Source organism: Manis javanica, chromosome 7 (assembly GCF_040802235.1).
Source record: "Manis javanica isolate MJ-LG chromosome 7, MJ_LKY, whole genome shotgun sequence".
Lineage (NCBI taxonomy): Eukaryota > Metazoa > Chordata > Mammalia > Pholidota > Manidae > Manis > Manis javanica.
Genome location: NC_133162.1, coordinates 20,074,423 through 20,146,511, shown reverse-complemented (window position 1 = coordinate 20,146,511; position 72,089 = coordinate 20,074,423). Strand labels below are relative to the sequence as shown.

Below are 72,089 nucleotides of genomic sequence, written 5' to 3'. Positions count from 1 at the left end.
GAATAAATGAAATATTAGAAAACAAAACTCATTGGCTAGATTGGAAAATAGAAGACAGGATTAGCAAACTTCAAGTTACATCAACATAAAATTTCCAAATTGAAACACAGAAAGAAAAAAGAAAAATAATGAAATATGTAAAAACATGTAAGACACATACAGAACAAATAAAAGGTCTCTATCAGTACAGATCCTGCTGACATTATAAAGATACTCAAAGGATATTATGACCAACTTTGTGCCAATAAAGTTGACACTCTATAGACAATGGTCAAATTTCTTAAGGAACACAATATATGAAGATTGACAAATGAGAAATCTTTAAAAATAGAGTAGCTCTATGTTAAATTAAATTTATAACTAAAATACTTAAAAACATAACAATAAAAACTGCAACATAACTAAAACTCCTAGCCAAAGTAGATTCACAGGACAATTTTTATCAATATTTAAAGAAGAAAAATACTAATTTTACACTTACTCTTTCTAGAAAAGAGTAATTCTCAAGTGGTTCTATGAGATCAAAATACTATTGATTTGATTTAAAAATCAAGTAGTGTTTTGAAAATGGAGTCTTAAATCCAATATTTCTCACAAATACACAGGCAAAAATGCTAAATTAAATAATAGTTAAGTCAGTCAATATTAGTAGTAACCTACACTAAGTCATACAGCATTACGATCAAGTAGTTTTTATTCCAAGTATTTAAGATTGTTTTGTTTTCCCATTTGAAAAATCAGTTTAATTAACTATATTAACAAAATAAAGGAGGAAATATATAATCACAACAAATAAAAATAATTACTTGGTGAAATTCAAAACTCCTTCATAGGAAAATGCTTGATATACTAAGAATAGAGGAAACTTCATATGATAAAGGGAATCTACAAAGGATCTATAACAATAATGTTATATAATTATAAATGATGGTACATTTTTTAATATGGAAATAAAAGGTATAGAGATTTTAAAAGTTGTCAGTTTTATCCACCACTGTCTGCCTAGAACATAGCACCATATCCAGCATATAGATTTTCAATATTTAATGAATGAATTAATGGTCATTCTTCTCCTGTCTTGACCTGGAGATGACTTGTAAGAAAATAAAGCAAAGACTTCTTTCTCCATCAAAACACCAAATGAAATCTTAGAAGCTATTTAAGAGGCTTCAGAGTTTATCTCACATATAAAATGAAACCTAAAGGATTACAATGAAGAATGATGAAGAAATCCTACATAATAATGGCTATTAAATTATTCCAGCAAAATATTATTAACAAAAGACATGCATCAGTCAGGAAAGACAGCCTCTCCTAAAATTTATTTCACTGAGACATTGACCTAACAATTCTCATGCATAATACAGGAAAGACTAGCAGTGATGGTTGCCTAGAGCCTGAGAGAGAAAATGACTTTCTGTGACTGGTAATTACTCCAGCCTTTCTTAGGAAAGATCCCAAGCTTCATTTCATTTTTTAATATGATATTACCCAAAACATATTTATAAGAGCCAGCTGGCATTTTCATGGCTTTGATTTGGGGGGGATTATTTTTACTCTAAAAATTTTACTGTCTTTCATAATAATTTTGGCCATTAAACAGAAGACATTTTAATTTTCAGTTCCCTGTCAGTATTAAAGCAGGAAACTGAGAGACCTCTCTGCTTATGTTTCTCTTCTCAAGGGAAGTAATGCCACAAAGGAAATTATGAAAAGGAGTGATTAATAACTATAGGCTATGGAGAAACTAAACATCTCACATAGCCTGGCTGGTCACCTGTGTCCACCAGATTCAGACTAAAGAATCTTCCTGCCACGGTGGCCGGAAGTTGTCCTGAAGTTAACGGCCATCTCCTTCCTCCTGGTCTCTCTGCTTCCGCTATTGCTTAGTGTAACCTATTTTCCACTCAACAGCCAGAGTGAGTTTTTAAAACAAATCCATTTTATTTGTATCAGTCCAAAACTGGAAAAAGCTCAGTGGGTAAATGGTTAAACAAATGTGGGTAATTAGGTAAATGGTTAAACAAATGTGGTACATCTATACCATGCATTATTACTTGGCAAAAAAATAAGGAACTATTGATAGATGTAAATGTAATGACCTGGATGAATTCTCTCCAGAGAATTATGCTGAATGTAAAATTCCAATGTAACCAAAATGTTATATACTGTATGATTCCTTTTAGATAACATTCTTGAAATAAAAAAATTACAGAAGTAGAAAACAATTAGTGGTTGCCAGGTTTTAAGAGGTGGTAGTGGGTGTGACTATAAAAGGGTAACATAAGGGATCCTTGCAGTGATGGAAATATTCTGTGCCTTGACTGGATCAAAATCAATATCCTGGTATAGTTTTTCAGGGTATTACCACTGGCAAAACTCTGTAAAGGTATACTTGGGGTCTCTGCATTATTTCTTACTAATGCATGTGAATCTCTAATTACCTCAAAATAGAAGGATTGACAGATAAAATAGTTCATTTACATTTAAATGTGAAAAAGAAGCATGGAATGAAATATAAAAAAAGACATTACAAAAATACCACCTAAAATTGTCTACGTAGAAGTCAAAATACTGAGTTTATTTAAGCACATGGCTGTGTTATACTATATTTGATTAAAAGCCTTTCCTATAGAAATATAAATACTTGGGATATAATTTTGAGCTACATACTACCTGAAGGATGCTACTTCTCACAAAGTTCTATTTTGTGGTTTTAGAGAAACCAAAACTCATAGAAGCTAGAAAACTTTAATTTCCCTGTGTGCCTATAGGAACACCTTACTACAGTACTATCAAATGTGTGATTTAAAAATGAAACATGGAAGGTAAGGAGTGGTTCTAAGAGATTCTTAGTAAAAATTGGAGAACAGGTAACACCTTAATCAGACAATACAAATTCTAATCAACACCACCATTAAAATGAATTTAATAAGAATTCTAGTCCTTAAATGTTTCATCTTTGAGCCACTTACGAATGTCACTGAACTACAGCAGAAGAGAGTTAGTAGCAGACAAAGCTACAGTCACTGGGATTCCTCAGAGTTCCATTGCCATACAGGATGAGATCCCTCTTGGATGTGACAGTTGACCTTCTTCAAATAATCACCTGTGAGGATTTAAGCTACTTTTGGGGGACAAAACCTATATATGATTTGCAAGTCATGCTGCATGCTAATCAACTCTCAAAAATCTTCAGTTGCTGTGACTTTAGAGCCAGCCTTTTTACCTCAGCACTACTTTTTACATTTGATTTTGCCTTAATTACATAAACTTGGGCTTTTTAAATCTTCCACGGTCTCAAGTACATCATCTATAAAGTGGAGATAATAGTAGCAATTACTTAATAGTGCTGTTGTGAATGAGAAATAAGAGAAAACATGTAAAGTTCTTAACACAGAGCCTTCATGGATATAAAGTGAAATGTATATGTTAACATTCACTATCATGATCCTCACTGACCACCCACCTTGGTTTCTGATCTGCCTAGGACTGATTTCTCTGTGGGAGATCTTGGTGCCTCAGGAAAGGAGCCCTAATTTGGTCTTCCCTCAGTGAGCTCCTATGGCATATACAGCATGTTTCCAAAGAATGAAGGCAATCCTTTCCCTCAGTCCAGAAGGTCGAACCAGGGACTAGAGCATGAATTTAAGGACATCATGCATGGATTGGATATGAAGGTAACCAACCCCACTCAAGGCAGCTTCTTGCGAAAATATCACCAGTGTTAGTATTCAGTTTTAAGTGATACCAAACACTCAATCAAAAACTGTCAGAAAATAAACTCATTGAAGAAACTGATATGAAATGAAAAGGGTTACTTGAGCTTGAGTTATATTACAAATGATACTGTGTTATCATCACTAGCTCTCTTTGAGGTCTTGATACAATCCATTCTTTAGAGCACTGGAACTCAGATTTCCTGTTAAAATGACTTTCTTTTATACTCTTTATTTCTGCATACTTTAAAATAGTGCTTCTCCCATTATTGAAGATCATCTATGTGTCTATTTCTTGAAAATACTGACTGCTTTTCTACATAAATATTTATAAGATTATCATGACATCTAATTTCAGCATCCCGCTTTAGCTACCATATTTCATTGAGAATATTTGATTATATTTCTATTCATTCCATGCTGTTTTCCTGGTTCATTGACCCACTAACCCTTTACTCTATTTCTCTAGCTCCAGCACAGATACAGACAATTATTACAATAAAAGACTGCAATGGGCTTGGAACAAGTCTACTCTGGAAGTTACAATCTCTTTAAGGAAGTTAGCTCCCTGATTTCTAATTTGGGTGGATATATCCATCATATGGTCCCACTTAGCATAAGCGTAAGCATATAATATAAGCAGGCTAGTGAAGAATACACTATAACCACCTCATCCCTCAACACAGTATTTTGTTCAAAGATGGTATTAGAGTCATTTGGGGGGATTAACATAACAGACATAAATAATTACACCAGAACCATTAGTTTAAGGACTATAATCTCCAGGAGTGCTATGGTTGCTATTGGATAATGAGCCTTATGTAGTAGGAACATGTCTGGAAGCAGAGTTAAGAGAGGCACAAGAGAGTCTGATGACACGATCTGGACCACTGGGCCTGGGTGTGCCTGAAGCTGAGCTCACCCGTTGCTAAATCTAGAAATGTGCCTCCCACTGCTACACATAAATCCAATCCATCAGCCACAAAATGTGTCATCTCTATCTCTGAAATGTCTCAATTTTATATTTTTATTAGCTCTCTCTTCTCACTTCCACATATTAATTCAGACTCCCTTGATTTCTCCCCTAGTTATTTCAATAGTCACAAATCTGTCTTTTTTCCCCTCTTCCAAGCCCATCCACATTATCATCAGTCATCTTTCTAAATCACGGAATTTGATTAAGTTGCTGATACATCTGAAAGAGAAGCAGGTTCTCCATTGTGCATTACAGGAATTTATAAAGGTTGGGACTCTTACTTGAGCTGTGGAAGGAGCAGACTCACGTTTTCTGATGTATGTGAATCCAAAAGAATATAGCCTCAAGCCTGCCTGGCAGCCAATTTGTGACAAGAGGGAAAGTATTCCACATAGACGATGTTAACTGATTATCACTGAAAGGGGAGAGAGAGAAAAAATTCCAGAAAACATCTTTTGAGCCTCTGTATCCAGCTTTTCACAAACTCATCCCAAATAGTATGAAAGAGTTGGTCTGGGAAGGGGCTCTGGATTCTGATTTTTAAATGCAGACAGATAATTTTCATATAGGTGTTCTACAGATGACCCTTTAGAAAAACCATAGCAGCGCCTGCCTTCTGTGACTTAACTACTGAGTCATATAATCTCTACCAGCCTCTCTCCTGTTAAGAGGACATTCCATCTCACCAAAAGCCTAGTTAATCTGAATGGTAGACTTTCTGAACCAAATTCTTTACCATAGAGCTTTCTCATGCCCTATGTGCCTGAATCTATGCCAGATAATTTGTGTAGTATTTTTAAAAGATATCCATGCATGATCAGTTTTTGGAAAGGTAAGTTATATGTCAGCTTACACAGAGAAGTGAAGATAAATTTGTACTCCTTTCTTTGAAATGGTAACTTAAAATGCTTATTTTAGGTACTAAATTTAAATCAACATGTAAAGTTTTGTTTTTGAAACCCCTCTTTGAAGTTTTTGGTGAATACTTGCATATTGTCATATTTAAAATATTCAACAACTCTTTTGACAGTCTTTTCTATTATACATATGACATAATATATTTTAGCTAAAAGTAATACAATCTGACATCAGAGTGTTAATCAGAAAAAAAGATGAAAAATTTTACTAAAACAGAATTGTATAGCTAAAATAAGTTCTCCAGATATGAGCAGAAAGAAGATGAGACTTCATGAATAACAGAGATTGTTTTAGAGATAGAACAATCTGTGAACCACATTAGTTTTCATAGATGGAGGAAGTAAGTTAGAAAAAGAAACTGGATAAGAGAAATATCTGTGTGACAGCAAAATCTATAGATAACAAGATGTGAGCTGCTACTAGAAAGAAAGACCTATGTTTATAATCTAGGATTTCTCTCTCCTGAATTGTATTCTAACATCCACTTCTAAGAGGATAGAAAATGTAGTTAGAGTTGGGGAATAACACAAGGCCAGGAAATGTGCTGATCCTACCACACTGTCTTTTTTTAATAGCTGCTTTAGATTTTCTACTCTGACTCCCTTCTCCCCCTCACAGAATTGCACTGTGTGGTTATTTGGCTACCACATATAATGTATTTAATTAACCTACTGTGAGTACACATCTCAGCTCTGTGCTTGTTACTTGGATAACTTTGAGAAAGTTACTGTTCCTCTTTGAGACTTGGTTTCCTCTTAACATAAAATAGATATGATAACAGCACCCTACTCACAAATTTATTGTGAGGATTAAATTAGTTAGTGAATGCAAACATGTAAAACTGTGTGTTCCCTGAATTAACTTATATTGACCATTTGCATATCATTATCATTGCCTTGGCAAAATGTTTTTGAATTAGACATGCTGATAAACTTTTAATTTTTGAAGTTTCTTTACCCTCAAGTTTCAGTCTGTTAGATTCTTTAGGTCTTAAAAGACTCTACGTCCTCATCAGGCTCACTGCTTCATGGAATATCTCTGTTCCTTCCTCCTCCTCCTACTTCTCCTTTATTTGCCTGTCCTCTGCTTACCACAGCTGTGTTTCCTCACCTTGACTTTGCAGACAGACTGCTCATTGTTCAGTCTGATATGCCCAGAGAGGAGCTTAACTTGAAAGAATTGATTCTACCCATTATGTGCATTCTATAATTAAGGCATTTATTGCCTCCACCCCCCACCAGGAATGCTTGCCAAGAAGCAGAAGTGACAAAGACTTGTGACTTTAACACTGCTGTGAAGTACACACCTTTTTGGAGAGCTTGCATTGAGGGAAGAACAGAGCTGCTAAGCTTACGTAAGAGAGGAAGAGCTTTGCAGAGTCACTGATACTTCACGGTGTGATTTCATCTGTCATGGCTGGTGAATTTCTTTCCATTCTATGTGAGGGGTGGGGGTAAGAACATCAGGGGTTTAGTTTAGTCCTTCATTCTTCTAGCAGTCTCAAAACTTTGTTTTCTGGAAAAAGTGTAGCTTTTTAAAGGTGCTTTTACCCCCACAAGGACCCCTGTCTTCATAGGCTTTTCATCACCTCCAATAGTTGTTTCTGGATTGACAAGGCTCACACTTTGACCGCTTTGTTTATCTCGTTGTTAGGACTCCCATCTTTGCTCTTCTTTAGGGCAGGGAGAAAAATGGACTCGCAAGTCCACAAACAGACTCTGACCCCAAAAGCCAAGACAGCATCTTCCAGTAGGAGGCCTAGTGACTCCACCTAAGACAGAGAGCTCATAGGCACTTAGAGTTTTCTCAAGATACTTGACAACACATCCCTGTGAAAATGAAGGTGAAGCAAACTAAACTATTCTGAATATCAGAGAGCATACATGTCAGGTTAGAGAGTAAGAATCAATACAATTACATTATTTCTCATTTAGATTGATTCTTTTGTCTTTTACATCATTCAATTCAAGCTAGGATTTAACATAGATTTAAAATTCCTTATTACAATATGCTTCCAAGAAGCACCCTGATTGGTCATGAATTGTCTTTGAGGTCATATTTTTTTGCTTTCTTTTTGCTTATTGAAGCTCCAGGCTTGGAAGACAAGATCCTGAGTAGAAATCATACTTTCCCCAGAGCTTGGGCAAAGAAGGATGGTAACAGAACTTGAAGTCAATCAGGGATATTAAATGTGGCAAAGTAATATATGAATAAAGTATTTGAGTTTAAAATTTTTAGCTTCTGTGTTGGTGTGGTCTCCACAAACCATTTACTAGTGTTCAATCCTGCATCATACTTCAGATGATGTATTACAGGGACCAGAGCTGAACTACGGTGCTAATCACTTCAACTTATCTCATTACTCCCTTGCTGTCTAAAACTTAAGATGAAAAGAATGGGAAGATTTACAAAGTTCAGGGGTTCTGTGGTTCCTTTTATATAACAACCAAAGTAAAGAGAAGAAAAACAACATGAATGCCAAGAGGGTTTAAATATCCAAAGAATCACAGAGCCAAAATTCTTGTCTGAACCACTATTAAGTCACTGACAATTATTAAGTTTCCTGCACTGTTCTAAGGCCATTAGGATATTGAAAACTCTGTTTTCAAAGAGTGCAAAATCTACAGGAGAATATAATCTTAAACAGTCAGGATTCAGAAGAGGTTGCAATGACATTGAAGGCTAAAATCTCTAAAGGTAATTGGAGAGTGTTACCTGCCAAAATCACATTAAACCAAGTAAGTAAAGTTATCTAAAGTCTGTGCATGTGAAGATACCACATTTCATGAAAGTTTCATGTTAAAATGGTAAGTAATTACACTAAATGTAATGCCAAACCCCAGCTAGCAATATGCCTTAATTCTTATTCTGAAGGGGCCTCTAGAAAGGGGTACTTAAGGAGTTAATTGCTATGTAGTAAGGATAAGCATGTGCTGTGCTTGGTACTAGATCAATCTGTGTTCAGCACAAGGATCCCCAGAAATTCAGCTATCCAATTAGTAAGTGTTCTATACTTCATTGCTTGGTACACTTACCTATGCAGACCATTTCACCAAGAATGCTGTCCTCATTTCCCACCACCTATCAAAATATTTCCCATACTTCAGCACCCAAATCAAATTCTATTTCTTCTAGAAAAGTTTCTCAAACATCAATACTGTAACTGTTCATTCACATCTCCTTGGTTTTCTGGCTTCTCCAAACTTCCCCCAAATCATATGTGTTTGGAGAGAAGGGGCAATGTGTAACAGAGAGAATGCTAGGTACTCACCAATTCATCAAATTTATCTCCTGAGCACACATAAAGACCACATGAAGTGGGACAAAATGACTAATTTTGATCAGTGTAATGTGGATGCAAATGATAGGTATTATTGTCAAACTTGGCTTGTAAAAATACTCCCATGTTTTATTTTAATTCTGCCATTTCCAATGGAAGTTCTGTGGTTAGGATGGCACGGACCCAGACAGAAGGAGCCTGGATCACTTAGTTACAGAATGGAGAAGTGATTCCCAAAAGAAACTCAACCAGCAGCTTCCACATTGGATTTCGAATGAGTGAAAAATAAGCTCCTACTGTCTAAAGCTAATGAAAATTGTTTGCCATTATATTTTATGGAAACTAATTACCTCAATACCTAGAAATCAGAAGGACTGTGTTATATAGGTTTTATACTAGACTTTTGGGGGTTTAATGAAAGAGAATTTCCAATGGAGATTTGAACAGTTATAAGAAACTTTGCAGAAGGCATGAAACTTAAAATGGCATATAGTATTAGTTATGCTTCCATAGAAAGGTAGACATATGAAAGATGATTCACAACGTTAAGACAAGCATAGTGAAGAAACTTAACATTATCATTAAAGATGTAATCAAAGAAAGTAGGTATTTTTAGACTTCTGGATTGGAAGATTAGTGGAAAGTTAGAGAGAGGACATAGCAGCTCTGTCTAAGCTAGAGTTAAGCCCAATGATCAGATATCACAGGGAGATTGACTTTGGTTTGCTATAAGCCTCTTTTTCAGTAATCAAAATTGTCTAAGTCAAAGTTGACCATATTACTCGAGCGGGTAATGAGTTTTCAACATTTGTAATTATTTAAGCCTAAGTTCAGCATTGAACTATCAGGAATGTTTTAGGATTTAAGGTTGGACTAAAATGCTGCTAGGACTATTACCACCACCATTTTATAATCGTCTGCTGGGGAATGTTAGCAATACTGAACATGACTTTAATTAGGAAAAAACAAAAACAAACAGAAAACTCTACTACTATTTTATCTTCAACCCTCGGTTCCCATAACTAGCCTTGCCCTTTTCCCTGCAGACACTGTGAGAAGCTGTAATGGCCATTCAAGGTAATCACATCAGCACCTTCAGATGCATGACCATAGAGGGGAAGGAATGATTCTCTCAGGAATCTGTGCATTACTGGTCTGAGGAAATCCATGACTTATGTACATCCTGGGAGAAAAAGTCAGCACTATATCATATTGTATATTACATATTACTTCTGGGGTAATCTCTCCTCTTTCAAGTCTTTCAAACTCCACAATGGTAGTGGTGCTAGTACTGTGATACACACACACACACACACACACACACACACACACACTCTCTCTCTCTCTCTCTCTAATGCCTTTCTATTGGTTACTCAAAGCCATTTGCGAGTGATACTGGAAACTCATTCTCTTTTTTCAGCTCCTCATTTGTAAGCCACTCACCTATGCAATGACCAGTGCCCAGAATTAAGTATCACGGCCTAGGCCTATTCCTTTTCATTACCACCTGGTTATTTTCCATTTTTCATCACAAATTCTGGTGTCAGTGTTATGCAATTATACCTACCTCTCTGGTTTCAAGACTGACCTTTCTCTTTGTTGAAAGGAAGAAAACACCATAGTCTGAGAGAGCTCAGGACTCTTTGATCCTCTCTAATAAGCAGGATTTCTTATCTATTCTTGAGTCCTTTTCCAACTTGAATATTTTATTGTCTCTGCTTACAAAAGATAGATCCATTTTCAAAAACTATAATGTGGCCCTATTTCAGGTCTTTATTCATCTTCATTTCTCTTGTTATATACAACAAAAGAAGCCTCTGACTCTTACCGAAGGTGGCATACTCTGAGGGAGTGATTCATTTTGCTGCTTTGGAGCTCAAGTCCATTAATATCATATATACACAGCATAGGTTTATCTAAATATATCAGCCTATGATCTTTTAAAGACTGTCTGCTTCTTCTTTCATGTCTGGCTAATCCTAGTTAGATTGAACTAAGGATCATAGGAGGAAAGCATAAATCTATCCACTTTAACTACAAAATAAGTATCCCTGAGAAAAGATATTGCTTGACAATTTATAAATCTCCTAAGTACAATTAATTGAAAACAATAGGAAGTGCAGTCAGAACAACTAGTTTATTAATTATTCATGAACTATATATGCATTTAGGTTGCTCATTTTCCCTATTTCATTGTTAATTTCAATTACCTTCTTTTGTCTTTGTTGAAATGAGAGACTAATGAAAGATAATGAATTTGTATTTCAAGGTCTTTTTTGTGATTCAAAAAAGGTAAGAAAAAAAGAATGTCTTCCTTCAACTACTAATTAACTGCAGTTATATTTCACAGTATAACCATGAACAAAAATCCCAACTCACATATTAATATAGTTTTTCCTACTTTTATCATCAGCCTCTTTATGATTCTTGCCTTAAATGAGAGAATAGTGATGTTGTTATTAGAGTGGGTGAGACTATCACCAACTAGCTCTGTGACTTTAGGAAACCACTTAGCATTTCTGAATCCCAATTTCCACATCTGTAAACTTAGAATAATGATACAGTTGCTATGATGACTAAACAAGATTATACTACTTAGTTTGCAACTTAAAACTCAGGAATTACAGGCAAGTAATGGAAACCTTCAAAGGATATTACTTAAGAGACTGATAAGGTGAGAGCTTTGCTTTAGGAAAATTGATCTGGAAATTATGCCAAAGCTGAAGGGGAAATAGTCGAGAGATGCAGTGATCATGTACCTGGGAAGAGCTAAATGAGGATGAGAATGCAGATATGAGAGAAAATGGTGAAGGTAAATGTATAGAAATTCATGACTGATGGTGTATGAAAACCCCAAAATTAAAAATTTAAAGTGTTACTGAGACAGGGACAGTGGGTGTAGTCAGAGTAGTGTGAGAGGCTCCGCAAAGAAGTCCCTATTGAAACTGTGCTAAGCATTATGCAAAGTCAAGGTCACACTAATTCTCTAGGGAAAGATACCTAAGAATATAGACATCTTCAGTGAGATCAGCTAAAGTTCAAAAGGCCAGGAGCAACTTGGCCTGGAATGTTTGAGTGTTCTGCAAGGGTATCAGCATAACCCGGAACTCTGCTGTCAGCCCTAGCAATCAGACTATGACCCAGCCCACCTGGAGGACAGGGCAGGTGATGCAAGACCACACCCCTAAGTTTTTTTCATGTTCTCGAAAAATCCTCAACTGCCTATAAAACCCCCTAGACAACGCACCACTACAGGCTCTCTTGTCCCCTCCTGGTGTGAGCCAGGAGCTCTTCCCTCTCACTTTATTTCTAAATAAAAGCCTGTACCTTGCTCTCCTACCTCGAGTGCTTGTGAAGCTCATTCTTCGGCTTCATGAGCAAGAACCCTGACATCATTACTAGGTCATTTTGTTCTAGGGATGTATATTCAGTTGGAAATGAAGTTACAGAAAAGATTAGGAATTAGATATTTATATTGTAGTTACTCACAAAGCTATCCTAGCTGGAACACTGGAATAAATAGAATCAATAAAAAGTTTAAAGAAATAATTTTGGGAAATGCTAAGTTGACATTAAAAAGAGGCAAGAAATTAAGGGAATTAATCAAAATGAGCAGTCAGAGAAGTAGGAATACAAGATAAAATCACTAAGCAAGATTCCCAAGAGACCCATGGAAGGAAGTCAAACATAATGCAAACTAAGAAAGTCTTTGCATTCAAAAGGGCAATGAAAAATTCAGAGAGTAATTATTACATTGATTCACCATAAATGCAATGATATTCTCAATAGGGATTTCAGCAGAAATTCACAAACTGACTATAGATGTTTATGAAAAATAAGCAAATCAGAAAAATAAGGCCAGATTTGGAGACCTATCTGACATCTAAATGTCAATCAAGGTAAAGCAATCAATTGGAAATAGAAATTATTTTAATAGTGCAAAAATAACCAGATACTCAAAGAGGAAAAAAATGAACCATGACTTCTACCTCACACCATACACAAAAATTAGTTTGATATGGATCATAGACCTAAGTGTAAAGGCTAAAAATCACAAAATTTTTAGGAGTAAACAGGAGATCATATTCATAACTTAGGAGTAGGCGAAAAGTTATTAGAAGGACCACAGAAAGCACTGACAATTAAAACATCAGTATTAAGAAAAAAAAAACTGACCGTCAAAGAAAGTATTAAGAACAAAAACACACAGGAAATTAGAGGAATATTTAGAGGAATTTAGGAGAAAAGTAAATTTACAATTATAACAAATAGATCAAAGATAAAATAGCAGTATGCACAGGGACTGGGGATAGGAATCATATGGGTCCAGGTACATAGGTGTGAGTATTCCACTTAAGGGATCTGTAGGTAGCTTGATATTTGAAGTGCTGTTCAAAGACTTGTTGACATACAAATATGTAAGACTTCGTGAAGGGAATGGGGATCTTTTGAGGAATTATAAACAAGTGAACCATATGATTCATCAGCATTTTAGAAAGACCACTTGGCAACAATGAGTTAATTGCTAAATGATTAATTGGAGAATGGATTGAAGGATGTTAGATTGACAGCTGGGAAATCATTTAAAGAGAATTAATCCTTGTGAGGGTTGATAAAGAGCCAAACTCAAGTATCTACGTTATGAACAAAAGACGGAAGGGGATGCACTATAGACAGAGCTTTCAAGGAGATGGAATCAACAGGACTGCCAGTATTCTTTGTATGGGGTAGTTAGGGGAGGAGCCTAGGGTCACTTTCTGCACAGAGAATAGTGTTGTTGACTAAGAATCAGATCCAGGTATGTGAAGGTGTATAGACAAGATAAATAATTTCATGGTGAAAGTAAACATGTAATTAATATGACAGCTGTGGTATTCAGGCTAAGGCTAATGAATTCAGAGTGACCAGGGAGCAAAAGGGACTGAAGGTCAGTGTGGCTCAATGAGCTGATCCAGGGGAAATCAGGGAGTGGACATGGTAAAAGATAAGGAGACCTCTTCTCAACAGAATGAAGCACATGTCCCCTGTACAGTTCATCCAGAACAATGGAACCAGCCACAGACCATAAACTGATGACTACAAACCTAATCTTATGTAGTCACATCATCGGTCTTGAGTTGTATTCCAAACTCCTGAATGATATCTTCAACTTCTTCCTAGACTTCTCCACTTCCATGTCCATTAGACATCGCCAGCTTTTCCCATATCCAAATTAAATTATAATATTGGCCCAAGGTTAGGATTTAAAATATTTGATAGCCAGATCATCACAGGTTTCAAATAATCACAAAGGATGCCAAATGACTCAGAATGGCAACTATCCAAAAAGAATTAAAGCAAGCAAACTACTCCACAGTAGCTGAATATCAGATCTATTTGAAACTACCTTAATTCCCAAGTCCTTGTGTTCTAACTCTCAGTTGATGCCATCATCTGGTCACCTATATGAGATTAACAGAGCTATCTTCAATGTTCCCTTATTACGAACTTTCCAAGCAGGTCATCATGACTTACCAGTGTTGCCCTTGAAAATCCCTCATTAAATTTGCCTCTTTTCTTCATTTCCATGTCTGAATTTCTGGTTGTCATTGTCTCTTATCTAGGCTGTTGAAGTAACCTCTTAAGTGGTATTCAATCACTGCACCCATCTGACCTTGATGTTTCTTCATCCTGCAGTACTTCCTTTCCCCCTGCTGCCAAGTAGATGATCGTTCACTAGTCAAGATTAAAGTCAAATACCATCTCCTGTGTAACTAACTTCCAGAGACCGTCCTTTACTTCTGGACTCCCACACTTTTACAAACCCATTAAAGGCTATTATTTAGCTTTACTACATATACTCAACTCTATACGTATCATCTCCTACCTTATTGTGGCACAGATTGTAATTATTATATATTCAGTTTCTAACACATAACCGCACACTGTATCAAGTAGATAGTGAAGGTCTTTCTTTTTTTCTAAAGGAAGAAGAGAAGGGAAAAAAGGAAGAGGGAGATAAAATATATGTCTTCCCTTCAGCACACTCACTACATAATAAAATAGCTAAAACACCTCCCTTGCTATTATTTCACCCTAAATCTTAAATTTGGAGGTATTTAGCTCAGTTTATTTCCATGCAGAATGCATGAAACAAGTATTTTATACCTACATCACATCCTTAATTCAGCCACCATTTTACAGAGTATCCCATTAGTCGAAGGAAGAGCAGAAAAGAGCACATTTCCTCAGATACCTGTAAGGTGCCAGTCTTTCAATAGAAACTAAATTCACTTATCTAGTGACATCACCATGTCTGTCTTTTAGCATTTTTTTGTTCAATGCAGAAGACAAATGTTCACCCATGTATGTACAAGCAACGACTCTGAGACAGCACAGAATCAAATGCTCAGTTAGGTAGAACTGATTTTCCTGCCATGAGAACTCTCCTGAATCCTAAATTATATGTATAATTTTAATAAGAAATCTTAAGTACTAGGTGTTCCAAGTAAGGAAAAGGATATTTTCATAGCCCAAGTAACATAGTGCACATTATTTCACTAATTAAGATTCTGCAGATAATTTTTATCAACAGTGATGATCAAGAGTTGTCTAAAGGAATAGCCATGGAAATAACAAAGGAAAACTTTCGCCATGACAAATGATGCTGACGCTACTTGCCCCTTATGAGCCACAGTCTATAAAATCAGGATCAAACTTCCTATATGCCAACTGAACACCTAACGATATCCCCACATTTTCCACTTTCTCAGTGAAATCATTGTAGTTTTACACTCAAGTGAGAGAACCATTTCTACAAAAAGTTTTTATTTGCTGAAGTTTAAGATTAGAGTAAAAGCTCTTCTAATTTGTAAACAAATTATCTTTGTTTACTAAGAAACTCAAGCTTATGGACTTCATTTCAAATGTTCAATAAACTTAAGCAACTCACCCAATACTAGAAAAGCCAAGGAAAAACACAGTTTGCTTTAATTCTTGGTTTGGCAATCTACAGATTCACTGATGTGCAAAAAATAAGGCTTTGTAGGGACTAGCAGTTACCAAAGGGGAGGGATGGGGGAGAGTGGGTGGGGAGGGAGAGAGAAGGGGATTGAGGGGTATTATGATTGGTACACATGGTGTGTGGGGGGTCATGGGGAAGACAGTGTGGCACAGAGAAGTTAATTAGTGACTCTGTGGCATCTTACTACACTGATGGACAGTGACTTCAATGGGGTATGGGGGGGGACTTGATAATATGGGTGAAAGTAGTGACCACAATGTTTTTCATGTGAAACCTTCAAAAGAGTGTATATCAATGATACCTTAATAAAAAAACAAATGAGGCTTTTTTGTTAGACTAAAACAAAAATCAACTAGCAGCCACTTTATAAACTGTAATATTTAATGCTTAAAAAACAAATTAAAGTCTTGTTTAGGAAATATAATTTTCTTAATGGACTTCACCTTGACTTTTGTCACCTTTCTGTAAGCAGGAACAAAATTGATGATGGAAAAGCACTGCATTGTGTTATCGTAAGCTTTACACTACTTGAAGAGAAATACGCCTGCCTTCAAATACACACTCTCAATGTTTCCTCTGACCACACAGATGGTAGCATAAAGCATGGGAAATTAGGCAGGCTTTCACAGCTTTTATCTTTTTTGTTAATACCTCTTTTATTGAAAGAGCGAACAAGAGATCTGAAAATAAAGATGACCAAAACAGATTGAAAGCCAGATAGCTTGTGTTAATGGGATTATCTTACATTCTAAGCTTCATGGGAGAAGGGAAGGAGGGAAAGCAAACATATACTGGGTGAAAGAGCAAAAGCCTCTCTACAGAGGCAGATGCTACCCATGTGTCTACCCACAGCAGCCATCAAATGAGCTTAAAACAAAGTAAAAATCAACTACAAGTGTTTTGAGGTTTTGTTTCGGTGTTTTATTTTTTCTCTTGGGAGAGAGATTTTTATTACGATGAGGAGTCAGCTGACAAACCAAGTTATGTGAGTGACCATTTTGTTGACCTCTTCTGCGCTAAACACTAAGATCACTATTTTGTGTACTTTATGTCAAGGACTCACCATAATCCTATGCAGGGTTACCGTTCCGTTATTATCTTCCAATGCAGTGATAAAAACAACCAAACATGGTTTACAGGTACTAGTTTCCCAACTATCAACAATATATAAATGACAAAAACAGGATCCAAGAACACTGGGGTTTTGAAAGATTTCCCATCTTAATTCTAAATCAGTTTTAACCTTGCGGGTAAATAGTTCCATAGTCAATTCTTCTCACCTCCTCCTCTGGCCTTACTGATTATCTCAATTCATTCTGAACACTTAAGAATCTACCTAGACCATTATATTTCAAGCCTTTTGAAGTCATTTTACTCTTTTCTTGTCATGTATTACAAAAGGCTCAGAGAAAGGGACATATTTAATGGACCTAGAACTCCACTCACAGACTGGCCTAACGGAGGTTCCAAGGAAATGTCAGAAACCTAGATGCATGTGGTAGAAAGGACTCGCTATGGGGACAACTATAGTGAAGACTTTCAGGCAGACAAGGACTGCTGCTCACCCCAGGGTTTTACCCCTTTACTGTCCCTGTAGGTGGACTCCCCTGGCATGACTGATTTGTACAGTGTTAAAGACCGGACCAGGGACAGCACTGATACTGGATGTTTTTACCTTTGCCATGGCCCTAACCAAGCTCAGTGTTTAACTGTGCCCCTCCAGCCCGCATTATGTCCTAATTGCTTATTGCCCACTGGCACCCTAAGTCATAGACAGATGCCCAGACATGGAATTCCTTGCTGTTACCAATTAGCTGTGCTTTTCTCACACTCTACTGATGCTCCAAATCGCTCCCTTCCAAATTAGGCAAACTCATCCTTCAAGATGCTGCTCAGCTATCTTCTCTGTGAAGGCTTTCACAAATATCACACTCATGGAAATATTTTTCTCCTTTTCTGTGTTTTCACTGCATTGGATATACAGTTCTTTAGAAGCAACTGTCAAATAGAATACCTTCTTACTTTATTTTTATCAAGTTCGGAAATTAGCCAGCAGATCATAGAGTAGGAATTGATCATTAAACAGGATTTAGAGACAGTGATCCCTGCCAACTATTCTACTTCTAGAAACTAAATGGTGCTATTACAAGATTTGTTTGTCTTCATAGATATTTAAAAAGTGCTGATGGGTAGAGATAGATTTTCCTCTCCAAATCCCTAGTTTCAATAGCCTTCTCTACCCTCTCCAACATTTTCCCCAGTTAGCAATGAGGCCAAGGATTGAAACCAGGTGTTGAGTGTTCATGGCCCTCAAAAGTGAAGCCCTAAAGATCTGGGAAAAAGGGGAGGAAAAATCCCTATATGTTTCCTACCAAAAATATGTGGCCTCAAACTGGATAAATTATTTTATTAAATTCATGGATAGCTCATGCTTTCAAATTTGCCTGTACTAATTTAATTGCCTGCTTCAGGGTAGCTTGCTAAGGATATACTGTGTCCCTCTGAAGGAGAAGGCAAACTCCAGCTGAGAAGCTTCTGAAATAGACACTGGAGAGAGCATAACTGCTAAGAATTTACCAGCTTCTGATCGCAAGGAATTGGTTATTTAAAGAATATTGAGGAATGGGGCCCTAATCAGTAGAACCACAATGTTAAGATTATGATGTGCTATTCACTCTTTCTAGGTCTAAGAACAGACAACGCTGGACTTAGAATTGTCAAAAGAGTGGGTATAATCAATCCTTTTCTCAATAGGTCTTGATGGGCTTCCAATTCACGAAGGCTGTTTTAGTTTATGCTGTGCCGTATTAACTATTTTAACCAAAGAGGCAAATCCATGGGGATAAATTTTAAATTAATTTATTACTCATTGAGTGAGAGTGGTCATGCCCATTGTGGGCTGATTTAGAACAATAAGTGCTATTATGGGGAATTTAGGCAAGACAAATGCTCTCATGGTTAAGGTGAGGCATATTTGTTTTACATTTGGAAACTCTAAGGTATGGAAAGTACCTAGTTTAAGTGTTTTGTGATCCCTAGGTATAACAGTAATGTGAGCTGTAATATTAAGTGTGGATAAAATGAGAGTTTCTGTGGCCAGGATTCTGTTAACAGTTTCTGTTAACCTTATAAAAAGAGCTCCGCCCAGTGCTCTGGGCACGACATGGTGGCAGGGCTGCAAGGCTACAGGAGAGCAGAGCAGAGGCTGGAGTGGTGGCAGCCCCGAGGACAGATGCCCAGAGGACGGCTGTGTGGGACAACTGTGCAGAGAGGCCCAGAGAACAGCTGTGCGGACAGAGGGGCCCAGAAGCAGAGACTGGTTTGCTGCATACAGACTCGCTCTGAGTGAATGGGATTCTAATGACTGACCTGTCACCTGGAAATAAAGTTGGGTATAACCCTTTCACCCCCAAGAACGTTTTGCTGTCAATTTCTTTGGTCACACTGAATTCATAACGAACTTGCCCGGGGCTGAAACCCATTGGCAAGACATTAAGCCATGAAGGTTTGCCAATTGGTGTATTTTGGCATAATTAGAAGTTAATTCAGAACCTAGGTTGCAGAGGATATAGATTTTTTAATTATATCTAATTGTTTTCTTAAAGTTCTAAGTAGTGAAGAAACTAGTTTTGAACCTATATGATATCCTGATTACTCTTAAAGAAATTTAAACACCAAGGAACATGGACATGTCCTTTAATAAATTTCAGTGTGTTTGTAGAACTTTCATACATATGTTAAGCAATAAAAGAAAATTTACAAAGCTATGATTGGCAAATTCTAAAATTACTACAAATTAAACACATAAGGAAAACACGTAATTTCTTGATGTTCTCTTTGAAAATGTTTTATTTTTTTTTCATTTTACTCAAACTTGTAAAGATCTTCAAGGAGGGTTGCAAAAAACAATCTACATCAGAGACGTGTGTCTTTTCTCAAAATGATAACTTCAATGTGTCTCTTATTTGTACAGCATGTGATCATTAAAATAAAGCTCTTGTTAAAATAAAGACCTAGCATTCTTCATCCTAGGCTGCATCTCATAGGTGAAGAGATGCATGAAAAAATGTGTCACCATATATTTAGCGACACCTTGGAATATAATGTGCTATGTTAATGTAAACTTCCAGTAATTAACTGGGAGTCAACCCCTGGGTATCAACAGATATTCATGGGCTCATAAGCAAAGGTAATAAAGGGACTGTTACCATAATGAATAGTATGTATTAGAGTATAATTACCAAAGCATGAGCCTGAACCTTGATGATTTTTTAATGAAGACTAGAATTCATTTATAATTTAGAATTATTCATCTCAAAAACTCATTAACAGTCACATTCTCTAATGTAACAAAATTTATTCAAGGAAGAAATGTGGTAGGGCTCAAGTATAATTCTCAGAGTAGAAATGGCAGAATTTATAATTTCCCCTTAAGTTTTAATAGTAATCTTAACCAGTACTTTTCCTGGTGATAATTTGCTCTTTTCTCATTGGGATGTAAAATGTTAATATTTTACTGGGCCCCAGAAGATAACTTGAATAACTATTCAGAATAACTTCAATAATACCTATGATAATTTTTCATACCATATTTAACTTAAAAATAACTAGAGATGGGTCTATTGCCCTGACAGTCTCAGAAAACTCATGGGCCCCTTGGTTTTAACTTGGTGACCCAGATAGGCAAAGTGATATTGGAACTCCAAAATTAAGAGTCCCACAGTCCAGGATGTACTTCAAAAACCATGGAATAGGATCCAAGAAGAATCTGCAGCTCCATAAAAGTTATGAGAATGCAGGCAAGTACCATCAAAAATCAAATGTTTGAGGATTTTGAAAATAAATACTTGCAATAATCTGAATAGCATTTATTTAAGAAAAAAAGGCTAAGTTAAACTGAAAATAGTGAATTTATTGTGTTTTAACTTGCCTTACCTCAATCACTTTTTCTCCAACTCTACATTAGTCTTAAAAAAACCTTAAAAAATTTCCCAGAAGCCTGGAAAATATGGATTGTGTGAAAATAAGTTGCCTCTGAGTCACAAAGCGAGCATATCAGGACTGGAACTTTTCAAACATCCCCATCTGCAAAGTATTATCACTCTGATTTGTCTGACAGCTACCTGAAAAAGCCCTATTCAAAGGGCTTGTCATTATTTGACATTACTCAGAACTCAGTAGAAAAAGGCCTAGATTCAGAATTTGTGTGTGTGTGTGTGTGTTTTTAAGTGGAAATTTTTTGTCATTATAGCTGCCTAAAGTGGTGATATGAGTTGGGACAAATATGGTTTGTCAAAAAACTTAGAAGAAAGATCTGGGAAATCAGAAGTCAACAGGAAACTTGAAAGGCTCCAATATATTCTTTGGGATCTTTAAGGTCACATGCATTTGTTGGGATATGCATATGCCTAGGAAAAACTTAGACAGCCCTAATCTCCCATTTCTGTCTGATGTTCTGTAGAAACAGGAGGTTATGGCCAAGACAGAGTTGTGACCTGCTGGAGCTCTGAAAGTGTGTCCCAACACAGCACACAGTCATTGAAGAAATGCTAAGAAACATCTGATTAAGTCACTTAAGGAATTTTCTGTCTAATTATTAGCTCTCTATAAGGATACTGGCCACACACAACAGGAAATACACACTTCATGTAATTATTCCATGGACCTCCCTGAACAAAAGATTAACAAAAATAGAAGCCACAGAAAATACCAACAGAAAGCAGTTCTGGAAAGGGAGTGTTTTGATTTCCACTGATGCACTATTATACTATTTAAAATATCCAGTTTCAAAAGAAAATTACAAGACATGTAAAGAAACAGAAAAGCATGGTCCCAATACAGGGCAAAAAGGAAGTCGATGGAAACAGTGCCTGAGGAAGCCCAGATGTTGGACTTTAAATTAGAAAAAGTATTTAAATTGGCTGTTATAAATATGTCTAAACAACTATAGCAAACCATGTCTACATAATTACAGAATCTATAAGAATCAAGTCTCACAAAATACACAATGTCAATAAAAATAAATTATTTTTAAAAGAAGCAAATAGAAATTTTGGATTTGAAAAGTACAATAATTGACATGAAAAATTTACCATAAGGAATCAACAGTAAATTTGATTTGGCACAAGAAAGAACAAAATTGAGGACAAGTCTACTGATATTATCTTGTCTGAAGAACAAAGAAAGAGAATGAAAAATGGAAATAAAATGAAAGTAGCCTTGAAAGCCTGCGCAACATCAAATGTATCAACATACTCAATGGGAGTCCTGGAAGGAGAGTAGACACACATTGGAGAAAAAAAGGATATTTGAAGAAATAATGGCCTAAAGCTTCCTAAATTTCATAAAAACATTGGCCTACACCTTCAAGAAATTTAAGATTACAAATAGGAGAACCTTATGGAGATCCACACTTAGATACATTATAAACAAACTGTCAAAGCCAAAGACAAAGGGAGAATCTTGGAAGCAAGTGACAGAAGAAAAACATAGACACATTGGACTTCACCAAATATAAAGTTTTGTGTTTTGAAAGACAGTGAAAAATCAACCCACAGAATGAGAGAAAGTATTTACAATCCTATATATGATAAGGGACTTATATGCAAATACACATAAAAATCTTACAATTCAAAATTAAAAGGCAAACAATCATATTAAAAATAGGCAAAATCATTGAAGTCATTTCTTCAGAAAAGATATACAAATAGTCTATAAGCACATGAAAAGATGTTCAGCATCATTAGTCATTAAGAAAACATAAATGAAAACCAAAATAAGATGCCATTTCACATGGACTAGGATGGCTAAGATTAAAAATACCAACAATAACAAGTGCTGAGAAAGATATAGACAAATTAAAACCCTCAAACATTGTTGGTGGGATTGTAAAATAATGCAACCACTTGGGAAAACTGTACCAAAGCGGCTCAAAGTATCTCAAAATGTTGCATATGGAGTTTCCATTTAATTCAGCAATTCTACTCCTAGGTGTATTCCCAAAAGAAATAAAAACATATTTCCATACAAACACCTGTGCACAAAATTTTGTAACAGAATTACTCATAATAGCAAAAAAAAGGTAAACAACCTGAATGTCTACCAACTAATAAATAAATAAAATATGGTTTATCTATATAATGGAAGATTATTTGGTAATAAAAAGAATAAAGTATTGATATATCCTACAAGACAGTTGTACCTTGAACACATGTGAAAATAACCAGTTACAGAAGACCACATATTTCATGATTCTGCATATATATGAAATGTCTAGAAAAAACAAATGCATAGAGATAGAAAGTAGATTAGTTGAGGTAAGAGGGAAATGAGGAGTTTCATTAATAGGTGTGATATTTCTTTCTTTGGATGAGCAATAGGTTATAAAAATAGTGGTGATGATTGCACAACTCTGATTATAATGACTCAAATATGCACTGTAAAATAGTGAACTCTACAGTATGTGAGTTATATTTCAATTAAACACTTAAAAAATATAAAAGAATCCAACCGACCATTCATTGGGCTTGGCTGGGAATTTTTTAACCTCTGATGTTACAGAAATATTTTATGTTCAGTATATCAGAGAAAAGTAGCATAAGATGTTTTCAAGACAAAAATATGAAAATGTTCTTGATGAGACTCCAAACAGTCACCAACATCTCACTGAAAGTGCTGCCTAGTGATTCTGCTGCCTAACTGCACTTTTTCACTCTTTCTGTGAAAGTTACAGATAAGACTAAATTTGGAATTTCATTTGAGGGGACATCTGTTCTTTGTGGCGAGTATATCAACTGGCTGCTAGTGATGTTTCTTACTTGTATAATAAAAAAACTGTATTGCTCTCTTATTAAGTTACTTTACTGCTTCCTGAAAAGTAAGTTGCACATCTGACCTCAAACCTCAAACCAAACTTCTGTTATTTGATAATGTTTTTATTTCTCAACATGAAAATAGGGAATATATTTTTAAATAGGGAAGTGGGAAGACCATTCATGATTATCATGCATTAAGGGAAAATGTGCAAAAAATACTCTTTATAATAACTATTAAATTCTATAATGGAGATAATGAAAATTACTTGGAGGTTATATTTTTAAAAGGCCAGTTGTGAAGCAGTTATGAAATGACATGTAAAGTGTGGATGCATTTGGAGCTCATTTTCTGAGTCCATTTCCATTATGATGGGATACTAAAAGTTGAGTTCAGGAGTAAAAAGGATCCATTAAAGAGAGGCCACATGATCTTGCCCTCATGATATTAATGCACATTCCCTTCAGCAATATCTTCAGGGTTTTGTCAAGTCTCATGCGAAATACTTACAAATTTTATTTTCCCCATTATTTTTAGCTTCAATGCCTATTTCCTAATGGCAATAATGACTTGTCTGCCAACATATTCATCTTCCTTTAAAAGATGGAAATAAGAGATGGCACACTGGGTAAAGAACAGAATTGGCTCCCAATTTGCAGGTGATAAGAAATGGATAGGTGAAGTTGTATAACTATTTCTGGAACCTCAACTTCCTAAGACAAGCATTATTTCAAGAAATGAAGACAAAGTGAAAATTAAGGAAACTGGGAAGTGTGTTGTTTGTACTGCTTAGATGGTACTAAAGATTTGACATTGCAGATACCTGCATCTCTCCTCTTAGGTGTGGAAAATATAGAGAAAAGCACTTCTTGAGAGGAAATAGCTCTAATGTTTGTTATGTTTTAAACCATGGCTTCATATATAATAATAGCTAGTGCTAGGGTTCACTTTTACAAATCAAAAATGTCCAGCTATATTCATTAGTAATTGTATCATAGGGAAATCAAAGCTCAGAAAACACTATGGTAAGATATCAAGGTCTCATACAATATCTACCAGTATTTCTCCATAAAGGCCAGCTGTGACCAATGGATCTTTTTGATTATTGTGGCTCATGTCTTTGGATAGTTGCTTCTGCCCTCTCCTGAAAAAAAGCCCCAAAGTTCCATGGATGCTTCTGATTTCACACTGCCGTGTTGCTCTCAACTCGAGTACTAGTGTCTGTCCATGGTGATCGATCCTTCCTAACCACAGGCAGACACAGGGCACAGACACAGAGAGAAGCAAGGTACAGAGAGGTGAGAGAAAGATCTGGAAGAAGGATCAGAAATTGCGGCATCTTTCTTCACTAGTATTTTAGATAATATCGTCCATGGATAGTGCTTCCTATTTTAAATAGCTATACTCTAATTTTCTGAGTATAAGCTGTTTAGATAAAACAGATCTTGTGCAAATCAATATTACAGTCCAGAGGATAGAGTTATTGGAAAAGCATGGATGACATATGTGATAGATCAAATTGCATGCTTCAATATTTCTACAAAAAATAAAATAAGGTCGTTTTTAAGGAAAGGAAGGGAATGTTGATATGTAGCATGAAAACTAGTAAGGTCTGGCTGCCATTCTGAATCCAACATGAAAACTTTTTTGACCTGAAGGCTTTGTATTTGGCAGCATAGCAGATACATATGTCTCCCAACACATTAAAAGCTCCTTGATGCAGGGATTGCATCATTTACATTTGTACAACCAAACCAAACACAGTGATTATTATAGATGAAGCATTCAATACATATTAGTTGAGTACATAGCATTATGTTAAATAAATCACACAAATACATATATTCATATATATATATATATATATATTTCAGAGTATCAAAGATTGATTCCTCTCTGTGAGATTGTCAGAGATGATAAAATATAGCAAAGATCTTCACTCGTTACTACCTTCATTCCCTCCTGCTTACATTTGTTGGAGAAACAGTATCTATACTCTAATGCTCACTGAACTCAAGCAAAAAAATATTAAGTGGGGAAAATTCACAGGTAAAATTATTTAAATGAAAGGGGAGGGGAAAATATAGTTGGAATGAATGAAATACATTAGGGTTTAACTTTATATCCTACAAATTATCCAGGCAGATTCATATTGTGCATATGTATAAAGATCTCTAACATATCCTTAGGATACTAAAATGTCTTTAGAAATGTAACAAGATAAAATATTCACTACTAGGAAATACTGTATATGGTTGAAAGGCCCACTCAGATAACTAAGGTAGGATTAAAGACTTCCAGGAAACATGCTCAAGTTTCTGAACTGCCTTTTATAGGAGTTACATGTATGAAGGGAGTGGAGGGTGGGCAGTTCCTAAAGAAAGAATAGGATGTGGACAGGACAACTGTGAGGATATAGGTAACAGGGACAACACAATAGACACTTTAGGTCACTACCATTGATATGCATCAACTCTATTTCTGTATCAACCTGCCCAAGATTCAAATTCCTAGGAGAGAGTCAGGAAACCTAAGATGGTTTGTGTTTTTGTTTTTCAAATGTACTAAGTTGTTTATTTTTCTTGACAATTTAAAAATACATTCCATTTAAACTGAATACACTAAGGTAGTGTTTCATTTACTTACTATACAATTGATATTTTAAGGAGCTGCTCCATTCTGTTAAAACCAATATCATCAACATTTCCTGACTTATTTTTCTGAGCAGAATATATAAATATATAATTTTGTTATCCTCTTTTTAAGTGCTTAGGAATATTATAATATCCCAGTTCAAATAAAGCCTTTTAAAAATCTGATGTCACAGGTTGCAGACATTAAGGGTAAATAGTAAGGGCACTTTTCTTAGGAAGATCCTCATGGAAGTGGGCTTCAACACTAAGCGGGTTACACAAGCGTAAGAAACCACCACAGTGTTTAACACCAGAACTGTTACCAACTTGCATGAAGCTCATTCATCACATTTTAAAAGAGTTTGAATTTCAGCATAAAATTTTTAATGTAATGATTAAATCAGGCTAGTGAGAGCAGTTAAAAATTATATTGCTAAAATATGGGGACCAGATATATTGTTTTATTTAAAGTAAAGTAAAAAATATGACTTTATATAAACTGTGACATGGTGAGGAAAGGGCAGGGTACCTCAACTGACAGTCAAACCAAGACTCACAGAGTACAGGTGAACTGTTCCTTAGAAGGAAATTTTAAAAACTCATTAGCAATAGACAGAGGAAGGGTTACTGTGCAGACAAACTACATATAGTTGTGGCAAGAAAATACTACTGGTGGATATTTATATAATAATATTCACATGGCAAATGCACCCTGGGCCATGTCCTGTTCTCAGACTTAACTGATATTAGCTCATTTTGTACTCAGAACAACCCTCATTATCCCTACTTTGCAGATAAAGACACTTCTGCAGGGGTTTAGAGCTAACCCAAAGTTACCCAACCATGCAGCTGCAGAAACTAAATTTGAACCCATGCCCCCTGGCTCCAGTCTCCATTCTAATCTTGCCTGCACACTGCTTCTCCGTGTGTGCTGCTTATGAAATAGAGAAGCCCATCTAAAAGAAACAGTATGAAGGAAAAAAGGAAGAACATAAAGCTCTTAAACTATGTCATTATGCCACTTTACTACATGTATTGAAATAGAGTTTGAACTTTGATTTTTATGAGTCAGAATCCAGTTCATGGGCTCCATTTCACTACAGCCTGGAATATTTAAAAAACTCACTCTCACACATGGAAGTGAAGCTCTTAACAATTCAGTGCATGTAATTGAGGTTGCAGGCTTTTTTTCAAAAGCCCAGTCTTCTTCAAAATTCAGGGATATTCATGCCTAAATGTTTTCAAAAGATTCCTTTTGTGACATATTCCAAGATTAGAACTCCTTCCTTGAAAGGCAGGTGAGGTCACAAACACCATGTCATTTTAGGTCTGTTGTCACAATAGTGAATAGTCGCATAATTGGAAGCTTGGCTAAGTATAACAGGAATGAACAGGTGATGGTACAACTGAATACCACCCTTAAATCTTGCTTGCAAACCCACACTGGAAAGGATTTATAGTCTCAGAAGGGACAACAAAAATCAAGCCTCTAAAAGAAAAGATATCACTACCCTCTAGAGACTACAGAAAAAGGTAACTAGGAATTTTCCTCAATGTCATATATATGTGTATAACATAACTTTCCTATATTTTCCTTCTGTATTTTCCACATTGCTATAGTAAGTCATTGATTTTGCTTATAGTCAGAAAAAAAGAATATATTCCAAATCTTGTTTTCATGAGTGGGGGTAATTATTATTGTTCTAAATCTGTTTTAAACAAAATTACAGCACAATCGAGTACTTCATATCGATATCCAAATTCAAAATGCAGTTTCTAACACAGTCACCCTAAAATAAATTACCTTATTGGTTACCTTTACTAGCCACATATCCTTGCATTAAAACGGCTGCTCCCTCGCAAATTTCCTTCCATGCAGCAATAGCATCAGGTTGAAATACTGAGAGATTCCCAAAGCATGCAATTTACACACTAAAGTCAGTGGGGTCTTCAGCAGACCTTCAGCCCCTCAAATAACTAGCCCATGTGCTTAGTACAACTCTTCTCTTCATGACCTGAAATTTTTCCCATTTGATGTGATCTTCATCTATTGATTAAACATGACCACCCTCCATCCAGAATTCACCCAAAAGTGAAGCTAGCTGGACCTCAAGTCATAACACTCCTACTTATGTCACATTTCTTATGGCTTTTTAACATCATCATTAGGGACAGGAGGTCGCTTAGAAACGCAAAGTAGGGGCACATATAGTTCAGTGTGAGGTGGTTCTTCAGACATATTTAGTTGGACTCCTACTGGGCTCAAGTGGCCCTGAGGATGCAGTTATTACTATGTCTCTTTTCCCTTAAGAGTTTAATGAGCTATGTCATTTTAACTAAATGTAATACCTCAGTTTATTATGTTATTAACTGTGAAGTGTGTCCCTTCTCAGTACAATAAATTCCACTACTGACTGAAACCTTCTATTTAATAGTTTTATTTGAGGAAGAAGAGAGTTTCCAATGACTCTCCCTGTACTCATTCTATACGTCCGTACCGAATTTACCATCCCCTTCCATTTGGCAAAACAGTAAAGCAATTGAAAGCTTGCTGAAATTTGAATGCTTGGCAGCCATTCCCCAAATGGCTCCTCTAGTAAGTTTCATCTCTCCCCACCACAAGTATTACAAGCAGTTCATGGCCATTAGCATAGCCTGTGAGAGGAATTGTGGCTTGACACATCTCAAAAGATGGTAAGTTCAGTGAAAACTGAAATGATCAGCCTGATGAGAAACCTGTACTCCTTTTCCTATGGTAATTCATTAGAGAGTCAAGGGAGGGTAGGGAAAAGATCCTGCAGAGATAAAATGACAGTATCAATAACTTAAAGTTCATAGGAGGATTTTTTGAGCCAAAGTGAAATATTAAACCAATTAAATAAGTTATTCTGCCACACAACAAACAGATCTGCTCATGGCATGTGAGTATGAGCTCTTAATATTAAACTTGAGACTTAATATTAAGAAGTGTAGGGAAACAGTGAATAACTTCCAAGTTTAAGAGTTTAAGAAGAAAAATGTCATAAACTTAGGAATTTCAAAGAATGAAAATATATCATCACCACATCTTAAGAAAACTCTGTCAAAGTCAGGAAATGCATTCTCTAGAAAGGTTGTAGGAAATATTTTTAGCTGGGATGGATTGTTGACTTTCATGATCTCTATGGCCCATCCCTAATTCTAAAAGGAAGGATTTTTCAGTGAAATCTTCCCCTCCTTCATTTCATGAAAACAATGTCAGAGCCAAATGAAAAAAAAAAACAATTTTTCGAATTCCTGTGGGCTTACGTGTTGGAAAGGCCATCTCCAAATTGGAACATCTTGTGACCTGTAAGAACGTACATCTACACCAGGAACCCTGTATCCAGGATATTCTGTGGTATTGAAATAATGTCTAGAGGATGAGATTAGGAGTCAGAACACTGAATTCATTGTCCATTGGAGAGCTGAAGGGCATTCTAATAAAATCACTTTACCTCTCTGAACTTTAGCTTCTTCTACATAGTTCTCAGGATAGTAGTATCTACCTGGCTTTCTTCCCTGGTTTCTTTCAAACACTTTTAAAACCATGAAATGTTTTAATATATAAAAATACAAAAGAATATAGCTACACAACTTTTCTGAAAATGAAGTTAAAAGAACATTTGATTTATGGCTATTACTAAATTCATTTCCAAAGACCCTCATCTCCAAAAAGATCAATTTATATGCCAAATAATTGGCAGGCAGCTTATAAAATTACAATATGCTTGACTCAGAGTCTACTATACCTACAGTTGATAAAGAACATATTTGTTTTTACGTAATGAAACAAGGCAACCTGATGAAAAAGGCAACCTTTATTACCTTCTTTGATGGTGGCTTGCACCCTGAAGTTTCCCTAACAATACCTGCAAAATAATAAACCAATTAATTATGAAGCCATCTGAGAGATAGTGAAAATAATATTTTTTTAAACCTTTTCCCTAAATAACTGGCACTTTAATAGATGTCATGTCAGAACAATAACACTAATAAAACCATTCTCATTAAGGAAAGGAGGCAAGATTTGCCTGAAGAAATCATGATTGCTCATTAGCAGATACAGTGGGTCACATATTGATCCACAGCTCAAACAGGCTGAGCATTCATCTCCATACATATTTAAGACACAAGCTGTGGCCAGTCAAGCTTACAGAACACCATTCTCTTCAATAAAAATACGGATTTCTAACAGATTTATGGAAAAATTCAAGAAAATGCTGCTCTCAAGGCTTTAACCAAATCATACACCTTATTTGGGAAAATGAATACAAATTAAAACCCACCACTCAGAATCTGTTACTGATAATCCCAGAGTATCCCAGCTATCTGCTCTATTTTGTATCAATAGCAAGACAGGAATATGATGGTTAATGATTAGAGCACCCTGTTTTGAATTTCAAATCTGAAAATTGCTGTGTGATACTGACCTTTCTAGATGTTTGACTTTTCTAACACTCAGTTATTCCCCTGAAAATTGAGAATCATTATAGCAAATTATTCAAAGATTATATAAGAACTAAATTAATTCACATAACCATGTACCTATTTTAAGTAGAAGTATTTAACATATACCAGCTATCATTATTACTTCTATTTTTTTATCATTTTATCAACATGCCATGACATTCCTCAAAAAATGGTGAATAAATTTCTCCTCTCTCTTCCCTTGAGAGCCTCCCTTAAAAATTGTATAATCAAGTTAGAAAATTAGGAAGTAATCAATAATCACTTTTAAGCAAAATAAAATAAGCATATAATAGAAGAACTACTTATTTTCCCTGGGTTAGTGTGATAATCTCAGAACATGAAAATATTTGTTCTGGACCTGCCTCAGCCACTGAACACCCTCACCCTTGTGTAATTCACTTGATTTTTCTCAGTTCCACTCCTTTTTACATGAAGAAAGTAATGTCTCTGCTGTCCTCACATGACACCCATTAAAATCTAAACTCTATAGGTAAAATCCTTATCAATTTAGTTTTACTTTTCTTTAGTAATATCATTTCTAGAAATTTTTCCCAATAAATGATTGAATTAAAAAGAAAGATAATAAAACACCAAAGCATGATTTTTGAAAGAAAAAATGGATAAGTGGGCTTTATTAAAATTTAAAACTTCTGCTCCACAAAATACACTGTTAAGAGAATGAAAAGACAAACCACAGGCTGGGAGAAATGTTTTCAAATACAGATTTAATAAAGGACTGGTATCCAAAATATACAAAGAACTCTTACAACTCAAGAATAAGAAATTAAACAACCCAATTAAAAACATGAACACAAGATCTGAGTATACATACCAAGGAAAATACACAGATGACAAATAAGCATAGAAAACATGCTCACCATCAAATGTCACATTAAAATAACAGTGAGATAGTACACAGTCCTTCCCAGATTTCCACAATGATGAAATTTATATAATTATAATACAATATCAAAACAGAAAATTGACATCGATGCAATACTATTTACTAAACACAGATCTTACCCAAATTTCACCTTTTCAGATGCATTCATTTTTTTGTGTATGTGTTCATCCATAGGTCTATGCAATTTTATTCTGTGAATAAATTCATGTAACCACCATGGCAATCAAGATATAGAAAGAACTATTCCAACATTACAAAGGAACTTCTTTGTGCTACTGTTACATATTAGCATGCCCTCTCCCTCCACTCCTGTCCTGTCCATTGGCAATACTAATCTGCTATCCATCTCTATAGATTTCTCATGGTTCTATACCAATACCATACTCTTTTTATAAACATAGCTTTCTAATATAGTTTGAAGTTAGGAGGTATGATGCCTCCAGCTTTATTCCTTCTTGAGATTGCCTTCTGTAGACTGGATGTATTAATAACAATAATTCTTCCCATCCATAAACATTGTATATCTTTCCATTTTTTGGGGTATTCTTAAATTTCTTTCATCAATGTTTTATAATTTTCAGTGTATAGATATTTCACCTCCTTGGTTAAACTTGTTCTTAAATAGTATTTTTGATATGATTGTAAGTTGTAAATGGAATTGCTATGATAATTTGTTACTCAGGTAGTTCAATGATAATTTATAGAGACACAACTGATTTCTGTATGTTGTCTTTTTTATCCTGTAACTTTACTGATTCATCTGCTACTTGTAACTGTGTGTGTGTGTGTGTGTGTGTGTGTGTGTGTGTGTGTGTGTGTGTAGTCTTTAAAGTTTTCTGTACATAAGATTATGTCATCTGCAAACACACTATTTCATTTCTTCCTTTCCAACTTGGATGCCTTTTTATTTATTTATCTTGCCTATTGCTCTGGCTAGAAATTTCAGTACTATAATGAATACAAGTGGTGACAGTTGGAATACTTACCTTCTTTCTGATCCTAGCAGAAAACCTTTCAGCTTTTCACCATAGAATATGATGTTAGTTATGGGTTTTAATATGTGGTCTTTATTATGTTGAGGTACATTCTTTCTAAACTTAATTATTTGAGCATTTTTATGATAAAAGAGTGAATTTTGTCAAATGATTTTTCTACATCTATTGAACTGGTCATATGATTCTTATCCTTCATTCTATTCATAAGACATATCACATTTACTGATTTGCATATTGTTGAACCATCCTTGCATCCCAGGACTAAATTCTACTTGATCACTCTGCATGGTCCTTTTCATACATTATTGAATTTGATTTGCTAGTATTTTTTGAGAATTTTTACATGTATGTTAATCAAGGTTATTAGCCTATCCTTTTTTATTTTCTTTTAGTGTCCTTATCTGGCTTGGTATGACAATGATGCTGGCCTTGTATTTAAATGTTTGTTAGAATCCACCAGTGAAGCCAACAGGTCCTGAGATTTTATTTGGGTGAAGTTTTGATTATTAATTCAGTCTCCCTACTTATCATTTATATATTCAGATTTCCTTTATTTTTATTTCAGTGTTAGTAGGCTTTATGTTTCTAAGAATTATCTATTTCTTCTATGTTGTCAGATTTGTTGGCATATAAATGTTCATGTTTTTTTGATGCCTGTATTTCTGTGATATTAGATGTAATGTCTCCTCTTTCATTTATTAACTTATTTGAGTTCTTTTCTTTGTCTAATTAAAAGTTTGTCAATTTTATTTTTTCAAAAATCCCACTCTTAGTTCATCTTTTCTATTGTTTTTCTAGTCTCTACATCTGTATTTTTATTCTCTTCCTTATACCAATTTTTTGTTCAGTTGGTTTTCTTTTTCTTAATTCCTTGATGTGTGAAGTTGAGTTTTTTATTTTTTGTAGGCATTTAATCACTATAAACTTCCCACCTAGAACAACTTTTGCTGTATGTCTTAACTTTAGTATATTGTGTTTCCGTTTTCATTTGTCTCAAGATTTTTTTCACTTTTGGTTTCTTCTTTCACCCACTGATTGTTTAGAAGTATGTTTTTTAATTTCCACATATTTGTGAATTTTCCATTTTTCTTCCTGTTATTGATTTCCAGTTTTATACTACTGCAGTCAAAAAAGATACTTGAAATGACGTTAATCTTAAATTTGTTAAGATGAGTTTTGTGGCTTAATATATGATTCACCCTTGAGAATGAGTGCTTGAAATGAATATATAACTCTGTTGCTATTGAATGGAATGTTGTGTGCATGGCTTCTGGGTCCATTTAATCTGTGGTTTTGTTCAAGTCCACTCTTTCCCTATTGATTTTCTGCCTGGATAATCTTTCCAATGTAGAAAATGGAAAACTTAAGTCACCTACTATTATGTATTGCTGACTATATATCTCCCTACATTTCTGATAATATTTGCTTTATATATTTAAGTGCTATAATATATGGTACATATATATTTATAGTTTTATAGTCTCTTGAGAATTGATACCTTTATCATTACATAGTGATCATCTTTATCATTTTTGACAGTTTTTAACTTTATATTTATCTGATTTATATGTACCCACTCTTTCTTTTTGTTACCATTTACATGGAATAACTTTTTCTATCTCTTAAATTTCAATCTATGTGTGTCCTTAAATTCTAAAGTAACTGTCTTGTAGGTAGCATATAGATGTTTCTAATCTATTCAGCCAGTCTGTCTTTTGATTTGAGAAGTAATTCATTTATATTTGAAGTCATTATTGATAGACAATGATTTATTTTGTCCTTTTATCAATTGTTTTCTGTTTTGTAGTTTCTTTCTTCCTCTATTATTACATTCCTTTGATATCGGATTATTTTTTATAGCAGTAATCTTTGGTTCCTTTGTCTTTATCTTTTGGTTTTGCTAAAGATCTCATATTTGTAGTTACCATTAGACTTAAATAAAACATTCTTATAGATATAACAGTGTGATTTAAGATGATAACTTGAAGCACATACACCGCCACTACACTTTAACTTTTCCTCCAAGTACATTTTATCTTAATGATTTCACAATTTACATCTTTTATATATGGTGTATAAGTCAACACACACTTTTGTCCTTTAACTTTTATACCAGAGTTAAAAGTGATTTACATACCACCAGTATAGTATTACAGTATTATGAATTTCACTATATTTTTACCTGTATAGTGGGCTTTGTTCCTTCATATGTTTTCATATGCTACTATTCTTTTGTTTCAACTTGATGAACTACTTTTAGCATTGCTTGTAATGCAGACATAGTGGTGATAAACTGCCTCTGTTTTTGTTTATTTGGGAAAATCTTGATCTTACCTTCATGTGATGACGGACAACTTTGCTGAGTAAAGTACTTATGGTTTGCAGATTGTTTTTAGAACTTTGAATATTATCCCACTCTCTTTCCTTGTGCAAGGTGTGTGCTGAGAAATCTACTGATAGCCTTATGGTGGTTTCTTGAATGTGAGGATTTGCTTTTATCTCTTGCTGTTTTTAAAATTATCTTTTTATCTTTCATTTCAGACAGTTTTATTATCACATGTCTTGGAGAGAACATCTCTTTAACTTGACTTTGGGAAAATATGAGCTTCATGAACTTGGATGTCTAAATCTCCCCCCAGATTTGAGTTCTCAGCAGTTATTTCTTTAAACTTCCTTCTCCTTTATCCCTCTCTTCTGTTGGGACTCCAATAATATGTAGGTTTTTTTCACTGATGTCTTCTCTTTCATGAAATGACTGTTCCTATTTGTAATTGGACTTTTATAATAGGACTTTTTGTTTTTACTGTTGAGTTTTGAGACTAATTCTTTATATATCTAGGCATAAGAATTTTGTTAGACATGTGTTTTGCTGATAATTTATCCCAATGTATAGTTTGTATTTTCATCTTCTTAGTAAGATATTTTCTAATGCAAAAATTTTTAATTTTGATGAGGTTTGGTTTTTTTTTGAATTATCATGTTTTTGTTTTGTTTTGGGGTGGAATTTGGGTCTCAACTGTAAGAAAACTTCACCAAGTCTTAAGTTCCCAGGATAGCATGAGAATTAATGGATTGAATATAGAAAAATATTAATATATATATTTTTTTAGTTGAAGACTTTGAAAAATTGACAACTCCTTGCCTAGGGAGAGGGAAGCCAGCCCCACTCACCAGCATGCCCATAGCAACTGCAGCCAGGACTCTGAGCCAACTGCAGTGGGAACTAACCCCATATACCAGTGAACCTGCAGCAGCTACAGCTAGGCCTCTCACCCAGGAGGCAAGCTCTGACCATCAGGGAACCCAAAGAAGCCATGGTCAGTCATTGCAGACAGCAGGGCTAAAAGCCAGCCCCACTCACCAGCATGCCCATAGCATCCACAACCCAGTCACAATATGAGGGTGCACATAGCACAAAAAAGGGACACCCCTGTAGCACCTGGTTGTAGTGATTGTAGTGACCAGGGAGAACTTCACAGGCTGCCTTATATATAAGGCCACTGCCTTCCAACAAAATAGAATTAAATGATTTACCTGATAAAGAGTTGAAAGTAATGGTCATAAAGATGCTCATAAGACTAAGGATAAGAGTGGATAAGCTCTGTGATAACTTCAAAAAGAGATAAAAATACAAAAATGAAGCAATCAGAGCTGAAGACTGTAATAACTGAAATGAAAAATACCCTAGATGGAATCAGTATCAGATTAGAAGATGAAGAAGAATGTATCAGCAATCTGGGATATAGGGTAGTAGGAAGCACTTAGGCCAAATAGCCAAAAGAAAAAATGATTTAAAAAAAATGAGAACAGGTTAACTTTTGTATTATAGGGGTCTCAGGAGGAGATGAGAGAAAGGGAAAAAAATATTTGATGAAATAATAGATAAAAATTCCACTACCTAAGAAAGGAAATAGACATCCAGATGCAGGAAGCACAGAGAGTAACAAAAATGAAGAACTCAAGGATGTCCACACCAAGATACATAATATTTAAAATGTTGAAAGTTAAGGATAAAGAGAATATTAAAATCAGCAAGAGAAAAGCAACTAGTTACATACAAGGCTAGCAGCTGATTTTCCAGTAGAAACTCTGGAGAACAAAAGAGAGTGAAATAACAGTCAAAGAGCTGAAAGGGAAAAATCCTACAACCAAGAATACTCTACCTGACAAGGTCATCAATCAGAAATGAAGGAGAAAGAACGAGTCTCCCAGACAAACAAATGCTAAAGGAGTTCATCACCACTAAACTGGCCTTACAAGAAATGTTCAAGGGACTTCTTTAAGGAGAAAAGAAAGGTCATAATTGAGAGTGAGACAATTATGAAAAGAAAAAAAAATTTCACCAGAAAAAGCATTTAGTAAAGGTAGCATATCAATCACAGAAAGCTAGTATAAAATTTAAGACAAAAGTAGTAAATTTGTAAATCTACAATAATTAGCTAATTGATACTCAAAATAAAAAGATATAAAATATGGTGTCATATATTTAATACATGGAAGGGGTAGTAAAAATACAGTGCTTTTAGAATGTGTTCAAAATTAAGTGGCCATTAACAATATAGATTGCTATATACATAGGATGCTATATATTAACCTAATGGCAGCCACAAACCAGAAACCTATAATAGATACACAAATAAGAGAGAAATCCAAGCATGAAACTAAAGAAGTCATTAAATCACAAGTGAAAAGAGCAAGAGAAGAAAGGAATAGAGAACTACAAAAACAATAAGGAAATAACAAAATGGTAGTAAGTACATATCCATCAATAATTATTTTAAATGTAAATGGAATAAACACTGCAATCAAAAGACATAGGGTGACCAGATGAATAAAAAGCAAGACTCAGCTATATGTTGCCTACAGTAGACTCATTTCAGACCTATAGACACATACACAGTGAAAGTGAAGGAATGGAGAAAGATATTTCATGCAAAAGGAATTGACCAAAAAAAAAACAACTAGGGTAGCAATACTTATATCAGACAAAACAGAATTTAAAATGGGCTGTAATGAGAGGCAAAGAAGGATGTTACATAATGATAAAGAGATCAGTTCAACAAATGATATACAACTGTAAATATCTATGACCCCAACATAGGAGCACTAAATATACAAAACAAATATTAACAGACATAACAGATGAAATTGATAGTAATACAATAACAGGAAAGGATTTAACACCTCACTGAAATCAAAGGCACATGCATCCAGGCAGAAAATTAATAAGGAAACAGTGGCTTTGAATGACACATTAGACTTGATGGACTTAACAAATATATACAGAACATTCCATACCAAAACAGCAGAATACACATGTTTTTCAAGTACACACAGAACATTATCCAGGATAGAACATGTTAGGTTATAAAACAAGACTTAATAAACTTAAGAAGATCAAACTATCAAGCATCTTTTACAACACTAACACTATGAAATTAGAAATCAACTACAAGAAAAAGAATGGAAAAAACACAAACACATGAAAGGTAAATATCCTTCTAAATGATAGACAACCAATAGTTCAAAGAGGAAATAAACACCTGGAGACAAATGAAAAGGAGACAAAACAATTCAAAATCTATAGGATGCATAGAAAGAAGAGAGTTTATAGTAATACAGGCCTATGTCAAGAAACAAGAATAATCTCAAGTAAACAATTTAACCTTACACATGAAGAAACTAGAAAAATAACAAAGCCTATAAAAAAAGGAAATAATAAAAATCATAGTGGAGATAAATGACATAAAAACTAAAAAACAGTATTAAAAATCAATGAAGTATTTTGGATTGCTATAGCAACTTGCCTCAAATTGAAAATAAAAGTTTTTTTTTTTTTTACCTTTAACTCAAATAAAGCTCATAGAGTTGGAAAAAAAAAACAAAAAAAAATGGATGGGGGCAGAGGAGAGGGGAAGACAAAAAAGGCATTATTAAAATGCATTTTAGCCACAGCAAAAAAAAAAAAAAAAATCAATGAAGCTTAAGAACTAGTTTTTTGAAAGTTAAACAAAATTGAGAAATCTTTAGCCTGATTCATTAGGGGAAAAAAAAAGAGAGAACTCAAAATCAAAAATGGAAGAGGAGAATTCAAAACACAGAAATACAAAGGGATGTAAGAGAGTAATATGAAAAATTATATGACAGTAAACTGGACAACCTAGAAGAAATGGATAAATTCTTAGAAAGATACAATCTTTCAAGGCTGAATAAAAAAGAAATAACGATCCAAACATATGAATAGTAAAGAAATTGAGTTAGAAATTTTTAAAAAGGCCAAAAAACAAAAACTCAGAACCACATGGCTTCACAAATGAATTCTCCCAAACATTTAAAGATGAGTTAATACCTACCCTTTGTAAACTATTCCAAAAAATGGTAGAGGAAGGAATGCTTCCAAATTCATTCTAGGAGGCCAGCATCACTCTCATACCAAAACAAGACTAAGATATTACAAAAAAAGAAAATTATAGAGCACTATTCCTCAATATACAGGTAAAAAAGTCAACAAAATATTGGTAAACTGAATTGAAAAACACATTAAAGGAATATTCACCACAATTATGCGGGATTTATTCCAAAGATGCAAGGATGGTTCAATATCCACACATCAACCCATGTGATACATCACATTAACAAAATGAAGGATAAAAATCATATGATCATCTCAGTAGTTGATACAGAAATGCATTACACAAAATTCAACATCCATTCGTGATAAAAAAAACTCTCAACAAAGTTGATAGAGAGGGAACATAACCTCATAAAGGCCATATATAACAAACCCATAGCTAACATCATATTCATTGGTGAAAACCTGAAAACTTTTTTCCTCTAAGAATTGGAACAAGACAATGATGGGGGTATAGATAAACTAGTTGAAGGGGATTCAGAGGTACAAAATTTCAATTATAAAATAAATAAGCCATGGGATGAAAAGAACAGAATAGGAAATATAATCAGTAATATTATAGTAACTTTAATATGGCAACAGATAGAAACTACATTTACTGCAGTAATTTGTAATATATATGATTATGTATCACTATGTTGCACACCTAGAACTAATATAGTATGTCAATTACATTTCAACTAAAATGTAAATTAAAAAATTAACAAAATAGTAAATTTTAAGATAATAATGGGCACCAACTATACTAAACTCCAATAAGTATAGTCCACAAGCATATCTCTTTATAGCAGCTTTCCATTTCTCTTACACCAGGAATAGTTATCTAATTCCTCCACAAAGGTGATATTTCTGAACACTGTAACTGAATCGCAAGTATGGAATCATTTCGAATTAGAGATAAAGATATTTAATTTGAACTAAATGACAATTCTACTATGTCAAGGAGGCACAATTAATTAACAAGGCTAGAGCTTACATTATTTTGTACCTAGAGTTAATCACCTTTAATTTGATATAATTCGCTAAATAAGAAATTTCTGCCTGACATATACCTTAAAATTAAATCCAGTTCAAATCACCTACATGTACTTAGATGTCTAGAGTTTGGCTTAATGTATTATCTGCCAAAACTTTGAATATCCATTGACATCTGTTTTGGGGCTGCCCCCTGAACTCATCTTGTTTGACCAAATTCTGAACTGCTATTTGCTTTGACATCTTATATCTTTATGTTTCTGCACAATATCCTTGCTTTCAACCTTTATTCAGAAACATGATAACCCATACTTCATAATTTTCCTTGATAACTCAGTTAACCAAATTTTATTCTGTCCTTGGTTAGATTTTCCACTTTCTCTTGGGTGGAAGTTAAGAAAAAAACCTACTGGTATTTATTATTAGGATTCATTGGTTTTAAAGAACAGCTTGAAAGAATTTATATTCTAGTACTGTTTTCTGGTGCATGAGAATAGTATCGATATTCATTTATTTAGGTGTTCCCTAATTTATCTAAGTATTAGTTTGTTGTTTTCAGCGCATGACCCTTTCATCTTTGACATCCTTTTATTGTGTTCATTTCAAACTGTCTTATAACACAAAAATATCTGATATTTGCTGTTAGTACATAGAAATACAGTACATTTTTATATGTTGATTTTGTAGCCTTGCTAAACTCACATATCAACTTCAGGAGTTTTTTTCAGAGATTCTGTGTGATGCTCTATAAACAATGGTAGTTTTACTTCCGCCTTTCCAATCTGTATTCATTTCTTTTCTTGTGTTTTTCACTACATTCTCTAATATGATGTTTAACAGAAGTAGTGAGAATGGAAATGCTTGCTATAATTTTAATGTTATAGGAAAGCTAACAGATGTTCACCACTTCATGTGATCTTAACTATAGCTTTTTATTCCATTCGTACCTTGCATTAGAGTATATTTTCTTCTATTCCCAGATTGCTCTTCCATCCTTCATTTCCTTCCTTCCATATTGAATACATCCGCAATTCTGTCAAAAGCTTTATTTTTCTGCATTTATTGAAGTGACCATATGGCTTTTATTGTAAATCTGTTAATACGGTGAATTACAATAATGAGCTTTCAAATGGTAAATCAGTATTGACTTCCTGGTACAAACTCCCTTGATCATGAAACACTATCCATTTATCATTATTATATGACCCCATTTGTTCCTGGTAATATTCTGTGCTTTAATAGCTGATTTCTGATATTGATATCATTACTACAGATTTCTTTTCATAAGACTTCTTCCCATTGACTTACAAGTTATTTTTGTTTATATTTAAAGTGGGCTTCTTATAAACAGAATATAATTAAGTCTTGATTTATAAATAGAAATTTATAATCTATGCATTTAATCTGAAGTGTTTAGACTATTCACATTTAATGTGATTACTGATATAGTTTAATTTAAAACTATAATATTGCTTTGTTTGTCCAACCTATTCTTTGTTTCATTTTCCCATTTTTTTCTGCATTCTTTTGGATTAGTTGAATATTTTTTGTGATTTTATTATGTTACTTTTGCTAGCTTATGAAGTGTAACTCTCTGTTCTTATTTATAGAGAATGCTTATAAAATTTATCTTCACTGGTTTATGTGATTTTATTGTGATGCACTTAAGTGAGTTTTCATCAAGGTTCTTGGGTTTGGGGTTCCTTAAGCTTTTGGGAATGGAGAGTTTATACTTTCATCAAATTTGCATAATTATAGGCCATTATTTCTTCAGTGTCACCTCTTCATCTTTTTTTGGCCTCCACATAAGATTAGAAGGTCTGATATGTCTCAAAACATAAGTGACCTCTACATACTTTGTATAGTTTTAGTTCTTTGTTTCATTTTGGATACTTTCAGTAGGTATCTTCCAATTCAGGAATCTTTTCTTTTGCAGAATATAATCTGCTATTAATCTTTCACAGTGTGTTTTTCATCTCAGACATGATTGTGCTCTTTAGAAGTTCTATTTTTACATATTTTGTGCCTTTCTTATTTCTTTTGTGCTTTAAGGTCAGATTTATTAAAGTATAATTTACACATAATTAGATTCCCCAATCTTAATTATACAGTTGATGAGCTTTGACAAACATACATCATTATGTAATCCCCACCACATTCATGATATTGACTATATTTATCAACCCCAAAGATTCCCAAATGTTCTTCTACATACAGTCTCCTCCCTTGAATCTCAACCCCTGGCAACCACTCATCTGTTTTCAGTTACTAAACTCTTGCTATTTTTTAGAATTACATATCAGTAGAATTGTACAGCATTTAACCTTTAGTGGCTGAATTTTACACTCTGCAAAATCCTTCTGAAATGCATTCATGTTGTTACAGTATCTTTTCCTTGTTGAGTGGGATTTTGCATTATAGATATACCACTGATTTCTTGTCCATTCTTCAGCTGATTAGCATTTAGATTGCTTCCAATTCTTGGGTAATATGAATAAAGTTGCTATGAAAATTCAGTAAGTCTTTCCCTGAGTCTCTTTTATATATATATGTATATATTACGTATCTGGGTGTGTGTATCTAGGAATGTAATTGCTGGGTCTTTTGTTAGGGGTATGTTTAGTTTTTTTTTTTTTTCAAATTTAAACTCTTTCAAATGGCTCTTCTATTTTTCAATGCCACCAGCAATGTGGGATTTTTTGTTCTACATCCTTGTCAACACTTGGCTTTGCCTGTCTTTTTTAGTTATTCTAATGGGTTTACAATGGTATCTCAGTGGTTTAATTGACATTTCTCTACTGACTAATGATGTTCAGCATCTCTTCATATGCCTGCCATTTTTATGTTTTATAGGATAAAGTGATCATTCAAATCTGCACTTTTAGTTTTAATTTAAAATTTTTAGATTAAAAAATGCAATGCTATTACAGAGAGTTCCCATATATCCCATTGACAGTTGCACCTCTCAACATCTTACATTAGTATGATCCATGTGTCACAGTAAACCAATATTGACACAGTATTCTTAACTAAGTGTACATCTTAAGATTTTCTTGCTGTTTACTAAAGTCCTTTTTCTGTTTCAGGATCTTAAAGAAAATACATCAAATTCAGTTGTTATGTCTCCTTAGCTCCTCTTGGCTGTGACATTTCTTAGATTTGTTTGCTTTTATTGACTTTGAGAGTTTTAAACAATACTGATCTTGTATTATATTGAATGTCCCTCTACTGATATTTTTCTAATCTATTTCTCATGATTAGACTGGGGTTATAAGTCTCATGGAGGAAAACCACAAAGATAAGCACCATATTCACTATATCATGCCAAGGGTACATACACCATCTACATAAATTCATTGTTGATGCTGACCTTGATCACTTGGTCAAGAGAGTATTGGTCATATTTCTACACTATTTGTTTATATTACCCCCCCACACACTTTTCTGTGTTGTTCTCCTTAAAAAGAAGTCACTATTTACAGTTCACATCAGAGGAATTGGGAGGTATAGTTCACCTCCTTCAGGTTAGGGTATCTACATAAATTATTAGAATTCTTCAGTACAAGAATTTGCCTAATCCTCCTCAATTATTTATTTATTCATTCACTTATTTATAAAAATAATTTATACCATTATTAAATCATGGAAATCTACTTTATACTTCAGCTTATAATCTAGTACAGCTTTATTTTATTCAAAGTGTTTCAAATTTAGCCTTTCGGAGGTCGTTCATTCACTCCTTTGCCCCTTTGACATCCTCCCATCATTCATTCATTCATTGATTGCTTTTGTTTTTGAGCATTTTATTACATTCTACTATGATACTCTGGCTTTAGCTTGTATAGTTCCTGCTCCAGTCCTAGAATCAGGCATTTATCTAATGCTCTCCAGTTCCTTTTAATGGGGAAGGTGCTGAAACCTAACAAGGATATGGGAGCTGAGTGTGCTTGCTGTCTCTGGAGTATTGCTGTTAGGCCCTCTCAGCTGATGTAATAAGGAAATGTATAGGTATATATACTAACCCTTGTGGATACATGTATCTATAAATATTTCTGTATGTGATTATCTCGATATTAAGCTAAAGATGGATTCTCCAACTCCATTGTTATATGGATCATTCTAGACTCCTCTTCATATCTGTAAATTCCTACTCCAACACTAAGAAATTTGACTTCTACCATCCATGATTTCTCATTTATATTTCCAGTGTACAGAATTCTTAGTATGCTTGTTGGAAACTATCACCCAGAGTACAGAGTTTTTGTACAGCTTATTTTTCTCTTCATCTTACTGACCCAGTTTCCAAAGTTACTTAGTTCAGACTTTCTCCATCATCACAATACAAGTGTTTCATATATTTGTATTAGATTGTTGTGTCACATTATGAATTCTATCTTGGAATTCTCTTCCTGAATTATTTTTTTTTAAGTTTGTACATGTCAAATTTTACTCTTTCAGCTATAAAGTTCTGTGTATTTTGACAAATGCATAGCGTCTTGTATCTATAATCACAATATCATATTGAGTATTTTCACCATCCTAGGAAAGTCCAGTTTCAACATTCAAACCTCCCATTCCTCTGAACCCCTGGAAACCAATGACATTTTTATTATTTCTATAGTTGTGCCTTTTCCAGTAGGTCATATAATCATAATCATAAAGCATATAGCCTCTTCAAACTAGCTTCTTTCCTTTAGCAGTATGCATTTATAATTCATCTGTGTTTTTTCATGGCTTGGAAGCTCATTTGTTTTTATTGGCATATATGGATAATGGAATATTGTTCAGCATAGTTTGTCCTTACATCTATTGGAAGGCATCTTGGTTGCTTCCAGTTTAGAGCAACTATAAATAGGCCTGCTATAAATACCCATGTGTGCATTTTTATGTGGAACAAGTTTTTAAATCAACTAAATATGTAGGAGCATAACTACTAGAATGTATGACAAGACTATGTTGATAAGAAATTACAAAACTCTCTTCAGAATTGGCAGTATCGTTTTACATTCCCACCACAATGAATGATAGTTCCATACCTCTACATTCTTACCAACATCTTTCACTGTTAGTTTTGGGATTTTAGCCATTTTGAATTTGTGATTCTGTGATGATACTGAGTATCTTCTTATACACTTATTTGCCATCTGTTTATGTCTTCTTTAGTGAGATGTCTGCTCATATTACTTGTCCATTTTTCAGTTAGGTCATTTGTTTTTTTAATCTTACATTAGGAATTCTTCATATATTTTGGATATAAAGTTATTTATCAGCATGTGTTTTGAAAATATATTCTCCCAGTCTATGGCTTACCTTTTCATTCTCTTAATGGTTTCTTTCATAGACTGAAGTTTTTTAATTTAACAAGGTCCAACTTATCAACTTTTTTTCTGTATTGATCAGGATTTTGATCTCTAAAATTCAGACAAACCCAAGGTCACCTAGATTTTCTTCTATGTTTCCTTCTATAATTTTTATAGTTTTATGCCTTACATGTAGATCTATAATCCATTATAAATTAATTATAGTGAAAGGTATAAGGAGTATGTCTAGGTTCATTGTTTTTAATGTTTTTTCATCCAATTGATTTAGTAATATTTCTTGAAAATATTACCCTTTCCTCATGGAATTGTCTTCACCTCCATTGTCAAAGATCAGAACTATATATTTGGCTCTATTTCTGGGTTCTCTATTCTGTTCTATTGATTTGCATGTCTATTCTTTAACCAATGTTATGCTTTCTTGATTTCTATCACTTTATAATAAATCATAAAATTGGTATTATGTGTCCTTTTGAAGTTCCTTTTGTTCTCCAGTATTGTGTCTAAGTATTTTGTCTTTTCTATGAACATTAAAGTCACCTATATCTAAAATAATTTCTAAAATAGCTTGTTAGCATATTTGCTGCAGTTACATGGACTCCATATGTCAAATTTGGAACTGACATCTTAACAATGAGCCTGAAAATCCATGAACAAGAAATATTTTTATATTTATTTAGATCAACTTGAAGTTTTATATTTTTCTATGTAAAGATCTTATACACTTTGTTCGATTTTATCTAAGCATTACTTTATTTTTTAAGTACTGTTTTAAATGTTTCTTTTTTAATTTCAAGTTCCTATTGTTCATTATTCACGTATAAAATAGCAGTTGGCTTTTTGTATTAATCTAGTGTCCTGTGATATTGATATACTAAATTGTCTATCATAAGAACACAAAACAGATGTAATCAGGGATGGTTATATTTGACAAAATATAAAGGAATATTTTATCCAAGTGAGTCAAAGTTATATTCCAGTTCTAACTCAGCATCCTTCTCATTGTCTACAAAGGAAAGGAAGTCACTCAGACACCACTGAGCACCTCCTACATATAAAATGCTGTCCTAAAAATGTTTAGGAATGAAAATAAAATCATGTAATCAATATAGTTAATAATTGCATAATTACCTTTTTAGCAAACTTGAAGTACATGATTACCATGTGCCAAGCATTATAAATAGTACTTTACATCTTACTTTACTTTAGTTTTACCATAACCTTACCACAAAATGCTTTAGTCAGGATTCTTATAATCAAAAGAAGCCCAATTCTAGTATATTAAGTGAAATAAAATCATAATGAAAGCAATAAGGAGGTTTAGCATCTCAAGGCATTGGGAAGCATGGGTGCAAATGCATCAGGCATTATATATAGTGCCTACTCACTTTCTTTTCCCACTTCTCTACTGGTTTGACCTCATACTTTCATGCTTAGAACAGGACCCTCCATCTGGCAGAGAAGGTGGATATTTAACAGCTGTCAATGAGAATCAGCCTTGCATTTTCAAGCAAGGAAATTTCAAGAAAGTATCTTGATGTTGCTTTGGTCATGTATCTACCCTTCAACCAATTGCCTATTCGCCAGTCCAGGTGATATGCCCAACCTGAAAGGTCAAGAAATGGGGTTCCATTATTGACAGCCCCACCGGAAATGAGTAATGGATAAGGAATTTAAAAATCTAATGTCCATTATTTTATAGGTGAGGAATATGAAGCTTAGTGTTTATATAACTTAGTGTTTATATAAAGTCATCCATGCAAAGTGCCAGAATGGGATTTGATTTTAAGTCTGGTTGAATTATATACCCAAGCTCTAAATACCCAAGTTACGCTGCCTTCCCTATTCTGGCATTTATGATGTTTATAACCTATAAGGAAGAAAAAAGAAGAAAACAAAGCTAGATAATCAATATAGGAAAATGAGAGGGGTCTAGAATCTTCTCATCAGTCATGGAAGATATCATGATGGAATAAGAGAATATATATAGAACTTCCTAAAGAAATGAAATTTCAAGTAAATTTTAAGAAGAATAAGGATTGGCTAATGAGAAAACAGAATTTGATGCTATGTTTTTCCAGCTCCAGCTAGGAGCTTTATTTGTAAAACTCAGTTTTTGCTTATCAACAACATATGGATACTAATATCTGCCTCACCATTTCATGGAGTTTTCATGAGATTCAAAGTGGAGTGTAGACATCAAAGCACACTGAAAACAATAAAAACTATTCAAGTGAAAGAAAGTTGCTTTTCATATTATATACTTCCTCTTGTGCACAAATTGTAGTAATTTTCTATCAATCTTCTTTATAAAATCCTAGAGGATTTAAGCTCCTATTTCAAAAACAATTTTTAAACAGGTAGCTGAAGGAACAAACTTTACACCAACTAATTTATCCCTTAATTAATATTTTATCATAAACTATTCCTTTAATTTTATGAAGCTGTTTATGCTAACTATTTCTCTGTAGCACAATTCTTATGAATTAAATTCTGTGCCTCAAGTATTTTTTTACTGCACCTGGGTGAAATATTTGTGTTGTATTATCTTCAGTAAACAGGGATATCTTTCTCCACACTAATCATTAATTTCCCCTGAATCTTTGCTTGTGTAATATAAGCTGTCTTTTATTTCTCCTTATGAGAAATATATTTTTTCCCAAATACTTCCAGTCCTCTTGAGTGACCCTCTTCCTATGCAATTCAAGGTGAGACTGAGGCATTGACTTATGTTAAGTCTTTATCCACAGCCCCAGGAACAAAAGTGAAATGCCACATTTTGTGAATAATTGGTTAGGAAAAGAAACCCAGAGGCAACGGAAGAAACAATAAAATTTATATTTCATCTCATTTATTTTGACAGTTGCAGGAGGTCAAGTCCAATTGTGCATGTTAATATTGCTAAGTAAAGGTACATCAAGAAAAAGAATTAAGTCAATGAAGACTCAAATTCACTGAAATGCAAGAACCATTAAATTGTAATTTAGTAGGGCAACACATTTCTCATATGACTTTTGAATCTATTTTGTCAGAAAGTTCTGAATGTTTTTGTTTTTTATTTAAAATATTGCCCTGCAATAAGATAAACACCCCATTGGAAGCATTCTCTTGGAGATCCCCAGGTAAGTGAGAGCTGCAGGCTGCCCTTTGGCCTCAGAGCAATGCTCTTTCTGGACAGGATCCCTGAATCTCAAAAATGAATGAAGAAGATGTCTCTATTTTTTCAGACTCATTTTCTCTCTTTGTGATGTAAGAGAAAAGGAATATTTTGTGAAATGAATATGGGAAAAATATAGATATAAAGAGAATGAAGGAAGTGAATTAAGACAGACAAATATTACTGGAACACTGGGATATAAACATTAACTTTTTAATAATTAAATTTAGTTGTATCTAGGGAGTGAAGTTATTGCTGGGGCTAATGGGGTTGAGACTTTTCATCATGGAGTTTTGGTACTATTGGATTTGTTTTCATTATATACATATTACTTTAGTGATGATGATAATAACATCAATATAAATATGGCTGCAAACCAAAGGAATTAGAGTTCAGATGAAATAGCATTAAGTCCATAAAATAATGAAATAATCCTTCACAATTATGAGTCTACTGAAGCATCATAATAACTCTGAGTTATATAGGTCAGATTTACTATCCCATTATTTAAAGAACTTGGGCTTCAAAAACCTAGGGATCTCTCCCCAAATCATCCAGCAAGTTGGAGATAGAGTAACTTGAAAAGAACCTCTCTCCTGAGTTATATCCTAGTGCTCCTTCCTGCTTATCCGATTGAAACAGATGTTTCCAAGACATCAGTCACTAAAGCAAGAGAGATTAAGGCAAAGGGAAGGAGTGAGAATACCACTTAGCCAGGGAAACATCAGTCTGAGAGGTGACAAAGTCAAAATTATCAATGGATTCAATAAAGTTTTAATAAGTAAACATGAGAGCAACTGGTTAATACTGATTATGAGAGATTGCACATAATTGAGCAGAGAGCTAACATTTTAAGGATAAATGTGTTTTCTCATAAATTGTCCTAATTAAACATACAAACATACAAACACACAAACACAGAACGAGTGAACCATAGTCTGACATAGTGGACCAGTGCATTCGGTTCTAGACTGAGAAATCAGCAAAGACAAGCAATACATTTCTTCCACTGAAGTAAGATCAACCTAAATGTGTAAGCAAGTGCAGACATGAACATAATTTCTACTGATAAACAGTGGTAGTTGACCCTTAGCAACTCACATCATCCCCCCACTGCTCATCCAGCCTCCATGTGGGAGAAGAGTTCGATTTGTATCTTTTCTATTGTTCTGATTGTAGCGAATATCTAAAGACATGTCCAGCAACAGGAAAATATTACAGCTAGCCCTAATCCAAAGGGCTTGGGTGGGGGATAAACAGAAGAGAGAAGAACATGAATGAAAACCCTAAAATAGGAAGCACAGAGCTCAATGAAAAACAACAGATGTTCCAGCTAGGTTAGAGCATGAGGGGAGAGAAGGCTGGCATGGGACTCCAGAGGTGGTCCAGGGACACCTCTTACAAGACATCATATACCATGTTGATGAATCATGCTTTCTAGAAGCCCCCATGGCTTACTCCCTCACTTAATTCAGGTTTCTGTGCAAGAAGTCATATGTACATAGAAGCCTTCTCTGACTACTACATCCAAAGTACCATGTCCACTTTCTATCACTCTCTAGCTCTTTATCTTACTTTTTCCACAGACTTTTATTATACATGTCATTTTTTTATTGAAGCATCTACTAGGATGTAGACTTCAAGATGACAGAGACTGTTTCTGTTTTGTTCACTACTATCTAAAGTAATGGCACAGAATAAGTGCTCCATAAATGCCTGGGAGATGAATGAATGAATGAACTTTTGCTTATTCTAGCTGGGTGAATTGGACAATTCATTCAGCCTCTCCATATTCATGAATATGTTTCTCACTCAGCAGCTGTGAAATAAAGTGAGGTGTATGTAAAGTATTTAGTCTAGGGCCTGACTCATGGTAAATGCTCAAAAAAAAAAAAAAGATTTTAGAATGAGAAAAAAAGGGGAAGGGAAATAGCCAACTGAACTATGTATCCATTCTATTTTCCAGAGACAACACTTATTTTGATTTAAATCTGTGTCCAAAAGTCACAAAAACATATCTTATATCTGTGGTTTTTCTTACAGAAGAAAAAAGAAATGAAAAAGAAAGAAAAACAGTTCAGTGACATAATCCACCAGATTAGCCCATTATTTCATGGACCCAAGTGTGAGAGTCTGTCGTAAATTTTACTTTCCCACAGTAGTACATTGGGTTCTACATGGGTAGAGTGCAAATGTATGTGAGTGATTGTGTGTGTGTGTGTGTGTGTGTGTAAAATATAGCTATAAAATCACATATAAAGTAAATGTGAAAATGAGCCTTTAACCTCTGCTTTCCCCTCAGTGCAACACTAGAATTATCAGAAAATGAGAAACTCACTCTTTTTGGTTTTGCAAAAGGAGTGTGTTGTAGGGAAGACCCCCCACTGCTACTTTCCCTACTGTTCTATGAGGACAGCTGTCCACTGCTTCACCCCCAATACATCTGGCCTTGAGAAACCTGAAAATACAGCATGTTGTACCCATGTGTAAGGAGCTAGATAAGGGCCTCAAAGGCCAGACACCTGGCCATGAAGGCCATACACATGCACATCTTCAATATTTATGCAACCAGGAATCAGCACTGTAGCAGTATAAGTAGTACAGCTTTATGGATAATAAAGTGGCCTCTTTTGAGCACCCTCCATGACAACTCCCGCTGTCTTCTTTACTCTTTGTGTTGCCCCAAAACCTCAGCGGCAACCCCTGGGCCCAGACATGTGTGTGTGTATGTGTGTGTATACCCCTGACTCTGAGGAGTTTGGGTTGAATTTATGGACACATTTGTTACATGATTCTTATCCAATGCAAAAACAAAAATCACTAATGCAGCACTCATCAATGGGGCTCAAGCAGTGAAAAAGAAACATCTTACAGGTGTAAAAACACATATAAAAATGTGAAGAGTTATTGTGGTACTTTGAAACAGGCTATCACTTGTCAGTAGTATATATATTATATTATCCATATCATCCACCTGTAGAAATTGTATTTCTCACCTTCTCTGTGAAGCTGGTAGTATTTTGGAGACTACTGAGTTTTCTGATGCCTGTGGATCAGAGCTGGAGGCCTGAGTCTTCTAGAATAAACTTGGTTTTACTTTTTATCTACTTTGGTATAAGGTTTGGCCTATTTGCCAAGAAGATTTAAAGTGCTTTAAAGAACACCTGCTTTGTACCAAGGCTGTGTTTTTCACTATCCCAGGCCTTCTGGGGAAGTCACAGATAGCCCTGTACAGCCCATCCAAATGTACTTGTGCAAGGATGGGGGGAAAGTGAGAGGAATGGGGGCGGGGATTATCAGCTACTATTTCAAAATAAAACTCCGTAACAGGTAGAAGCTGAAACATTACGTTTGTATTCTCTTCAAAATTAACACTGATAGGCTTATCCTAAGCCAGTGGTTCTCAAATATTTGTGACTTTCAGGATCACTCTGGGAGCTTATTTTTAAAAAGTAGGTTTCCAAGCCTAGCTCCTCTGATTCAGGGCCTCAAGTGGAAACAAGGAATCCCAATGTTTAACAAGCACCTGAGGCACATTAGATGCGCTGAGGCCACATGTTCAGGAGTGCTAAGGTGATCAGTACTCTCTGACTATGGTAACCCTGTTGCATATGACTTAGTGCTGACACCTCTTCTTCCCCTACCCGGCCTTGACTCCCAGTCCCACCTTTTATCCTGCCTCAGTATTGTCTGAAGCTAAACTGGTCCTACTGTAAAGGTCACTTCATAGGACTACAAACAGTTGTAGCAGCTCTCCCTGGAACAGTAGTAGGGAAAGCAGATATGGCAAAAGTAAAGAAAGAATCATTATTCCCTAGGGATCAAAGGAGACCAAAAAGCTGGCTGTGCTAAGTAACGTGACTTTGATAATAAATGGAAGAAAACTGTAGTTCCTGTTACCCAATCCCAAATGAAAACAATGAAAAAGCAAATATAAAATAAAAGAGTGGGGCCTCGTATTACTTAAAATCAGGCCATGGGTGAAAAAGTTTGCCAAAGGGTGTATGTGTGTATGCCTATATGTGTGTGCACGCATGCGTGTGTGTATGTACCAATGCACTTGTGCAATAAACCTCCAGGGAAAGAGATGATCATCTTTTCCTAACAGAATAGCTGAGCTGAAAAGCTGGCACCAAGCATGCAACCTCCATAATTAAAACTTCGACTTATAACCTCTCTTTTGAAAGAAAACAGGGGTTGATTATGTTTCTCAAGTCAGATGAATTTACTTCAATAATTCTAATGTCTAAGCCCCTAGTCCTCTCCAACCAATGTCTCCAGGTCACCTTGAAGCCAGTTATAATTTAACCCTGCGTGGTCTTCATGAGGACAGGAATCTTGTGTTCTCAGTCATATGGAGAAATGTAGGCCACTTTGTCTAGGGACCTCAACCATAAAATAATGACTGGCATTAATCCATCAGCATAAACAGAAATGAGCATTTCTTAAATTTCAAGTTTTATCTCTATATACATTTAAACTATTTAAAAAAATAATAATTTAGGAATTCTGTTTATATTATTTGTCTATGACAGTTTAAAAAATTGTATTTTAAATAATGGTTTTGAAGCACTTTATTTCATTTCATAAAACCTACTACATGGATATATGTGAAGCTACAAAACAAGACCTGTGCCCTATTGAAAAAAAAACTGCTAAACCACTTTTAAGCTAAAAAAGAAGAGTGATGTTGAACAAAGGTACCAATGTTTAAAAGTATTTTGGAACACTAAAGTAAATCTATAAAGTACACATGTTTAAAATGACTACACATTTGAGCAATGCAAAATCAACAGTAGCTGAAATGTTAACATTTATTCAGAATTGGGTTATACTCTCAGCACCAGATGGTTTTATTCTTTTCATCCACAGGGTCTAGCACAATCCCCAACAGACAGTATACAAACGAAAGTTGTATGCTTATGATGATGGAGTCACATTCCATCAGACATCTTCTGAAGAATATAGACTTTGAATCAGTCTCCAGAGTTCTCCAGAGACACAGAACCAATGCAACATGTATGTAAATATATGATGAATATGGGAGCTGGCAATTCTGAAGTCTGTAGGTCAGCCCAGCAAACTAGAAACTCTGGCAGTGTTTCTAAATTACAGTCTTGAGGAAGAATTCCTTCTACAAAAACTCTCAGTTCTGCTCTGACGGCCTTCAGCTGATTGCCTTCGACAATGGGGATGGGCCTCATCCAATCTTTCTTAGAGATATCAAACATCCTCACAGCAGTATCTTAGACTAATGTTTGACCAAACAACCAGGCACCTAGTCTTCAACAGTCTAGCCAACTTGATGTAAAATTTAACCATCACAGATTCAGGGGAAGGAAAAAAGCCTCATGTTGAAAATGGTCGAGGGTAACAGACGCTTCTGTGACCAATATGCCACATTATTTTTAGGATTTCACAAAACAGAAGCCAAATTTTTATCCTTACACAGCCCTAGGTGATAGTTCAGAGTGGAAAGAGTGGAAAGCACTCTTGTGGCACATGGGTTGTTCAGAGACTGTTTTCTTCTTTTGCCTGCAGCGCCCCCTAGGGCCTCATCATCCTCTGGAGCCAATCCCAGGAAATACAAAATTGCATGGGAACAGCTACTGCTTCATAGCACTGCCCCAGAAGTTCCATTACTTCCACTTACATTCCAACGGCAAGAACTAGTCGTGTGACCATACTTAGAAGCAAGGGGGAATGGAAGTGTGATTGGTAACTCGAAAGCTGACTGTTAGCAGAAATCCTTTACTCTCAAAAGGGGAACATATATTTTGTTAGCCATTTACACTAAGTCACAAAAAGAATCCCAAGAGGTCATCTAAAAAAGGTCATTTAATTGTTTGTAAATTAGCTCTGGGTTAGCATATCACTAAGTAAACAGAGAGCTTATTTTCAAATTCATTTCAATCCATGATGTGTTTCAAATACATCAAATACATTACATTGCAAATACGTATTACTCCAAATGGCTCTTGACTCATGCTTTAGAAAGTATGCAGTAGTCTCTGGAACTCAGGTTACACTTCTGGTTAGAGATGCACTAGAACCAGAACCACTTACTTCAAATCTACTATTTACCTTCAAGCAGGGAGACAGTCACACTAATTTGTAAGTGGATACCTATCTTGGAACTTGATGGTTCTCAAACTTAGTGAGTGCATAAATCCTAGTCTGGGCTCCAGGAACATTCATTTTAACCAACCCCTAGCTGAGTCAGCCAAACTTTACTAGGCACTGAAGATGTGATAACCACTCTGCTGGAAACAATGCATGAATTACCTCATTTGCCCTGTACAGAAACATTAAATGTTGTTAGGTATTATATCCAATTTTACAGATGAGGAAAACTGAGGCACAGAAAGCTTAAATTACAAAAGTTATACAAGGAGATGACAGAGATGGGATTTAAACACAGGCAGTGTGACTCAATCTTGAATCTTTCCCACTGTACTATCCAGTAGATTCTGATACACATCAAGGTCTAAAATGCATGGAGTTCAGAATCAACATGAAAAGGCTTTTGACTGAAATGGAGCAGAGCTTTTGTTGAGCTTTTATTGTTACTGCAATAGTAAGTGCTAGGAAGGAAAGGACTTGGCTCAATGTCGCAGAGAAGTCAGATATAGTGAGACAAGAAACCAAGCCAAGAAAGCAAAGTAAATTTTAATACACTATGCGCAGAGTAACAGAGCGGGCCTGCCTAAAATAACATAGGCCCAGATGCTCATTCTGAGGCTTCTTTTATGTGATTTTGGCAGGGCAGAGAGGTCCTTGATTGACAACTGTCAGCTCTCTGGGCTTGTTCTGATTGGTGAAATGAGGACAGGGGCTGTGCTGGGCCTGTGCTTCTGATGTTTCTTATCTAGGGAGACCCTGGACATTTCCTGAGTCATTCTGGGAACCTGTGGCTTCATCTGAGTCATTTCTGGCCTTTTGGCCCTTTCTGATCAACTCTCTGAGTCATCTTTGGGGCCCTCTCTCCTTTTCATCCTGCTCATTTCTGTCTTTCCGCCTAACAGTAAGTTTTCTTTACTTTTCCTTTCACTTAAATCTCCACACAAACAACTTCTCTGAATTCCAAGTCTGTACATCCAACTACCCATTCTGGATGTCTTGGAGGCAGCCATGAAATTATAACCTAAACAAACTAACACTCTTTCTCTGAAAATCTGGTTATTTCCTAGTATACAAATCTGAACATATGCTGACATCTCCCCAGAGTATTGTAGCCTGTACCTACAAATCATGTGCAACACATTCTTCACCAATATTCCCCCCACCATCTCCACAGAAGTATAAATTAGTTCTGTCATTTTATCTCCAAAATCTCTTCCCAGACCATGTGTTCTCCACTTCCAGTATCAACTCACAAGTCTGCATCACCATCATGTTGCTTTTCTGCCTCCAAAATGGGCTCTGGCCCTTGAAGACTCCCATGTATTTACCATGAAGTGGCAAGAGTGATCTTTCCAGTGTGTAATGGCTGACACCCTAAATCCTTAACATTTCCTTGAAAAATCATCTATTCAGACCACTCTTCCCATCTTTCCAATGTCTGCCACCTATGTTTTAGGTTCAGTCTTTGCACTACGGACCTCGGTGCCTGCATTTCTCGTCTTGATCCACCTCGGATGTTTACTTAGCCACTCCAAACCTTGTTATCTCATCTATAAAATGGGACTAAAATGCCACCAATTGTACGTAAAAAAAAGATGAAATAAAACAAGTCATTGGCCCATAAAAAGTTAAACTCTTTTTTTCTGTAAAAAAGTTCCAGCTTTTAAAATTTTACCCAACATATTAAAAAGATACCCATTTTCTTGTTCCTCAGATTGGAATTGTATTTAATCTTTAGCTTAGAAAGAACCATTAAAGGATTTGTTTATCTCAGTTCAAAAATTATAATCATGATGAATGTTTATCTGAAGGAGGCTCTAGTTTTAAACTACTGTTAAGTTAATAATACCTCCAGGATGTCACATCTTTGCCAAGTGTTGAACAGCTGTAATTTTCAACACTACTGCTTTGTTTCAGAATCATTAATGCAGTACACATGCCTTCATAGGCTCCGATGTGGGAAAAGCAGAGTTTTAAATAAATTAGCAAGTAAAAGAATATTAACTATTATCTAATTTGAAAGAGCAGAGTACCGCACTCACTAATTTGAACATTCATTTAACCTTCATATTGGTGTAAAAGTTGGAAGCATAGCCACATTCTCATTGAGGTAAGATTAATGTTAACTTAATATATTAAGAAAACTGGCTTGTTGAAGAAACAAAAGTATATTGTATAAGGAAGACATATGTATATTCCTGCACATCCAAGTTAGTACAGCAAGAAGGGAGAACATTTGAAGGATGTTGTAAACCCAAGAAAGTGAAAATGCAGGGAGATTCTGAAAATAAACAGTAACAAGGACAACAGTGTTACTTAAGTTTATGTGATTAGAAAGTTGCATTAGAATGTTAGCTTAGCTGATGTGTAAGAAAATCAAACTTTATGATATTAATTGACAGGATTGGCAATATGAGGGTTATTTTCAGAAATCTTTAAGAAACTGAAATAATTTAAACTCAGTATTTAATAGTTTATTAAACTCCCTCCTGGAAGTCTTAGTAATTCTCCATTGTGCTTGCTAGGAAGAGTTGTAGGTGGTCAGCATTATAATTTATCAAGGAGTATTGTACATATATGATAGAGACAAAGGATTGACCACCAGCCCCCCTTTGTACAGTGCCATGGCTGAGAGGCTATGCTTATACTTGGACAGACCTGGGTTCAATTCTACCACTAACCCTTGAAGACTGTGTTAAAATGACCAGTTACACAAACTTCCTAAATCTGTTTCTTCATCTAGAAAATAGGGAGAATATTACCCACTCACTGGTTTATTTTGAGAATCAAATAAGGTAATTAATAAAGTGGCAGAGCTAGGATTCTTACCCCTGTATTCTTACTCTGGAACGCCTGATCTTAAAAGGATGATGCTATACCCACCTTTCCACTCTTCCTAAATGATTGGGATGTGCACAAGTTTGCCTACAACATAGGATGTGCTCAGTGCAGGTAGAAATGTAATTTGGAATAGTTTATTTCATTTTTGGACATTTGGCCAAATTAATCAAGTAGATAAATATCAGACTTTCACCTACTAAGTCATCAACAAAGACTAAAAATTCAATGTGAGACCCAACAGGGAATCAGGTGAGGCTGGGGTGAAAGAAGAAAATTAGTGTTATAAATAACAGCAAGACATCATTTCCTGGAGTGATACTGTATACTAAAGTTTGCTGTATATATATATGTCTTTTGATTGCTTTACTCATCACAAACAAATGGCAACCTCTCAAACTAGCACATATATAGAGAATCAAATACAGTTTAGCCAAGTTGATTCCTGCCCTGTGATGAAGGCTGAGATTTGAATATATCTAGTCTGGGGAGAAATGCATGGTTTACAAGCCAATCTCCCTATTTATACTAATTGGGAAAAGAAAAAAAAAAGTTTTGTCCCTAAATTCAGTTTGAGATTTTTTTTTGAAAAATTATATTTTAAACACAATAGCAATCACTACTTTAAAAGTGCTCAGATAAAAGATTTCTTAAAACAAATGTTTTATTAAAAAGTACATAATGGATTATTGTTCATTTTGTTTACTGCTCTATTTCTACTACCTCATACAGTTTGACACACAAGAGGCATGCCATAAATATCTGTAGAATGAATGAATGTATATATCTATAAAATCATAACAGTATCTGACTCAAGTACTTGTAATGCACAAGATGATTTATGTAAAGCATGTGTTAAGTGCCTAAATTACAGTAAGTGCTACATAGGTCAGTTAATAAATGCTTTTGACTAGAAATCCCAGTATGCAGGCATATGAGATGATATTTGTGAGAGGTACAAATAGTTAGATCAAGAAAAATATCACAGGCCATACTCGAGAGTTTGTGCTTTATTTCATTGGCAGTCAAAGGGTTTTAAGGAGGTGTGACACAGTCCACAGTACATCAACATTATTTGGGCGTAAATGCACAAAATTATTTCAAGGAATAGGATGAAAAGAAAGGCAACTCTAATTCCTCCAAGCCTATTTTCTCATCTGAAAAACAGAGATTAAAATACTTGGACAACCTTTTCACAATATTGTACAGATAAGAAATAAGAGATCTATTTGTGAAGACAAATGTATTATGCAGAAAAACACATGATACAGTCATAGATGTGGTCACACTCATGAGCATCAGTGTGACTGAAGGAAACGTACTCATTGGTAAATCAGCTCACGCTCTCCTGTCCAGGACCTCATTTCTAGGGGCCTCCTGGGCTCACAAACAAGATGAGGCCTAGGACTGGTGTAGCCATAGACAAATCAGCGAAGTCCTGCCAGAAAGGAGGAGCAAGGCGGGGGAAGGAAAGAGAGAGGGAGGGTGACGCTCAGGTAAGGAAGAGCCACTGCCCCAGGGACAGAGACTGGAAAAGCCCTGCTGGTCCCTGGTCGTTGACTTCTGCATCTCTTTTGTCTTAAGGAGCTCCTTTGAGCCCTTGGGCATATTGATTTTTTTTTTTTTTTTAACAACAGGAACATGAAGGGGCTTGAAATGACAATCTAAGGAGCCTAACAGATGAGAAAATTTAATCTCCATCTTTATTAAGTTGAATTACTAGAAAACTGTCTTCTTGCCAAATCTAGTTAGTGTTATAAATAACAGCAAGACATCATTTCCTGGAGTGATAGTAACATAGTTACTGATAGTAACATAGTTAACAGAAGTCCAACAGCTGATTTTTTTAAAAAGAAAAACTCGCTAACATGTCACTTTTAGCTTGAGTGCTGATTAGCCTTTCACCTGAGTTTTGACCCTGTATAGCTGAATTGTTTAAAACTATCTGAGAAGGAGGAGAGGATGGTAAGGAACAAGCTGATGCTCTGTGCTGAGAAAACTGCAAACAGGTTCAGCTGCTGCCACAGAAAGGCTGCACCACTGAGGCAAAGAAGCACTTTAGAGTGATGCCTTTAGGAAGTACAGGCAGACAAAAAGAACCCAGAGAAGCCTCCCTTTTGACAGATCCCAATACACAGGCGTCCCTGGGACAAGTTCCACTCCTGCTCATTCTATGGTTGGTTTACTTAAACCAATACCTTTCCCTTTTGTGTGCTTACTCTTGGTCCAATGAAGCTTCTGTCACACATAATCAGAAGAGTCCTGACTAAAAGAGAGATCCCAGCATTAGCACTGAATTTATGAGAGGATAGATAGATGGCTTTGGCTGGGGATCAAAACCAGCCAACACTTTGGCAGGTGTTTCCAAGGGATGGAGAGAAGTAGTCCATCTCCATACCAATTGGTAATTATAAGGGGGAGCCAGGGCATATCTGGACTGGAGAGGTTGGTGGGACCCCTTTTTCTGCAGTCGGGTCAGGAGAGAGACGGGCGAGCAGAAGTGGATGACTGCTTGTAAGCAATAAATGGGTTTCTCCCACTTTATTTCTCCTTTTGACTGATTTTAGTTTCAAAGGTAGTTTGCCCTCTGCTGGGAAAGTATTTTCACCCCCGGAGTTAGAGAGGAAGAGGTGGAATCTAAAGCAGCATGGAGCTCCAACAAGTGGAGATCGGGGGCTTGTTCTAGGAAGAGGAGATAGCAGGAGCCGAGCACAGCCATGGGGAAGAATGGCATGTGGTTAGGGCAGAGGCCAGTTGGGCTAGAGTACAGGAAGGAAACAGACGTCGATCTCACTGATGTCTGCATGGCAGAGACTTTCTCATCTCTCTGACTTCAACTCAGATGTAAGCCTCTCAAAGGAGTCTTCCCTGACCACCCTACATAACACCCTCAGTCACTCACTTGTTTTATTGCAGGCATATAGCTTATGCCAGGTGCAAGCATCTTATTTATAGTTTCAGTGTCTGACACCTGGAATGACAGCACTCTGGGGAAAGCACCCCTGTCCTTGCTCTCCTCAAGTCCCCAGAGCTCACAAAGAAGCTGGCACAACAGAGGCTCAGCAAACACATATGAACTGAGCAGCTGATAAGACTAGGGCGAGAAGCTGGAGCCAGATGTTGGAGGGAGCAGAATCTGGACCTTATGCAGATGTTGAGACAGAACTGGACATTCAGGGCTGTATCATCAGGAGATTCATCTGGTACAAAGGAGGCAGAGACAATGCGCAGATCCACGGAGCAGGAGGAACACTTTGGGAGGCTACTTGAAACATCCAAGCGGTAGGTAATGTGCATGTGATTGAATGACTGATCTCAGTGAGTGAGTTTCTGAGCCTTGCCCCAGGTGAATTAAGAATGAAAAAACGGTTTGTAACCATTCCTCTGCTTTCTCTCCCAGAGCTGGCTGTTCTGCAAAGAGTTTTATCTCTTTTCAGATAAGGTTTTGTAACCGTACATAAATAGCTGTTATAGACTCACGTGTAAGCCACTGTTTTCCCCCAGGTAACAGCTCTGAAAGGGCAGTGCGATGGCTTGCTCAAATACTGAAAACAGAGTGCTTCCCAAAGCCCCAGCAGCACAGCCCGTATTTCACACGCTGCCCGCGCCCGGCATCCTGAGGCTGAGCCACATCAGGGCAGTCTGCTCCTCTGCCATACAACCTATTTCCGGTCCAAAATATTTCCTCCTCACAGTCACTCTTACTGGTTTGTTGGTTGTGTTTTGCAACTTTCCATATTTGATATAAGTAGTACCACATGATATGTATTATTAGGAAGTTATTTTTCTCCTAACCTTAGACTTAGATTTGGTTGAGATACACAGTAATAGCCACTCATTTTCACTATGGTATAGTTTTTCCCTTGAGTGTGTATACTGCCAATTATTTCACTATTTGTCTTGCTGAGGAACATTACCTGGGGTTTTACATTCAATGCTATGTTGGACATTCCTCCAAATGATTCCTTGTATAAACATGTAATAATATCTCTAGGAAGTACACACACATACACAAAATAGTTTGTTTAAAGGTATATAATGAATATTCAACTTTACAAAATATTGCCCACTTGCAACCAAAAGAATTTTATACATTTACATACCCACCAGAGTCTATAAGAGTCACCATTTTTCCACCTCCTTGCCAACTGGGCACGGAATTTTGCAAGAACAATTATTACAGAATGACACTTCACTATTTTAATATACATACTTTTATCATTTGAGAGGTGACTATATAAACATATTTTCATTGACTATGTTTGCTCTTTTTTGAATGATATTTTCATTATGTTGTGACCCATTGTTAACTTGCCTTTTTCACACGGATTTGTAGGAATTCAGTTGTAGAATTGTAAATTCTTTATATAATTATGTGTTAGTTTTAGTCATTTACTATTTCAAGTCTGTGATTTGTGTTTGGATCAAGATTTTTTTTTTAATTTTGAAGAAGATGAAGCGTACTTTTTTTGTGATTTTTCTGTCTAGTATAAAAAAAAGTATTTCGAAGTCCTGACATCATAGCCTACTCTATTGTCTTGAAGTTTTAAAGGTTGACTTTCATTTGTAGAACACAAATCCATCTGGAATTTAACTTGCATTCACTTTTTCTGCCTCTTCTCAGGAACTCTGCTGTCCCAGAACTTGCATCGACCCCTTCCCTTGTCTAAACCCTGATTTCTTACAAGACAAACTAAGTTACCACTTCCTTTGTGAAGCTTCCTCTGACTGCACCAGCCCTCACTAAACACCTCCCTAGACTTGCAGGACATCAATTCTTGGGTTTGGACTTAATTATTGATTAATCAGAGATTATAAACCATAGACCTGCAGCATGAGGAAGGTAAGCCAAATGTGTGGGATGTTATTAGACTAAGACAACAGAAAGTAAAGAGACTGGTGCAGTTCCTAACAGTCTTTGCTATGTGGGAATGTGGGCCACAGTTTCTAATCATTTGAATTTACACAATTAAAAATATTGTTAGGAATCTATTTCCATTTTTAAATCTTTATTTTACATGTTAGAAAGTGATTTGATTCATTGTAAAGCAATTTGTTTAAAACAAGACAAACTGTATCTACACCCTAAATTGATCTCACTGGCCTTCAGTTTGTCTCCTTTGATTTATCTTGTCTAATCATTCTATAATTTCTAATTCCTACTTATCTCCTAAATAAAAAGTGAAGCCATTCAACTACAGAGATTCTCAGTTCAAGCACAGATCCAAGCTCAGGAAAAAGCACATGATAATGGTTTAGTAAATTGCATGTTGGTGATCATGCAGATCTTAAAACTCCACCTTTGAACACAGAGCTATCTCCACAATCCAACATAGGAGAGAGGTTTGAAAGATAATTCCACATGTCAATGGGACCAAATGCCTTCCTAACCAGTTTTATTTGCATCCAGATACAATTACAGAAAATAGCAAATGGACAGAAACCTCCCCAAAAGTCCAAATCATCTCATCATCCAACAGGCCAGGATGCAGTCCGGAAGCTATTACCATGGCATCAATCTGTATGCTAGGGAGAGCAGGTGTCCATGTTCAAAAATGCACCTCTGGAGGGTGAGCGCTTGAGTCTAAGCCTATTTGAGGAAAGGATATTGCTATTTTGTTTGCAGAGCTGGGTCTCTAGTATCGAAGTTCTCTCTTTCCTTTTTCACCTGGTCAGGTCCTATACAGCATATTGTTGTGCTAAAAATCAAGCTGAAAGAGGATTTGGGGTTTTCCTGAAATATCCTTAAATAGGCACTTAGTCTCTCTGAACCTCTTTTTTTCACTTACAAAGAATAATCATAATGCCAATTCTAATCTCACACTATAATATGGTCATAAGTCTACCCATCTAATTGAGTTACTCAGATCAAATACAACTGAGATCACACCTGTGAAGCTCTATAAATGTAGGTATGATAAAATGAGTTGGAAGTATGAATGTATGACCCCACTCAAAGGTTCTTAGTTATTTTTGGGGCTTTTTTGGTCAGGTATTCATATGTCTGTTGGCACTCCATCCCAGGTGGGATTGATTTTCAACACAATTCCTGTCTCGTTGATGTTGAGCAGTTTCCTCCATTGAGGCTCTAGTTGCCATTCTGCCTTCCACAACACCCATCTCAGTGAGGGATCTGGAAGCTGGCACTGAGCAGGGCCAACTCATGTCCACGAAGGCACCAGCTATTCCCAGTGAGGTTCCAAGACCCTGCTCAAAGCAAGCTGGTAAAAACTCCCAAGGTCAACTTCGGAATATATCTTTCTATTCATTCCTGTAGATGGCTTCTCATCTGGCCCCTCCGTGTCTCTGTATGGATGATTCTGTGTGTGAATCCTTGAATGTTTCTATTTTGGGCAAGTCTGTGTGCTTGGATATGTGTCCACAAAGTAAGCTTGATCATGTGTATCTGTACGCCAATCTGTGTGTGTTCTGTGTCTTTATATGCCTGTGCTTACCTGTGTGTATGTTGTGTATGCACGCACGTTGTGAATGTGTCTAAGAGTGCCTGTGTCTGAAGGTATATCCAGTGCCATATGGGTGTGTCTGCAAGAATGTTTGTGTATCTATGCCAGTGAAATATCCTTGAACTACATGTGTGTACCTGAGTATGTGTATAACAAAGGAAGACTTGAGAAACTTCTACTAGGTGCAGCAATTCTCCTACACCTTCCTGTGATGATATCTAACAGCTGCCTCAGAGAGCAAATTGCTCAGGATTCAGCTACAAGACAATCACATGGATGCTTTTAAAACATACTGATGAGAGCCAAGTCCAACAAATTTTTACTTTTTTTATTCTTCTCTGGGATGAGGCTTGACATCATAATTTTTTAAAGCTCTCTTGTTGATACCAACACAAAACCATATTTGAAAACTACCACTCCAAAGGTTGAAACTCTTCATGGAAAGCTTCAAAGTTCATCAACTATATGTTTCTTTACTTACAGCACAGTGGAGGTAGGAGAGAGTATTAAAACTTCACAGAGTAAAGGACTGACCCCCTGCTTTCCTGCTGAGGTATTGGTGTCCCACCAAATGGAACCCATGAGACAACAACCCCGGGCTGACCTGTGGGAACAAGAGCAACTCCCCACCAGCCTGTCTTCTCTCTCACCCAGCACTTGTTTGCTCTTATATATAGCTCCGTATAATTAAAATGACAAAGTTTTCTTAATTTACATATAAGTTCTACACATCTACTAATGGCCTCTGGCAAACAAAAAGATTTATTAGCATTATAAAATCAGTACTACATAAAAATTTAAATGCATGTTTTGTAGCATTCTTTACATAGTAATGAACAAAGGAAGGACAGTAAATGGAATAAAATTTATAGCCTTCAAGGATGGGCATCTAAGGATGGAGAGAGAGGGATCTAAAAGTTGGAAAGAAAAGAACTAAAACTGCAGATGTTTAACCCTGAAAGACAGGGCATCTTTCATCCTAAAACATACCTTCAGACAAATTAAAATCCTGCTTTCCTCCAGGAATCAGCCCCACTTATATTCTCAGCTTACACCTTCTTCAGTGAACATCCCTGAATCCCTGCTGATGGGGACATCCTGCCTGTGCCCACACAGACCTCCTCCCACCTCCAACTCTCACTTAGGGAAGCTCTCCGTGGCACGCAGAGCATTTGGACTTTCTCACCTATTAACGTGAAATCAGGTGGACAGACTTGATCAGGCAAGAGGGAAACCAGATTTAAAACGTTCCTCCATTTCATTATTCATTAAACTGTGAGAGGCATAGCAAGGTGCTGAATAAATATTTGTGGAATAAAGGAATGTACTGCTGTTTAACAACTTGCCAGAACTGAAAGAGAAATTCATGGGGTTGTCTTGACGGAAGTCAACTCAAAGAACCACAGGGAAGCTTTGTACCGTGAGCACAGTTATCATCACAGGGAGATGCCTTAGAAACGAAATATTCACGGAAAAGCATGAGGAAGATGTTTTCTGGGGACTGTCTCAATTGACATCCTCAACCCCCTAATAAGATAGGTATATCTATCACCCCAGTTTCACCGAAGAGAAAACCTAAGCTCAGAGGACAAATAACAACTAAGGTCTGACAATACGTAAGTGAGGAATCCTGAACTCCACTTCAAATCATAGGACTCCAGAGCCTGTGTGCACAACCAATACACCACCAGTTTGCCATACACCAAAAATAAGATAATAGAGCAACTGATTAGGGCCCACTTCAAATTCACCCTTATGTGCACCTTCCTTTTACCTTATACCCTAAAATACTTGTGTACATACAAAATGCTTAGTTACTCCACAGGTTGAGCAAAGTTTGCTTTGACTACCTACTCCTTAATGAGGAAGGTATGCAATTACCTTCCTGGGGGATGTTCAAGACAAGAAAGGCAAGGACGTCACTGGATGCTGATATGGCAAAGACTTGGTACAGTCCCATCCAGGTCTCTCATATGATATGAAGACACTGGGTTTCAGTGATAGAAGGTGATTTGTCTGGTCAGAGAGCTTGCCAGTGATGTAACCAGAATGAGTACTCAGGACTACTTTCCCTCATCTGTTGCTTTTTATAGCATGCTGCTTTCTCTCTCTCTAGAATGTCCTGACCAAGCCTGTTGGGCAACAAAAACAGATTTATTGACTTCATGAAACTTTATGCTGGACCATTCAGCCCCCAGAAATTCTGCTTCCCTGACTTACAACAAATTTATCAATAAAAAGGATCAAAATAATTTTCTTTCTTGTGGAAAACACAGACTTCTCCGTTCCCTCCATAATTTGTACCTGTAAATGTGGACAGGTATCATGCCAATCCAGCCACTGGAAAGAAACTGTGTTTAGCCCCAAGTGCTACTTTGGCTTTTACCTTAGAGCGATTGGCCTGTGTGGTGGGATGATAAATGACAGATGCACATAGCATATGATGAAATCTCTGCTAAGAGTTAAGAAGAAAATGAAATAAATAACCTTCACATAAATAAATCCAAAGTTTTGGAAGTTCATAAAACATCTGATCATTTAAATAAAGTTATTATTGGAAGTTGGTAAGACAAACTGTCACACGAATTCTATCACATGTATTCAACAGCTTTATCTCTGAGCCACAGTCTTATGTTTCATACTCCACATAGTTACTCCCCACCACATATATTTCCATGTGTGGTTATCTGCAATTAAAAAAAGAGGCTGTGATTTACTATTTTGAGAATAGTAATGGTGCAGGACTTGCAGACATAAAAATGAAGGAAAGCAAGTGCCAATTTTCACCAGTGGAGGTTCCTCACTCACTCCCCCATCCTTAGAATGCAAGTTCTGCTCACTGTTCTCACAGTGAGTCATTTTCAAGGATGCAGCCTTGAAAGTGAGCAATGCCGAGACAATCTGGATGGTGTATTTGACTGAACCTAGTTAGAGCCTCTAAATGAACTTGTAAAGATTATGATAGGCAGTACAGAGAGCTACTCATCTCACCAAGACAAGCCCTACATGTAAGTTCCCTTGCTTCTTGTAACTGCTACCTACCAAGCAGGAGTGGCCTGCCTGTTTTTTTGGTCTCTCTTTACTCTCCATGTATAGAGGCCAGTTTTGGATTTCACCCAAGAAGCTCTCAAGTTTGCACACCAACAACACCTTGGCAATGATCTAAAAGGTCCTAATGAGAAAAGCAGCCATTTACAGTGGCAGAAAAACTCAAATGGACAATATTTGTTTTGACTAGATACTCCTAGAATAGGACATTTGTTCTAAATAAATGAATCAAATGGCAATGTTCACTGTTATTTCCTATGAATATTTGCAGGAAGAGAAAAATTACCTAAATTACCAAAAATAACATGATGAGTTTTCTGGTGAGGATATTTTAGTGGAGACTCTTAACAGCAGAGACATTTGCAAGCTACTAGAATGAATCTGAAAGAACCACAGAAATGCAATTTCTTGATTTGTTTGTAATTTGGGATTTGTATTAAATTGATGACAAGCTTATCCTTAGGTTTAAGAATTTTCCTAACTATTCATATGTCTGTTACTTCATGTAAAAGGAACTTTTTGAAATAAAAATAAAGTTTCTCAGGTTAAACATGAGCAAAGGTAGCCAAGTGCCAATGGGATTACAGACTATTGAACGAGAATATGCAAAGAAAATTATTAAATAATCATTGACAAATTTGCAGAAGCCAAAGCTTGAAAAAAATAACTTTAACTTCATTATTCAAATGTTAATACACATCCATATATAGATGTAAGTTTTTAAAAAAATACATTAATGTGATTGAAAAGTATTAATTCATTTTTTTCCTTTCTGTTCTGTAATTTTTTTTTACTGTTATGATTATACATTTGAAATTCAATTTAAATATCACTCCAGGAACCTGTTATCATGAATTGCATCTAAGGAAAATGGTGGTGTTCTTTTCAGTGGGAAGGGATGTAAAAAAAAAAAAAAACTGTTTTCCATATAACCAGGGAAATAAAACTAAGGTGTGGGTTTTGCACAGATGCACAGATGTTTGCCAAGGCTGAGGAGGCTGTACACTTGGCTGTGGCTTAGCCTGAAAGGTCTGCGAGAAACAAGAGTAGTAAGGAATGATGACGTAACCCAGAGACCCAGACCTTTCTACACTTCAACTCTTCTGATTTTCTAGAGATAACAGAGAGATAACATAAGGGAGCAGGGGGGAAAAAGCCTCTGAAAGACAAAGGGGATAATAAATAATTATTTCACTCAAGCAACAGAAAATTGAGAAGAAAAAGAAAGTTTTAAGCTAAAACCCCAAATGAACTGGAATTCAGTCAAGAGTCTGCCACTGATTTACATGGTGAATTTGCCTATGACAAAACTTCCCTCAGAGCCTTCATCATCAGTAAAAAGTCTAAAGTTAGATCAGATGTTTTATAACCCCTTCCAGCCCTGTCTGATGCCGTATGACTTTGACTATAATATTTAATCAAATGATAATATAAGTGGTGAGTAGAAATAACATGTTTTTATTCCGTTTCAATTGTCCTCTACATAAAATAATGAATCCAGATTATTCCGAAGTCATGTCAAAGACCAGTATGACCTACTAACCTGAGGTACGTGACTTAAGAAGGGTGGTTGGAAGGAAAGGCGGGGAGGACCTGAGAAGGAAGAGCGGGAGGAAGGGAACAGGGCAAAGGGGAGGGAGGACAACTGGAAAATCGGGCAGCTACTTGCAGTCATGGTGGAAAGGGTTCTTTAAAAAATATACTCAATTTTCCTTGACATCCAAGACCGCTGAACTGCCTAGAAGAGACGAAGATCCCAAAAGAGAAACACCGTATATAACGTGTGTGTGTTTACATGTGTTATATATGTATTTCTTGAGAGTAAGCATTGGAAAAACCTAACTTAAATAAGGCTAAGACTAGGACTTCCAAGCTGTTCACCACAACCACCCCCACCACCTCCAGCTTCCTCCTGTCCTCAGGAGATACTCGTAAATAAAATAAACCTAATTTGGTTCCTAAAAATTATATATTTCATATTATATATGTTTTATATTATATATATAAATATATAAACACACACTAAATTTAAAAATATATATCTGTGCTGTCCTGGTTTTCAAAAATGGGAGAAAGGATTCCATTCCAATCCATAAGTCTGGTGAGATTCAAAAGGAATGTAATATTTGCTTTGGACAAACATCAGTGACAAGGGCTTTAACTGGATAGATTGACAATTAGTGAAAACTTCTATCAATGTGACAAATTTGAAAGCTGTTCCTAAGCTTTGCTTCAAGTTTCTTCACTTGACCATAACTGGTCAATAATTTTTCAGCAACTTAAAAATATAAAAAAACTTTTTATCATGTCAGGATGTAACTAAAAATCTAAGCTAAACAGTTATTACGTTAGAAGGGAAAGAAGAGAACTCAAAATGAAATACTTGAAGAAACAATTCAACAAGAGATACCAAAAATAAAATTCCATAAAAATATGCACACCTTTTGACCCAGTGATTCAAATTAATCATTTTATCCTAAGAAAAACATTAGGCAACAGTGATAGACCACTAAAACTTCTCACTACAGCTTTACTTAAAATAGTAAATGATGGAACCTACATACCCAAGAGTGCAATATTAGTTTTGGTGTAACAAATTAATGAAATTTTGTTTCAAAATCACATGAAATATGACTTAGTGACACTATGAAATGGCCCTGGTTTTTTGATAAGTGGGAGGTGGGAAGAAGATACAAAATAGAAGTATAGTAATATGACATTTTTTTCTAAAACATGCGTTGATTGATTGATTAGGCACAATCACAGAGCTCGTGATCTCGTGGATTTATGTAAGGGAACCTGATTAATTCAGCGATGGGAATTCTCCCTCTATTCAAGCTGAGGAGGGTGTTCTATAGGCTAAAATCCATAATATTCACATAATGAAGCAGCATCCACCACAAGAGAAGTAGAATGATAGCTGGAAGTGCAGGAATTAAAGTGAGCAAAGTTCTGGAAGAAAACAGTTTGTGGAGCTGAGTGAAAAATAACCAGGAGAAGCAGGAGCATGAGACGCAAGAGTGCATAGTGCCAAATTCCACCAACAGGGGGAGCCCCACTCAAAAAGCCCCTGGGCCAGGCGGCCTTTCTCATCATGCTTTCTGCATTCTCCACTGCTTATTATGTGCCCAGCACTGCTGTTGGCTATAGAGGATACAAAAGGATAATGAGACACTGGTGTTGCCTTTAAGAGCATTTTAAAGTCATGGATGCAGGTGGTATGTGGGATGGGGAGTATCAAGGGATATTCTATTAAAACAAAGAGCAATATAATAAATACAGATATGAAGAATGGTATCTATGTTTACGTGACACTTCTTGATCTAAAATGTATCAAATAGAATTGTATCCACATTCATCAGGTAGCTTATGAGGAGCAGACATCATCTCACCCACTTCACAAATGAGGAAAGGTCACTTGCTATTTACCGCTAGTGATGAAAGCAATGGTAATCTCTCACAGCACAGGGAGAAACACCTTCCTGGGAGCTGGCTGCAGAGCCTTATGCAGCTCATGTGATTTGGAGAGTCCAGATAGCTTGAGCCATACAGCTAGAATGTAAATTCCAGGAGGGTGAGGACTGTAACTGTCTTGCATAATACTACATTATCGGTACCAAAACAATAAATACTCTGAGAACCAAATGAAGGAATAAAAGAAACAAATACATGAATGTAATGCAGCTGAATGTGGATATCAGCCACCCGTGTATCCCCCCAGACCAGGGTCCGTGGTTCACTCTCTGACCAGTATGTCAGTGAGCAACAAACAGTCCCCTGGAAACTTCAGGCCATGAGGCTTGGTCTCCTTCCACAGAGGTGAGGAGAGGTGGGTCAAGTATTCATTTTCTCTTACCAGCATGTATTTGTCTAACACCCACTGTGAAGCAGGTGCTGGCATGAATGCTTGACTTTTCTGGCCTGGTTCAGACCCTCTCATTTCCCAGAACCACAGCAAGAGCCTTGTTGCCCCCAGAAACCTCCCTTTCCATCAGGCCTCCATCCAGGAGATGGGGAGATCACTCGGCCAGAGCCTCCAGAGTACATTAGCACCTCCTGTTTTGCTAAGTCGACACACCAGCCTTCCCTCTCCCCACCTTTACATGCAGGGGCCTTGAAATGAACCAGATTGTGGTAGGAAGCAGAGATGGAGTGTTAGTTCTTTTTCCACTGAAGCCAGAAGAGGAGTCAAAGAAATATGAATTGCTGGAAGCAATCTTACTGTCCAAACCTCTTCTCACAAGCAGAGGCCTGAGAGGGTAGAAGACTTGCCCGAGACCCCAGCTGGTGAACAGCAGGCAGCTCCATCTCTGTATCCCAGCAATATATTCGCCTCTCCTCCCACCTGAAGAGCACAGTGATAGAGCCAGAACCAGGGGCACCGGCCCTTGCAAAGGCAGATGCTGCTCTTCAGAGACAGAAGGCTCCTTATTTAGCAGGAAAATGCCAGCTGGGGGAGTAGCAGTTGCTGCTTCCAGCCTTGCCCTCCAAGGTATAATGGACCCCCAGCTGCTCCCTAAGAGCTGCAGAAGCATTAAACACAAAGAAAGGGGGATCTTTAAGAAGCTTCCCTGTCAACTGTTATTTTGCCATTTATTTCTAAATACAGTTTACCTTGCCACATTAACAGCTGTAATCAGAGCATATAAAGCCTGTCCTATCAACAGGAAAGATGGGCTTTGGAAGGGAGGGGAACACGTGGGAGCTACATGGGCCACGGAAGTTAATTCACCCTTTCCGTGACAGGAGAGTTTATATGCTGGCTGTGGGTCTTTGAGGAAAAGCTAGTATGTCTAGAGCTAAACCTAGGCCAAGAGGGATGTGAAAGAACATAAGGAAGGGACTGGACTGAATGGCAGGAAGAAAAGAAATGTGCTTCTGACTGCACGGTTCTGAAGAAAGTGAGCAGTCAGTTATATAAAATCTTACCCTTCAATGCCGAACTTGGACAATAACGTGTCGCCTCTTTAAGTTTGTACGCTGCTTTTAAAATTCTTCCTCCAAGGATTTCCATATCTGCAAT

The 72,089-nt window shown here is 35.9% G+C and overlaps 1 long non-coding RNA gene across 3 annotated transcripts; it reads left to right on the top strand.

Annotated features, from left to right (window-relative positions):
* Positions 1-27,717: 27,717 nt before the first annotated feature.
* Positions 27,718-56,388, top strand: LOC140850563 (uncharacterized). Of its 3 annotated transcripts, none has more exons than XR_012133502.1 (4): positions 27,718-27,874; positions 53,466-53,612; positions 54,135-54,311; positions 56,173-56,388. It is a non-coding gene; the product is annotated as an uncharacterized lncRNA (long non-coding RNA). The 3 variants fall into 3 exon arrangements; XR_012133501.1 differs by having other exon boundaries at positions 55,937-56,388; XR_012133500.1 differs by lacking the exon at positions 56,173-56,388 and having other exon boundaries at positions 54,135-54,504.
* Positions 56,389-72,089: the final 15,701 nt, after the last annotated feature.